Source organism: Amborella trichopoda, chromosome 3 (assembly GCF_054954075.1).
Source record: "Amborella trichopoda isolate Santa Cruz 75 chromosome 3, AtrichopodaSantaCruz75HAP2 v2.0, whole genome shotgun sequence".
Taxonomy (NCBI): domain Eukaryota; kingdom Viridiplantae; phylum Streptophyta; class Magnoliopsida; order Amborellales; family Amborellaceae; genus Amborella; species Amborella trichopoda.
In genome coordinates, this window is record NC_142338.1 from 57,758,089 (window position 1) to 57,828,452 (window position 70,364).

General features: G+C 35.7%; 2 protein-coding genes and 1 non-coding gene across 3 annotated transcripts; 2 read left to right on the forward strand and 1 right to left on the reverse strand.

The window, feature by feature from the left end:
• Nucleotides 1-5,458: 5,458 nt before the first annotated feature.
• Nucleotides 5,459-30,450, reverse strand: SPI (BEACH-DOMAIN HOMOLOG A1). The gene is made up of 19 exons (XM_020664437.2): nt 29,761-30,450; nt 27,302-27,371; nt 27,139-27,224; nt 26,389-26,518; nt 26,246-26,302; nt 25,706-25,882; nt 24,195-24,386; nt 23,867-23,932; nt 23,606-23,720; nt 22,332-23,488; nt 21,102-21,816; nt 20,898-21,000; nt 19,675-20,789; nt 12,938-14,588; nt 9,414-12,485; nt 8,740-9,048; nt 7,681-7,987; nt 7,363-7,509; nt 5,459-7,218 (listed from the first exon to the last, which is right to left on the reverse strand). Exons 1-19 carry the CDS (start codon nt 29,916-29,918, stop codon nt 6,043-6,045), a joined length of 10,803 nt encoding a protein of 3,600 aa, XP_020520096.1. The 5' UTR covers nt 29,919-30,450; the 3' UTR covers nt 5,459-6,042.
• A 26,233-nt stretch (nt 30,451-56,683) lies between these two features.
• On the forward strand, nt 56,684-63,990 carry LOC18429581 (large ribosomal subunit protein eL15z). Its single transcript, XM_006838866.4, has 4 exons — nt 56,684-56,751; nt 57,106-57,272; nt 62,582-62,779; nt 63,341-63,990. Exons 1-4 carry the CDS (start codon nt 56,748-56,750, stop codon nt 63,584-63,586), a joined length of 615 nt encoding a protein of 204 aa, XP_006838929.1. The 5' UTR covers nt 56,684-56,747; the 3' UTR covers nt 63,587-63,990.
• LOC148782997 (small nucleolar RNA snoR135) lies at nt 59,624-59,771 on the forward strand. The gene has a single exon (XR_016053139.1). It is a non-coding gene; the product is annotated as a small nucleolar RNA snoR135 (small nucleolar RNA).
• Nucleotides 63,991-70,364: the final 6,374 nt, after the last annotated feature.

Genomic DNA, 70,364 nt, shown 5'->3' on the forward strand with positions numbered 1-70,364 from the left:
GCTTTCCCGAATGATCTATCAATATGCATGTCGTGTGATGGAACAAGGATGAGGTTTTGGCCCCCGTAACAGTAAGCCTACCATCACACACACATAGTCCCTCGGTACTCTCATCTAGGCATAAGCTCCGACCTCATCAAGGGCTAACCCAAAACCTTCCTCGGTTAATTCTTTATGCCCAGGTACCTTGGGTTTTCCAACCGACTGGCCTAGATCGATAAGCACAGTTTGGTATAAACAAACATCATTCGCTTAGTATGGTTCTCGATGGACCACACTCCCGCTGAGTTTATGTTTCACTATATTCAAAGTATTTCAATACACACTCATAAGGCCTTTAAAGGCCACATAAACCCAACAAATACTACCTAAATAACAATAGCAATGTATTTTTCAGGTTGCATCTAAATACTACCCAAACAGTAACAATCCATTTGCAAGTAATGTATTATGCAGTCCAGTAATATATTTCACAGACAATATATTTTTAGGTAGTAAACAGCTTTTAAAGGACCCATCAGAACATTATTAATAAACCCATAATAAAAGGGCAAGCTTTCTATCTTTCCCCTACAACATAAAACTTATATACTTCCCCTTATCCAACCGTCCAATCTGAATGGAGGGCTAAGATTGCCCCAATCACTATGGCACATCTCTACACTATTTTATTTTTTATTTTTTTCCTATAAACTATTTTAATAGCAAATTTTGGACGTCTAATCCTCTGTAAAACTCGCACTAGTGTATATATATATATATATATATATATATATATATATATATATATATATATATATATATATATATATATATATATATATATATATATATATATATATATATATATATATATATATATATATATATATATATATATATAAAGTTCAATAAAATAAAATAATCAAAATACCCTGAAAGTTTCAAGGGGTATTTTGGTCATTATATTTTATAGAAAAAATATTTTTAATCTTTTTAATAGGTGCGCCCCAATAAGAAGATGGCACGTACCAAATTTCATATTCGTACAATTTATATAAAAAAAACTAAAAATAAAATACTTTGAGACGTCGGATCTAAGATCAAACGGTTAGTAACTCTCTTGATCAAAATTGGACGGCTGGATAGTAGGGGAAACATAGATCTTCTATGCTGTGGGGGAAGTATAGAAACTTTTTCCGTAATAAAATAATAAAAGTAACAAACCTAAATATCATTAAATAACTATTATAATAATTTTGATATTTGAGTCGCTATTTATTTCATATTTACGTGCAATGGTCTATTTATAGGGACCAACTCGATTATATATTTTTTGCAATCATAAAATTCATTAAAAAAAAATTTCCACCAAAATTTAATCCCTCTCTTGAGTTATTCTTCTTTGTTTGTTCCTGCAACAATTCCTCAATGGCCGATAATCGAGAAGGTGCAAATCGAGCCCATTATATGGGAGAGGCGATGTCATAACAGAAGGCAGAGGAGTACAAAGAAGAGCAAATCCTACCATTTGGTGCCTACGACAAGTTGATAGATTTTCACGTTCATTCCTTCAGCCACGAGGACCCCTGACTTCTATGCGCCCGCCCTTCCCTGCTACGGCGGAATCAGAATCACGGACTGGAAAACATATGCCACGGGAAATATCTTGAGGACCTCTAATTCTATTCTTCGGCTCGAGACCGATCCCTGTTGCCTCTGCGTACTCTCAAGAGACAAAGGTCTTTTACGTCTTTACCTTTGGATGAAGGCCCGATACCTGGTTGTGAAGCTAGCTGGTGCTTAAGAAGAAGCAATGGTAACTAAGGCATTGATACTTCTTGTATTATATTATATTATATTATTATTATTACTATCTATTAATTTCATTATCAAAACAACCACAAAAAAAATTCATTAACAAAGTTGAGTCTATTTACGTTTAGATTTACAACGCCTAAAAGTTTCTTGGTTTTTTTTCTTTTCCCTTGTGTTTGAAGGCCTCGGCTAGAAAGGAATATCGTCCCGCTCACACTTTCAGGCTTGGCCTCACTCGAGATAGAATCACCTTTCTTTACATGATTGACGTGCATATTGCTATTAATGTGGGCCATCAGGTATATCTATTCTTTTCATAATTTTCCTTTTCATCTTTGAAGTTCGTATTAGGAACAATATCTATGGTAAATACAATGAAAAGCAAGCCCAGAGTACTCCCTCCGGTGAAGAGACTAATTAGGAAAAGACTCCACTTTAAAATCACCGTGATGAGTATTTTCATAAGAGCAATCATTTACCAAGTTTTTTTTTGTCTTTCTTCTTGGGTTTTGCTGAATGGGGATTGTGATACATCGATCTGAACTTTGAAACATTTATTTAACAAGTCTTTCTGTTTTTTTTCCTGCAAGCTCTTTTATCATTTTTCATGGGTTTTTTACTAAGTCCTTTTATCTTTCTTCTTAGGTTTTGCTGAATGAGGATTGAAGCATTCATTTATCAAGTTTTTCCTTTTTCTTTTTCTTTTTTGGTTTTTGGCTTTTGGTTAATGAGGATTTTGATGGGTTCTTGTATGTAGGCATTGGATGATGCCAAGGGTGAGTTGGGGCTTTGCTAAATGGGGATTTTGATACCATCGATCTGAAGTTTGAAACAATTAGTCTTTCTGTCTTTTTTCCTGCAAGCTTTTTTTATCTTTTTTTCACGGGTTTTTTACCAAGTCCTTTTATCTTTTTTCTTTGGTTTTGCTGAATGAGGATTGAAGCATTCATTTATCAAGTTTTTCTTTTTTCTTTTTTTTGGTTTTCGGCTTTTGCTTAATGAGGATTTTGAAGGGTTCTTGTATGTAGGCATTGGATGTGGGACATTGGGACCTTGAAGATACAGCGACTTCCTATAAAACAAGGAAAATTGTTTTATGCTGGGTGGACCTCATTTCTGCGTATGCAGTCAGGAAAGTATAAAGCATTTATTTTAAAAATGGATGCAAGTTGGTGTTCTATCTAAAAACAATAAAAACTAACTGTCCTAATGTTTTTTTTACTATAATTATTATTTTTAATTTTTAAAATTTATTTATTTTTTCAAATTCATGATCTCCATGTTAGAGATTATATGTCTTTTAAAATTAAGTCTTAAAACCCATCTCAAAAACAGAGTTATTAAAAACCCCACATTTCTACTTATGCAGGCTTGGCCGCATAGAAACCGGGTCCATAAAACAATTATGCAGGCTTCTCCCTTTTTCTCTCATATTATTTTTGAATTTTTTATTTGGTTTCAGGATTCATGTAACCAGACCTTAATAAAGGCCTGGTGATGATGATGATTTGGTTTCCGGATAAATAAGATGATAAGATCGAACGGTGTGCTCATAATTAAGGGTTAACAAAGAGCCAAGGAAGAAATTAGAAATGTCATTTTTTTTTTTGAGGAATTAAGGGTTAACAAAGAGCCAAGGAAGAAATTAGAAATGTCACTTTTTTTTTTAGGAATTATTATGGAGTTTGTAAATATACTCAATTGAAAGCATTAAAGCAATAACCTTTAAGGAAACTCTTGCTATAAAACCAAAGTTATGATTTGAAAAAAGAGATTCTGAATTTCTTTAAACTTACGAAAAATAACAACCTTTTCATTACGAAATATTAAACTAGCTTATTTTTTGGAATTTGCAAATTTTATTTTTTCTTAAAATAATTTTATTTGTAATTTTATATTCTTCTTGAAATTATTCATTACCATTACTATTCACACTGTTTTAAATAATTGAACTGGGTGAGGTTGTATAAGGTGTCAACCTTATACTATTGAGGTAGGGCACACCGTTGTATACTGCAATTTTGGTGCTTAGAATTCTTGTGATGCCGTGAAAGTCTAATTCCACCAGATTTATTTTTTATTTTTTTAGTTTTTTTCAATGTTATTTTTGCCTTTTTAGTTGTAGAAATTTAAATAGTAGAATTAGAAGTTTAATTTTTTTAAAAAAAGATGGATATGGATAGAAATTAGTATATAGTTAAGTTGACTAGGATATGTTAGACTTGATCGAGATAAAATTTAGTTTTCTATTTTTTATTTTATTTATATTTATTATTCTTTTAATTTGTATTCAAAAGGAAGATGTCTCTTTTTCGAAGTGAGTTGTATTTAAAAGGAAGAAGTCCTTTCTTTGTAGCGAGTTATTTTTTAGTTTGTATATAAGAGGAATTGTAGAGAGTTATTGTTTATTGAGTGAAGAGTTTGATGATAAGATCAAGGTGGACCCGAGCTTGGGGTATACTCCTTGCAGTCCACCCTTGCAAACATAGAGAGAAGATATAACTTTTTATCAATTTTAATTTTAATTTTTTATTTTATTATAATCTCTCAATCTTTTTATTTTTTTATTCTATTATAATCTCTCAACCTTTTTATTTTAATTTTTTATTCTATGTATTATTTTCTCAGTGCATCTATTGATATCAAAGCATAATTTTATTTTTTTATTCTATTATAATCTCTTAACTTTTAAATTTTTCTTTTACATTTATTATTTTCTCATTGCATCAATTGAATCATAGCAAAGAAGATCCAGCTATTGTAAAATTATGTCCTTTGAATTTTTATTTTTCCTTAGGGTTATGTAGATATTTAAGGGGAATAATTGAAATTTTAATTTAATTTTTTTAAAAAACGATGGATATGGACAAGGATTAGAATGGTTAGATTTGTTTTTAAGAGATAAATCAGTGACAGAGTTTAGTTTTCTATTTTTTCTTTATTATTTTTTAATTTTATATTTTAAAAGAAGATGTCCTTCTTTTTATAGAGTTAGTGATGATTAGATAAAGAATTTGATCATGTGAAAAGTCTTTTTATAGAGTTATTGATGATTGGATGAAGAGTTTGATCATGTAAAAAGATCTTGTAATAGACTTTTAAAAAGAGGACATAATCTCTCAAACCTTATTTTTTATTGTATTTTTCTGCAGATCAAAACATATATATAAACATTTGAAAATCTTGAAAATAGAGGATCCAAATAATATATTAAGAGATGAACCATTTATAAGACTTAAAATCCTTCTTTTCTTTCCCTCATATCCATGAATCTCAAGGTCGAGATGATTGGTTCCATGCATCGAAACAACCTTCTCCAATGGGTTTTTTTATGTGCACCTTACTAGTATAGCACCTTATAAAAAAATTTGTTTATAGTTTATTATTGATTTCTTCTTATTTTGTAATATTCATCTAACACTACCTACATTTATATCAAAAATGTAAGATTGATGTCCATTGTTCTCTGAATATTTTTGCTATTGGTCTGTATCTCATTTTTTTTGTTATTATTCTCTCATTACATACGCTAGTAAATATTTAAAGGATGACTGCTTGATTTTCCTTAGTCCCTAGAATATGGAAAGGCCATAACCATATTAAGTTTCACCAAAGCCAGAATTCCCACATATGCGGCTGTGTATAGAGAGAGAGATGTAAGTTACCCGAAACCATAACACATTAATCTGCAAAAAAAAGGGGCGGGGGTGCTCAATTACACCCATACAAAAGAATAACCCAAGGCAAACGCATACTCGCACACACCACAATCCACTGATTATCCTCCTTCGAACACTGGCACCACAATAGTGCTCTCACACCCTCACTATTTTATACACTGGACATAAGTAAATGCCCATCTCTATCTACACAAAAGCCATTTCCTTTTGCTACATTAAAATCCCCTTTTATACTCCCTCACTCCATGATCCCACCACCCATATAACAGAGGCCAAAATCAGTTGATGTTCCAACAAACCGTTGGCGAAACGCATTCCCGCTCAACTGGAGACATATTTGAAAAAAATATGCGCTTAATGGGTTATTCTTTTCTGGGATCCATATGCTTAACAGGGGTTTCTCTCTCATATATCATGGGCCAGCCCATGCATGTCCCTTTTCCACTTTGCAGGCCAACTCCTTACAAAGGACCATGACTGAACCCATCAAGGAAAATCCATCAGGCATAATATCAAAATAATAGGACCGGTCATTCTCTCTCATTGTCTATTGATTCTCTTTCTCTCATGAAACTGCCCCCTGCTTGAATGAGCCACCTTTCATGCCATCATCAGGCAATGTCCACGAAATCAAGTGGCCCCCAGAGTCCCCACTCAAAAGCTGCTTCATATCACTAGTGAGATGGAGAGCTGTGACAGTTTGTCTATGAGCCTTAAGTACCTTGTACAAAACCAGCCGATACTCCGTTTCCTTCACCCCCAAACCCAACCCACCAATACTCCTCCCCTCTCCTGCCTCCTCTGAACCATGCACCATACACCACACCTTCAATGCTCCACTCTTGTGCCCTGTGACATACCAATTGGTCTCAAACCAATCCGAAAAACTTGTGCTTGTAACACAAGTTATCGAATCCGAAGGCAATTGTGATGTATTAACCAATGCCAAACAATCTCCATTCACACTCCAAACCGCAAGCAAAATCCCAGCAGCTGTGACTATCTCTCCAGTCAAATCGTTAACATAGACAGCTGAAACAGAGGCTGGAAACTCGGGCAATTGCTTCACAAATAAGAGCCTACTCATATCCCACAAAATCACACTACAGTCGTCAGACCCAGTCACAATCAAACTATACGGTTGGCAAACATACATACATGTTATCTCAGCAGTGTGGGCACATAGGGCCTTTTGTAGGTGCAACCGTCTTTGCCCACGAACACCATCCTTGCTTATACGCCAAACCGAGACCACCCCATCATCCCCTCCAGTCACAAGGGTTTGCCCATCTTTGCTAACCTGTGCACACTGAACTTGGTTAGGCCCATGTAGACTCTCATGGGTTGACAAGAGCTTGTCTTGGTCATAGCTCATGAACCTCAGGGTTCGATCAGGGAAGCCCCAAGCTACATATTTTGAGTAGGTTTGGGGTTTTAGGGCACAGTTAATCGGGGCCACAAGTATTCTGTCATGGAAAGTGAGGATTTGGGTTATTGAGTTTTGGGTTTTTCTGATTTCGTTGGGAGTGAGATGGTTACAATGACGAAGGGAGTTGGTTGGAGGCTTTCGGTCAGAGCGGCGTTTGGGGTGAGGTTTTTGGAAGAGCTGGCGTGGAGTTTGACCAAAGTGGTTGATTTGGGCAAGAATGGAAGCCTTCATAGCAGGGTCTGAGACTGCATCAATGTCTACACTCCCCTCATAGGTGTAGTGATAAAAGACATTAACAGCTTCTTCCGCCGCCTGCAATATCATGTAGAAGGTCAATTTCTATTTTTATTTAAAATTTCAGCTTTGAGCAAGTTAAACGCAAAACCTGGTCCAGCAGGATTCGAATCCAACACAGTTCTGTAAAACAAACTCAGTTTCCATGATAAGTATGCTCACCTTTCCCCTCTGCTTATATCCAAAAATAAGGTCAATCCAATGATGCAAGTTTTCCGAGACATAATCTGACTCCAGTGCTTCCCTGTGCTTTCTAATGAACTCCCTTGCACTGCCATTTGCCCAAGTTGGCAGCACAACATCCCCAACCTACAATAGAAGCCATGAATGTTAGTCACTAACGACATTTGTTTTTATAATGTTAGCTAGTAACAACGTTGAAAGTGATCAAACAATTTGGGACGCAAACAGTGCATTTGGGTCTGCAAAAGGGAAAAGAAAAATCTCTGTTGGTTTTCAAACATAAGATGAGACAGTGACCTTCTCTCCAGATTGTTTTTCACCCAAGTCAAGATTGAATCTATTTGCAAGCAGCTCTGGCATGTAGAAGAACTCTGGGATCAGCTCCTTCACATCAGATGTGTTACCCTTTCCAGCTGCACTAAGCCATGTGTCCCTTATGCTATTAAAGAGACGATCAGCATGATCAAATTGGCCACCTTGTAGCTTCTGATTTTCCATGCTGAAAGGAGGCAACCTCAGAAGATAGAACAGCACAATTCCTGCACTAGAATAATGTGAACCATAGTGGAACTTTGGAACATCTGGATCATCCCAGCTTTCATACCTGCAAACAAAAAGAAACTGTCACCACATAGGAAAACACACAACACTAGCTGTGATAAATAAGGATGATAAAGCCATTAACAAAATGCAAGAATTGAATATTAGATTCTACAAAGATAATATGTATCAGCCAGTATAGGAAAAATCGAACCGGGACAGTTAACCGGACATGGGGCCAGAAGCGGTTCAACTGGCCTAACCAATAAACCAGCCAGTTCAACCGCCATAACTGGGTAAGTCCCGGGCGGTCAAAAAGGTGTTAAAAAAATTTTAAAAAAAAAATACAAAATGATCTAATAGAATATGAAAAATATATCTAAAGCATGACTAAACAAAGCACATCTAAATGAAGTTGAAAATTAATGAAAAAATGGATTTTAAAGAATCGATTTGTGCCTAGGAGTATTTTTAAAATTTTCCAAAAAAGATGGGAAAATGTAAAAATAAATATTAATGGCCAAATAATTTCCAATCTTTGCCAAAATGATGAAAAAAATTAAAAAATGCCATACAAAATCCCTTATTTTTTGAGATTTTATAAAAAAAAATTAAATTTTTTAAATACTAGGGTGGTTCACCAAAACCGGCAAAAACTGAAACCGGCCAGTGGCCAGTTTCGATCTAACAGGCGGTTAGAATTTGAACCACCCGAATCTAAGGATACGAAATAAATGGAAGAATGAGAAATGAAACAGACCTTTACTTGAATTCTACGGATACAGAATAAATTGAAGAGTGAGAAATGCAATAGACCTTTTCTTGAATTCTTCCTCTCCCTCTGGTGTTTGGCATCCCATTGGCTTGTCAAGCTTACGGAATGTATCGGGATTTGAGAGATCGAGGTTTTCACTCTCATAATCCGCAAGAACCCAAGGGAAAACTGGGTACTGCGTTAAATCATTATACCCTCGTCCTGCAAGAGTATTGAGGTGCATGAGGTACTGGAAGTTGCTTATTTCTCCATTTTGCCACCTTTTTGAGAATGATTTGGCCATGATCTTGAAAAGGCGACCTCCCTCGTTGCTCTCTTGTTTGGACGACCCTGAAATAGTAGTGTCTAACCTGTTTGCCAAAGAAAATGAAAAGAAAAGGTTTAGTATGTCCCAATGGTTTTGATTTTTAAATGATTGAGTTCTACTTTTCCAGGCTTCTGTGAAGCCATTTGCAATTGCAAAAAGAAACTGAAGATATCCAAATAGAAATAAGTATACAAAAAAAAAAGTCCACGTACAGGACTGGAGTGGACTTCAGTATGCTGAATTCAAATGAAAATAAACACCAAAATCAAACTAGAATAACCCAATGTGTTAGTATGAAGTTAAGGAGCTTACATGCTATTACGTGGAAGATTCATTGCCATGAGATTATGGAATACCAAAATCAAACTAGAATAACCCAATGTGTTAGTATGAAGTTAAGGAGCTTACATGCTATTACGGGGAAGATTCATTGCAATGAGATTACGGAATACCTCCTCCCTCTCCTTCTTGTGGAAAACCAGAAGATCGTTCCAACCATCCATGCTAAATATCTCAATAGCGACTGGACGGAGTTGGTAATCACGCTTTAAAATCTCATGAACACTGTCAAGCTTCCACATTCGCCATGGATGTGGAAGGTTCCCACTGCTACATACTTTCTCTTTCCCCCAAGCACCACCACTATATGCCCATGCTCTACCCCCAGCCCATACTTTAACTGTTGTTCCCCATGGTGAAGGTGACTTCGATTGGATTTCGGAGCTCCCAGTAACATCCTTTTTGACACCCAAAGCTTGATCAATGACAGAGAGTTCATCTTCGCATTCCTTCTCATTTATGCACCCAGACTCATCAATGTAAAAGTTCTCAATCACATATAAGCAGAGATCTCCAATAAGAAAAATCCCATCATGTTTATCAAGTCCTCCGACTCGCTCACAGTTGTATCGAAACCTTATCTTCTCCAGAGGTTCAAGATAGGGTCTAATCAGATATTCTCCATTATCATGAAGTTCCTTTTCTGACTTGCTATCTGATCTCATGTCATCAACTCTCATGGATGAAGATTGCCTAGGAGAACCTAGATCAGATTTTGCATTTATGCTTTCAGTTATTTGAACAGAGAATGCACTTGACTTGACACCAAATTCAATAGCAGAGTGAAGGCTAGCCTCATTTACACTGCTAACCTGATCATCGTTCCACCCAATTCGAGCAGATGTTGAATCCCCGTCTCTAAAATCATCAGCTTCTTTAAATAAAGCTTCCTCATAGTCGCCTCCATCCAGGCACTTTGGTTTAGCACCACCAGATAAAAGATGAAAGAATGAATCAGAATCAGTTTCAGAAGCATCCACACCAATCACCGTGCTTTCCTTCCCAATCCCTTCCTTACCAAAATCTTGACATTGGGTAAGCACATTTTGTATCGTATCGATTTTTAACTTGCATTTCTCAAGTTTTTTACGCATACGATATGGACCCTCAATAGGACAAAGTTGCCCATCAGGTTCTTGCATGGATGAGAGATTCCTTACTGGATATATTCCTCGTTCGTGCACAAGCTGCTGAAGATGGCATTGCCACTCGCTTTCAGCATGGAGAATCCAACCATATTTATCTTGCCGAATGACTCTTAGCTCGGTTGACATAGCATCACGAATCAACTCTAAGGCATATCTACGCTCACTCATCTGCTCCCAGTGCTTTAGGTCTAACTTTGAGGCATCACGTGATCTTCTCATCATTTCTCTCTTTCGACGACCTTCCATGCCTTTTATTCTCACCCAAGGAAACTTCGCTGTGCTGGCTATGTATTGAACCCACATAAGAGAAGCACACTGCTCCAACACTTTGCTCACAGTTACATCAGAAGCCTGGAACCATTCACAAAAAACAGACCAGTGGCTTGAAAGCAGCTTATCGAAACCTCCATGAAGAACATCTAGAGAATGACCTTGATTTGGTTTGGAAACAAGCAACTCCTCTAGGGCTGCCCGCCGATGAATTAAAAGATATTTCATAATATCTGCAGCCATATTTTGTGCAGATCGCCTGCTATCTTGAAGAAGAGATATCAAATTGATGCAAAGACAGCAATTCAAATCGGTATCAAGATTGCTTGGACACAGTATCAGCCTCTTGTGAGCTATCAGTAATTGCAGAAATGTACAGATGTCAACACCAGAAGCATCTTGCGAAATACCCATGGATGTGTGTTTCCTTGAATCGAGATGTAAATTCAAACTGGAGACCAATTGGTCCTCCCCAATTGAGGTCAGGAACGATGGCAAGAAGCAGTACATAACCATGCGGTTGGTGTTTTTCAATAGTGCATGTATATACACCTCAAGTTGTCTGCCCTTTGCCATGGATAGTAGGCCTCTCCCAGAAGGGGCTGCCTCTTCTATTCGACCATCTTTATTTGCAAACTGTAACATGGATAACAAGAATTCCAAAGTTCTTAACACCCCACCTGGCAGTGGAAAAGCCCCCATGTACACACGATCTACAATAATCCAGCTCAAAGCATCCAAGTTTACAGACCATCGAGTCTTATCAAGTTTCTTGTCAGCTTCCTCATCATCACGCAAAAGGCGACGTTCTAAATAGTTCATCAATCTGCTAAGGCACATGCCTTGAAAAACCAGCATGGAATCATAATCAACATATAAAGGAACATTCTCCAAAATGCTCTCAATAATTGGAGCAGATTTCATTTGCTCAACCACAACATCAGCAAGAACTTCAGCAATGAAATCTAAGACAGCACCAGCTCCCGAGGAGCATGGGCCTCCTCCGGAACCAGCATCTTCCATTTCTAGCAAGAATGAGAGACTAATGGCAAAAAATGTGCTTGCAGGGGAAGAGCCTTGAAAACTAGATTTGGGATCTTGCGATAGATCCATTTCACTCGCTGAAACTGATGACCCCATTGATGGAGTGGCAGCCAGATGTGATTTCCCTTCATGGTTTCCAGAGCTACCAAGCCAAGAAGTCAATGCAATTACTGGTGATGAAGAAGGAGAGAGCCCAGTCCTATAGTTTGAGTTTTCAGAGAAATCCGGAGAATTGGGGACTTGTATAGATGCTGAACTGAATGAATCCATCGCAAGCATGGGTTCAACTGGCTTATCGTTAGTAGGAAAACTAAATTCATGGGTACCAGAAGTAGCCGGAGACATTAGCTCTAGGCTTTCACCATCATAATTATGACTTGTGGGTGCATCATCTGCCACGAACTGCTTGCTTATTTCCAAATGAGACATATCCTTGGCTTCAGCTTTCCTATCTTCTGATACATAGTTTTGTATCCCAATCAAATCTTCTGAACTAGTACTTTTCTGAGCTTGTGGAAAGCTTCCCATGCTTATAGATGTTTTGGCAGACTGTTCATGTTCATGGGGCAGGCTGGAGAATGTATGTTGAGAACTACGAGCATCATCAGTATCATTCAAGTTTCTTTCATCAGAGCTTCTTACTGACATATTTTTTGCCATCTTTACAGCACAAGCAGCTCTGAAAAGAAAAACAAACAAAGAATAATATTATCAGTCAGTAAACACCTTTTGTCAAGTCTTTACGTACCCATTGTATATTAAAACAGAAGTTCTAATAAAATTTGAGATACAAGTTTTCACTAACCAAGACTTGTAAGAAAGAAAAACAAGTTTCTAATCGAAGTCCTAACTTTTTAGGTTTCCAATAAAATTTTAAATATTCAGGACAAAAATTTAAAATCTTTTAAACATTTAAAGGACCATGAATTTGTTATTTAAGCATGGTAAGTGCGGCAGAACACATATACCACACTTCATAATATAGCATAGAATTTATTGAAGATATCAAAAGTAGTTTTAATATCCAAAGGAATGCAAAATTTCGAATCTCTTAAACTTCTATAGGAATATGAGGCTGTTATTAAGCAGTAGAACACACACATATTACTCATAATGTCTTGAAATTCATACCTTGCACAAGAAAAGTACAGGTCAACACAACTTTCGAGAAATTCTGCCCTCCGGCAAACAGCTGAGAAGGGGGGGCACATCTTTGCAAGATCAACCATGAAGCGCAAAATAGAAGTTGCAGCAACTGGAGCAGAAGCCTCACCACCCATGAGACGTGCTGCATATGTCTTGTGCATTAAAGCTTCACCTTGAAGCTCTCCTTCAATGTCACTAACTCCTTCAACCAGCTCAGCTGCTAAGCTAACATTCACCTGTGAAAGATTGCCAGTTTGGTGAGCGAGCATCGATTGCATGCTTAACCTATCAAATGTAGCTTTTGCCATGGCAATAACAGAATCTAAAAGGTCCACAAATTTCAATTCCCCATAACCTCCATCACTAGGAATAAGGGCATGGAAATCCACCATGCGAACTTCAGGTAATCTAGGATACACTTCCTTGCCAAATATTAAACAGAAAAGGATGTAGTATATCTCCGGAGAATCATAAAAGCTTGGAAGCACACGCATTAAACACTGATAACCACCACTGCCTCGAAACTTGAGTGCAAATGTAGGAGAAGAGGCAAGACAAACCCCAAGAAGGGTCATAATCCATCTCATACTTGTTGGGTGGACAGCCTCATCCAAAAAGTAGGTGATCAGCTTAGAAGATACTATTTTGTGCCACTGTTCGAGCAATTCATCAGCACTAATTGTCACCTGAAGATCGATAAGCATTTCAAGTAACATATTTCGCACAATCACATGCTTTCCCATTGATTCTCTGGGGATTTGATGGCGGGGTGTCATCTCAGGTGGGTCAAAGGTCATAATCACAAATATGACTACATGCTCAAGCTCGGAGGCTAGAAAACCATCTTCAAGAATTACCCCAAGCAACACCACTAATTTCTCTAAAACCGGGACTTCAACATCACCCCTCTGCAAAGTGACTAGCAAATGTTGCACAAGATTAATTCTCCTCAAGACTGTGAGGTTATGATTTCTATACCAATGCATTGACACTAGCCGTTCAAGAAATCCTAGTAGAGCAAGCTGAATTGAAACAGGGGCAGTAACCCATAAGGTCCAGTCCAAGAGAACATGCTCTACCATGTCTGCATTAGCCAAAACAATACAATTTGATGTCTCTGATTGAAGCTCAGCAGTTTCAAGATCCGAAATATGGCTCAATGAATCTTTTTGTGGAACAAAATCATTCAAATCACCATGAGACCCAATGGACATGAACTCGTCGGAGAACTTCGGTAACCCCACATCTTCGTAATCAGAATCGGCAACAACTCCACCAGCGGAATTTGTTTTGGAAGTCCCTTGAGGTTTTTTGGGTTCAGAAAATGAAGCTTCACGTGCTGCAATCTGGAAAAAGATATCAAGTGATTGCATGTCAAACAATGCCATTCTACGGTGCAGGAAAAGAGCAAGTAGATGGTATCCTCTGTAGGCTTGCATTTCATGCACATTTCGTGGACACTGGAACAGGGCACGAGCAAGTAAAGAAAGTGCCATATGTAGCATATCCTTGCTGTCTGCTGCTTCAACTAAAGCCAAAGCAACGGGAATCCCACCAACTGGATGAATGCTGTCACGAATCGCACATGGACTGCATAAATAAATATCTCCATGGAGACGTCCAAAGCGTGGTATTCCTGCGAATCACAAAGTGGAAATCAGAGCTTGGCTTTTTAATTGCTGTTGATTAATTGATTAATTTTGTTCAATTTTTTTGGAATGCCCACAATGCATAGTTCATGTGGGGTTCACAGCTTTTAAAATAATTTTGAAAGTTGAAATACATTCTATGCTTCAACGCCAAACCTAGCACTAACTGTAGACCAATGTTCAAAAATGTGAATTTGGGCACCTAGGCATTTGGGTGCCTGGGCACCCAGGCGTTTTGGGTGCCTGGCTGCCTAGGCACTTGGCCACCCGCCCACAGACAGGGTACCCTCACCAAAATTGAACCGCGCCACCCCAAACAAAAAAAAAACATGGGAGTTCTTAGGGTATGGTTTTAAGTCTTTGGGAGTTTTTAGGTCAATTTTAGTGCCTCAAACTCCTCATGAAATAATTGAAAACGTAATAGTGTAATCACATAACAGATTGATGCATACAAGTCCCAAAGAGATTGTAACTTGTAAGACATTAAAATGCTTGAAATCCCAAATATCATTGTAGGAAACTAGAAGTCTAGACTAGAAACGATACATAAAATCAACAAGGCAAAATCCAAAAACAAATACAACAAGTCATCGACCAAACATGTAAATATATCGTAAAAGAAAAAACACGTGATTCGCAACATAATATGTTGTAGCAAAATAAAATCAAAACCCTCTTTCAAATATGATAATACCTGAAAAATATCAAAATCAAATCAATGTCGGTACAAACTTCGTCTATTGGATCGCCAAAAGTTCTCAAAATCAACTACTAGAAGCTCTAAATCCACCCACGAACTATTGCCTTTATTTTGGGAAGAAATCGCAAAAATCAAAACTTTATCGGTCTTTGAATAAATCACAAAAGAGTGGTTTTTTGGGGAGTTTTTCTCACCCTAAAAGCCACAGTTTTAGTTTTCGGGGTTTAGAATACCCCCCCAAAACCACTTTCTCCCCTTTTTAGAGGGAAAAATGACATTTTTTTCCCTCCCCGAGGGTTTTTTTTGCCCTTCCGCAAACTATAACTAGGCAGGCGCCCAGAGACAGGCCGCATAATTCCACTGCCCAAACAGCGCCTAGGCGACCGCCTAAGCAGTTAGGTGACCGAATTTTCGAACACTGTTGTAGACCAATTATAGTCTATGCTTAGATTATAGTTCTTCATGTGGGTATGCATCTAGGAAAGGAACCTAACAATAGACCAATTACAAAGAAAAGGGCTGCAATTCCCCAATCGTTGTATCCTGTGCATGTCGGACGAAGAAACCAAGCCCCAACTTTTCCTCCATTGCCCTTTTGCCAATTATTTGTGGGACCACTTACTTCACTCCTTTGGCTGGTCTTGGGTCACCCCACCTTCGAATTCCTCAGCTTTTCCGTGTAGCAACCTTTCTCCCTTGGCATAAATCAAGGGTGTTAATATGGAAAGCAACGCCATATTAAATATATTAAGAGTGAGGATCAAAGGGTCTTGGTGAAGGATGATGAGATCAATGAAAGGTGGAGAGTTTATTTTCAAAAACTTTTAAAAGACGAACACAATGGGAACATAGCGGTAGAAGGAACTCTTGGCATAAATGATGTCGCAGGTCATAGATACATTTGTAGGATTAGGATGTCGGAAGTGAAAGAAGCTTCGAAAAGGATGAAGATAGGAAAGCCTTTAAGACCAGATGGTATCTCAATAGAGGTTTGAAAGTGCATGGGGGAGATTGGCATTGACTGGCTGACGAAGTTGTTCAATAAGGTGTTGAAAACCATGAAAATGTTAGACAAATGGAGGAAAAGTATTGTAGTACCTATTTACAAAAAAAATGAGACAAACAACATTGTGCAGACTATCGAGGGATCCAGCGCTATGAAGCTCTGGGAGAGAGTGATTGAGCAACAACTATGACACGAAACGAGTGTATATGTAAACCAATTTGGTTTTATATGCCAGGAAGATCAACAACTGAGGCTATTTTCTTACTTAGATAACTGATTGAGAAGTTTAGGACGAAGGGAAAAGACCTCTATATGGTCTTTATTGATCTAAAGAATGCTTATGATAGAGTACCTCGACATTTGATTTGGCAGGTGTTGGAAAAGAAATGAATCTCCAGATACTACATCGACTTGGTGAGAGATATATACGATGGAGCGCTAACTAGTGTACGAACAACTAATGGAGAGACGAACGAGTTTTCAGTGACAATAGGTCTACATCAAGGATCATTATTGACCTCGTACCTATTTGTTTTAGTTATGGACCACTTAACTAGACACCTACAGGATGAGGTACCATGGTGCATGTTGTTCGTAGATGACTTCGTTTTGATCAATGAGACCTAAAACAACGTCAACACAAAGGTAAAACTTTGGAGGGATGCTTTAGAATCCAAAGGTTTTAAAATTAGCTGGACTAGGACAGAGTATATGAAATGCAAGTTTAGTAATAATAAGAGTAGAGACGAGGAAACAGTTAAGGACGGCTAAGAAGTACAAAAAAGACTGCATTTTGATATCTTGGGTTGATAATCAAAGAAAATAGAGAGATTGAGGAAGATGTCGCACATAGAATTAGATCTAGGTGGGCACAGTGGAGATGTGTAATTAGAATTTTATGTGATTGCGGCATACCAACAAAGCTAAAGGGTAAGTTCTATAGGACAGCTGTGAGACCAACTTTGCTCTATGGTCAGAATGTTGGGAAGATAAAAAATATATACCCATAGAATGAGTGTAGCAGAGATGAGGACGTTGAGATGGATGAGTGGCAAGACAAGAAGGAATACAATTCAAAATGAATCCATTCGAAAAAATTTAGGTGTGGCACCAATCGGTGATAAGATGAGAGAGAGTAGACTTTGGTGGGTTGTCCATGTATGGCGCTGACCCAGTACAACATCTGTTAAGAGGTGAGAGTTAGTTCAAGTGGAAGGATTGAAAAGGGAAAGGGGTAGGCCCAAAAGGATGTGGTTGGAAGTAGTCTGAAAAGATACTGCATTTAACAGAGCAAACTGGTGGACCAAGATTTGTGTAGCCAACCCCAAATACTTGGGAAAAGGCTATGATAATGATTCTTGGTTAGTTGGGGTCTCACCACAGTTTACAAAACATCATGGTGGACATGAACTCCCAAAAAATGGGTCCCAAAATCAAGGGATCTGGAGGCACAAGATGCTCCCGCTTTCTTCGAAGTGTTAAACGCCCCCGTCTCGGTAAAATTCCGAGGTGCAAAAGGGATCCGGCGAGTACACTCTCAGGATACAGCCAGATCATTAAATAATTCCTGAGTCCCTGAGTTGCACACTCATGAGACCCGTACAAAATCACAGTCACCAAAATACTGATATGTCCTTCCAATTGGTATAGTAACACAAACATCAATTGGAAATAAACATATCTGTCACTAAAAAAATCATCATCTAATCAGTATAATTAAACATCAATTAGGATGGCAAGCTTCTCACTCTCACTACAGAATTTATCATCTAATCAATACACAACACTAAAACATAGATTGGGAACAACTTCTCTCTCACTGAAATAAGTCTTCCAATCGGTAAATAATGACAACTTAACATCGATTGGGAAACCGAAGCACATATAAGATCATCCCACGCCTTAAAATAAATTATTAAAATGTAACAATACTTGTTACCTGAAAATCCACGTGAGGCTAGTGATTCTCATGAAAGAGAGATCAAAACTCAAGAGAGTGAGCTTACAGTTAAGAGAGCTCACTATTCCTGTTATCAACTGGAACCTCATGAGAGTGAGCTTACAGTTAAGAGAGCTCACTATTCCGGTTATCAACTGGAACCTCATGAGAGAAAGCGTGAGAGAATACGAATAAATGAGAGAGGCAAACCTTTGTAACACCTCATAGTGAGGTGTCAATAAAACAAACAAGGGGGTTGCATGAATTGCCACGAGTGCGGTAAAACAACCACCTCATGTAATCACTTTTTATAAAATCTGGTGGACCAAAGGTCCACAGTATAAAAATAGACTACCAAATAATTTTTAAGAAAAGAGTTGTTTTGAAACATTTTCTGAAAAAAGCTATAAAACGATGACTACGGAAAGCATCAGTGGCAGCAACCCTTTGGTCTGTCTGGCTAGAGCGGAACAATAGGATTTTTGGGGCCAGCACAAACAACCCTTTCAAGTATTAGAATCGACCAAGGCGTTGTTCATTTTTTGAGCTACCAACCACAAACACTTAAGTCTTTCTCTGCTTCCGACTTCATTGCAAATTGGCACAACGTACTCAACCACCAGCCTCGAAAGATACCTCATTCTTCCCTCTGAGGACCTCCTAACCTAAGCCAAATCAAATTAAACTTTGACGGTTGCTCCCTCGGCAACCCAGGCCCAGCAGGAATCGGGGGAGTCTTCAGAAATCACAGTGGAATATCCCTTTTGTCTTTCTCATCCATATTGGGATTGAGGACTCCACCATGGCGGAAGCCCGTGCCCTTCTGGAAGGACTCAAAAGCTTTAACAAGATCGTAGAAGGAGAATCCTTGAAGGTCATCTCCTGGGCTTCCCACGTGGCAAACCCCCAATGGAGACTATGGACTATTTTTGACGAGATTTACAATATTTGTAGGTCTATTCAAGTTTCATGGATGCATATCTAGAGGGAGGCCAAGCAAGAGGCCGACAATATAACTAAAGAAGGAACCACCGAAACACCTCCCTAATTTTGCCAGCCTAATCTTCACTTTCTTGCTTTTTTGGTTTTTTTCTTTTGTTTTCTTTTTCTTCCTTCTATTGTATTTAATTGCTATTAGTGAAGTCTTTTTTTTTTTTTTTTTTTGAATGTACATTCTCCCCCCCCCTTTGTTTGGGGTTTCCCGGCTTGGTCCTGGAGCTCTTGTAAATTCTATCCTTTAAATACAATGTTAACAGCTTCAAAAAAACAATAAAAAAAGTACACATGTGTGTGTGTAACATGCTTCAAAGTACAAATGAGATGAACTAACTCATTCATGTATAACCTAAACTTTTATTGAAAATATTCTGACCCTAAGTTGTGCAATGTAAAATGCTTAACCAAATAAAAAATGAGGAGCATACATACCACCAATAGGGGAGGCCGCAGCAGACATTGGATCCACTAGATTGAGCATTGATAGGTTTCCCGACACTAGAGAAGCCTCCGAAGGTGTTCCGTCAAATGCAAATATAAGCTTTCGTCCGGAAAGCTGTAGTGAGAGGCTTCCCAGCCTTTCCAAGTCCCAAACAATGCCACTACCATCTGTTTTGAGGCTACCCTGTTTACTAGCACTATCAAGCCTTTGAATATTAGAGGCCAAAGGCAACTCTGCATCCAATGAATCTAAGATGGCCATACTTCCTCCACCACATGCCTCATTTGGTACAAACCGCAATAGATCAGTATCTTGAAAAAGGCCCCTGTAACCTCTACCCAGAATGTACATGAAGCATATACTACCTGCTGAGAGAACCTCCTCGAATAGATGGCAACAACGTAGCTTCCATGATAATTCGCTAACTTTCGCACACGATGGAGGTGTCCCAATTGTCACCTGCAATGCTTTTCCGGGTGGAGATGGAGAATATCCCAACTTTCCAGTATGTCTCAACTTCCCATTTATGTAAAGGTATGCTATGCTTGCCTGAAAAAGTCCAGCTAAGGCATTAGGTTTGCTATGAACTATGGCAAGATGATGCCACCTTTCTTCTTCCAGTTCCACGTCAGAAAATGAAAGATAGGAAGAGTTGCTTGTAGCAAGAGTCAAAACACCATTGTCTTGCAGGTAAAGTTCAGCATAGAACATGCTAGTGTCTTCAACAGCACCAACTGAAAATATGCGAAGAACATGACGTCCCCCATGATGCCCAGTAGAAGAATTCCTCTTTCTAAATGAACCATTCTTTGATTGCTCCTGTTCCTGTCCAGGGCTCTTCATAAAGTTTTGAAACTGAAACCAAAAAACAAATGAATAACCTGCAGCAGGTGGCCATGTTCTTTCTCCAAGGGACACTTGAACAGACGCATGCCCAACTTTGCTCATATCCATCGCTACGAAAGGAACAAGTGCAAGATTCTCAGAAGCCGCTTCTTCCTTGTGGATCAGTCTCTCCATCATTTCAATAAGATTATGACGTGAACTTATCACCTTTGCTTGCAAAATGTAACTAACCAGCACTCTGAGCTCTGATGAAGATAACCTGTTATGAAGAGCAATGTTTGAAATATAGTTCAAAAATACAGATTTGAGGACAAAATCGCAATATTAAAATCATAACACAGAAAATGAAAATGAGAATAGCATCAACCTATATGCCCCAAGTGCTTCCACAATTCGTAAAGCATGTGAAAGTAATGGTGATGAACCCATGAAAAATGGGTGAATAGTCTCCAGAATAAGCCCCACACAACCTATTTTATAAAACATACAGAGTGAGAAGGTATGAGCATATATAATTAAGAATAAAAAACAACTAAACATAAAGAGGTTCCAAAATGTTGTATTTCAGTACCAATAGATGTCAAGCTTTCTTGATTGAAGGGACCAGCAAGAGAAAGCTTCTCAATAAAACTCAGTACTTCTAACTGCACCTTTGGAGTAAAGAGTAACAGAGAACGAATGACCACAGCAATAGCACCAGCATTATAGATGCGCTCTTTTTCGGGCTTTAAAGCTTCTGATGAAGCACTGAAAAGAGAACTCACAGATCCACTTTCAACTATTTCGGAAGATAGGGCATTCTCTGTTTGTGGAACATTAATACAGGAAGGTGGAACTACTATTTCAAGAGCAAGCTCCATCAATAATTGGATAACTTGTGTTTCATAATCCACACAAAACAGACCCGATTCACACAAAAGATCATAAAAAGCTTGGGAAGATATAATTGCGTGCAGCCTTGATCTATTAATAACATTGTTGAACACCCCTGCTGTAATCACACGTAATAAAACACCAAAAACTTTCATGTGTACCACTAGAGAAGAATGGCCATCATCATGCCCTTCCTCACTTTGGAAACTGTGGAGGATTGTGAGTAGAAGGGAAAATCCAGTGGCTTCTCCAAAAACCCTTTGTGCCGAACTATTTACTCCAAGGATACGCCATAGAGCTCCCAAAGCGTCGCACTTTGCATCATTTTGAAGTTTGTACTGCGATCCTGAAACACTCGTAACCATGCCGCTCTTTAGAACTTCAACCAGCACCCCAAGTTCTTCAGAATGAGCCTGTGACAAGTTACAACCTCCATCTTACTACGAAAAATATGCGAGTTACAGAAAAAGAAGCAAAAATTGCCAGTTCTTCCAAATTGTCAACAAGTTCTCATAAGTCAAAAAACTTGACCAACAATGAACATTATTTATTAATTTATTTATTTTATCTGTTTCCAGGAAGTGACCAACTTTCAAACACATAATTTAAAGAAATTAATGCCTCCCAATTTAGCTATGCATCCCAATGCCCTTTTTCTTATGCAATTAAATCATTTACATATTTATTTCTGTTATTTTATGTGTCGTTGCATCATGAAATACAAAGAAGTCGCTTATTAAAAGGAAATTGTTGCACATGATTTTACACTTTTTTATCACACTTATAGCCCTTCGCTTTAGTGTAATGTGTGGTCCATACTAGTACTAGTACAACAGCACAAAAAATAACTGTAATATACTAATACTACAAGGGTAGAAACATGCTAATAGCATAAATGGCAATAGCATAAATGGCAGAGATAACAAACCTGTGTAACATCCTCTGAAATCAAACATGACAACATTCGAAGGACCCCAAACCGATGAACATCTAATGCCAATAATGGGAGCACAAGTGTAACACCATTAGAAGACCGAAATGATGACTGGTTTACTTCGGCTTTCTTCAGTAATGAGACCAGACAATCCCATCCAATAGCAATTGTACGTTCATCTTCAAATACCGTAAATTTTCCTGAACCAGGACCAACTATCCTAGGTAAGGACAAAATGGTATCCTTATTGTCCTTGTGCATCTTGAAACTGCTTGAGTTAGACATTCTCTCTAAAAGATTAGGACTGTTGTTACTTTGCTCTGATCCAGATATATACTTGTGCTGCTTGATATCATCTAAAAGAACCTCCAAGACCCCAACTTCCCGCAAAACTTTTTTATATTGCTGATCAAAAGACAAGAGTTTCACAAAGAAGGAAAGAATGGAATGTTTCAGCCCACTTGTTATGGGCTGCTGCAATAAGCAGCAAAGAGAAAGCAGCTCTTGTTCAGGAACACAATTCACAACAGTCACAGCATATTCAAGAATCTTTAAGATCTTTTCCTGCAAAGATGAGGGAAACCCTGCCATGTTCAGGATGAAGAGGGGCACTGTTCTCAACTCCTGACACAACTTGTAGTTCTCAAGATGACTAGAGAATATCTTGAGCATTCGATCAAGCACCTCTGCCTGCAAATCTATGTTATCTGCTTTAAGAAATATATCTTGTAACATTTGAACAGCTTCTAGATCTTTAACTTTGTTATTCCCCTTTTCCCTTATTTCATCAACTACCCTTTCAAAAGATGGACGGCTACGATGGGTAGATCCCCTGTTAATAGCTGATCTTTGACCCTTCCCTCCAACAGTCTCCACAGGACCAGTTTGTGCGAGGTTTACAAGCACGTCAAGCAACCTTGATAAGGAAGGAGAGAGACGCTGAGGTGAGATGTCTTTGTTTCTCGTAAAATCTTGCCGTGTTGTGTTGTAAGAGACATCTGAAACACCATTTTCCTCCAATATAGCTGTGGAATACAGAGCCTGAGCAGCCTGGTTTTTCTGCATATCTGATAGTACCAATGCAAATCGAACAAGAAACTGATAGCCATGGGCATTATGTATATCTTCCCTAAGCCTGATGGCTCCTGCCTCTGCAAAAGAAAATGACAAATCTTTGTGTTAGGGGAATATCCATAGTCGAAGAACTTATGTAAGGTCACAGAACAAAATCGCTATTAATCTGAGTATAGAAAAATTTTGCCATTCACCTGGTCTATGTGACAATTCAACACATTCTAAAAGCAAGTCCACTATTCCCATAGTGTATGCAGAGTCCCCACTCTCAGGTTTGAAATCCTTCACAGCCATTAAGAGAACCTTTATCTGCATACACGGCCAGCAGATCCAAAAAAGACAGCATGTCCAGTGAGTAGTCAGTATTCTAGCAAGTAACAGTATGATGATCAAGTATTTTACACAAAATGGGAAACTTGAGGAAGAGAAAGAAAGAGTTAAGGCCATTAACAAACCAGGTGATGGTCGTGAATATATTTTGCAGCGCTTCCATTGTCATTCACCAGAAGAAGCCCAAGTATCTGAATAAAGCATCATATAAGCAAATTCCAAACACGATAACATAGTTCCCCAACCCCCATTTCAATGCAATTTTATTATTTCAAGTTCCACAACAAAGAAAATGCAATTTCTAGTCATGCTTTGGATTGAAACGTCTTTTCAACCAGATTAACAACCATATTGATTAGGTAGCAAAGCGAACTTCTGATGATACAATTACTGAGCACAATGAAAACATTGATAATAGCTTATATAAATAACCATATTAGTAGTAGAAGTTACCTGCATGGCATGACGATGAAGCTGAATGGTGTGCAATGGAATGACGCCCAACGTAAACTGTGAAAAAACAGTTAGAGCCCCATTTGCAATCATTTGAAACAGAACCTCAAGGGAATCATCTCCAATCAAGCTCTGTGCAGCAGAAGGATGGCTAGACAATGCTTTCATGATGTGCACTATACTCCCCTCCACCTGCATATTGGAAGCTCCAAACTGTAAGACACATCCACTTCATCATCTTTCATCCTCGAAATGATAATAACTCCAGATAATCCTATGAAATTAAATTGGCAAAAATATCCATGCATGTTAAAAACATTGAAAATCATCCTCAATGTTTACATTAACACAAAAGCTCCATCTAAAATCTGTTAATATAAATTACATTCTGAATTTTGGGTAGCAAATAAAGACACATTCTGAAATACATTCTGCCCTCCCCTAATCCCCCTATTTTCTATGTCATACTCGTCCTGATATTAGATAGATAAATGCATTGCATGTTTCATAAGTTTCACAGGATTTCCAGCTCAAGCCCCATATGCAAGTTGGTATATTCACTGGATTTTCATCCCACAACTTTACTTCATCCAAGGTCCATGAAATGATATAACGTGTTCTTTAAATATTCATGTCAGATTGATGAGGCCTGAAAAAGATGAAGGATAATTTAAAATGCACTCAAGAATGCAGAAACTACTGAGGAACTCATATGTGTCAACCAAAGATCTCCAAGAAGATGGGACTTATTCTCAAGACTTTTTTTCCCCCTTTTCTGATTGTAAGGACTACACTGTAGTAATGATTAGCTGGAGCAACCCACTAAGAGATATGCATTAGTTCAGATCGCTTTCATTTCTCAGTTTCTTTTTCTTTTTATTGTCAAAACTTAACCACCAGTAATATTTGAAAACCATAAAGTTAAAGCAAACAGTGACACAATCCCTAAAATCCACATTGATGGATCTCAATAAGGCTAATAGATTCCTCTTCCAGAATTGACCATAAGATAACCGGGACTCTTCAGTCCAAACACATATGGCTGTTAACAGTCTCACCACTCACTAGCTAATGTTACTGGATCAGTCACTGTATTTATGTTTGTATGATTTCTTTCTGATAAGCTCTAGCAATAATCAGCATCAAGAATAGAATGGTACCACTCATATTCCCCAGTTTTAGAGTTTTTAGTATAAAGCTTAAAGGCCATACACACGTTACAAGGCTTGAGGCTTCAGCCAAAGCCTAGTTCCTTAAAACATCTTCTGAAACCGTGGCTGTGGAAAGACAATAATAGAGAACTTCCTGCTATTTGAACGCAACAAAAACATAGAGACAAATAGATTGGCAAGAAATCACATGTGAAAATGCCTTTGTACAAAACTAAGCAAACAAATAAAAAATAAATAAATAAAAATCAGCGCACAAAATTCAACGAGGAGAGATTTGTAAGAAACACAAAAAGTAGAAAGCTAAACAAAATAAATTAGTCGAACTGAGATAAGAACTACCTCAAGCTGGCCAACTTGTACGCTATTTCCATCATGAGCTTTTTGTGGCGAACCTGATCTTTTTGAGTCAACCATACCCACTCTTTGATTTTCATTTTCAGGATTGAGAAGGCCATTGAGAATATGTATCAGACAGCACAAGATCCCAGAATCTAGCAGAGGTTGCTTATCAAGTGGCTGTCAATAGAATAAAATATGTTTCAACCAATGGATCTGATAAATATACGAGAGCTGAACTCCACAAAGTAGCATTCTGATTTATACAAGAAAAATCAATTGTATCCATAAGAGGCACAAATAGTACAGTTAAACCAAAATGTAAATTTGTGACTCATAGAAAGTATACCTGAGATGGCTAACCAATTTACAACATCAACAAATTTCCTTTTAATTCAATCCCCATAAAAAAATTTTATTAAAGTTTCACAAAACAGGAGATCATTCTAATTTTGTCATATGGAAAGAAAATTCCACATTCATCATCTATCAAGGCAGAAATTCAGATATGTTTCCTTTAAAGTATTTCAACCATATACATACCCCAGTAACAAGGACTTCCACAGCATATAGCAAATTAGAACCAGAACTGCTGCCCTCCTGTGCATAAAAAATGCCATATAAAACTACTGCAAAGTGTGTTGCACTAATCATCCAGGTGAAAAACAGAGTTATAGAAGACACACCTTCGCAACTTCTGTAAGGTAATTCAGGACTTCAAAAACATTCAAAGATCTACTTGAGCCCTTCAACTTCTCAACTTCAACTACAAATGCCCTCCCTATGACAAAGGAGAACACGTGGGCTTCGGCTAACCTGTGAGTTGTCAAAAGCTGATGTTCAGCACTTTGAAACAGGCATAACTAATATTCATAATCGTATATGACAGAATCCAGCAGAAGTAGGAGTAATCCTGACCGACGAGACTCTAACAAATCCATGGTGTTATAACAACAACAAAAAAAACGAAAAAACATATCCATCTTGATACCATGACTGCGTGATTTAGATTTTCCATGTGTGTAATGGCTTGAAATTTTCCATGTTTGTACAACTTTAATGGCTTGAAATTAAAAATATTAACGTCATGAAAGATAATTTCATAAAAATGTTCCAATTTGCATAGTCTTTCCCCTGGGATCCATTATCAAGCAATTCATTCATTGCAAATAAATTGAATAAATAAATTTTCATATAGAACTTCCATAACAAAATTGTATGGGATCCATAAATGAAACTTTTGACTGTCCCGGTGAGATGGTACCCTCAACCCAGAGAACAATATGTTGATATTGACAATGTTTTGTGCAAAAAGATGATTAATCCTTAGTCAAAAGGAAGGCCAGAGCATCTACAAGCTTCTAACAAACACTTGCAGAAAAAACAGATCCATGTCATCCGTAAATTATACAAAGCAAAGGAGTAGTTGAGCATACGTAGCAATTAAATGAGTGACACTTGTCTGCTGCTTCACCAATCGGCAAAATACATCTAAAGCCATGTTCAAGGCCTCTTCTTTCGCCTGCATTCAATATTTTGCAAACATTTAGCATCTCGAGTGATAATTATCAATAAGTTAGTTAACACAAAGCAATGTACCTTTTCTGAGCAGGACGAGCGGAATTCTTCCCAAAATCTCTTGAAGTCCAACTCCAATTCATGCTTTTCTCTGTTTTTAAAACAAACAAGTCAATTATGAATTTTTCATCATTAACTTAGCTACCACAAGACATCAAAGAGAAATCATGCATAAGAAATTTTACATAAAAGTAAATTTAAGTTTTATGCTTCAAAACACAAAAGCATCAAATACACATAATATTCATATGGGCTTAATTCAGCAGTTGCCAACCTTATTGCAAAATTAAATATCATGGTGGTCTTCTTGATTCTGACAAATGGAAATAATAGAATTTCCTTTAGTAACTGCGAAGGGATTCTAGAAGATGAGTCCTTTCCCATGAAACTTTTTGTCATCATAGTGAGTAATTAAAAGTATGCACGTGTGTTAGATTTGTCAGGCACATATATCTAGGCATTTACGTCCAAATAAGTGTCTTATAGAAGTATTTACCTGTAACCCCGATTAGAGCATTCATGTTAAAGCAAGGAAAAACCAACACCATGCAATGTGATCATCTCCAAGCTCTTCTCCAATTTCTGTAATTACATACCTTTTTGCAAGGGTTTTTCATCTTATGACAGGAAAAATTCCAGTGAATATTAGATTATAGTAAAAACAAGAACATGGAGTAGAACTTTACCACTTCTTAATGGAAAAATAGATGTTCTGGTATGGTGTTTTGGGCACTGGGCTGAGTTGCTGCTATTGTATGTATCTCTGTCACATCTTATCTGTAGGTTCTTAGGATGAGCAAGCTTCTGGTGAGAAGATTAAATTTTAAGAATAACTTCTCTTCTTTAAACATAAATACACACCCCTCCTCTATAGCCATGAAGCGCTCCAACAACCTGGACTCCACGTCAGGTCGACCTTCGGCCCCTCCCATGCGACCACACCTCCAGGGGTACCCACCGTGTCACTAACCATGTGGAGGAGCAGGATGAAAACACTGACTTCTGTGAAGAGTGTTGAGTAGAAATGTAAAAGAAACAAGGCAGGGTTGGAGTGGAACCAATCAGGTGGAAGTTCACTTGTTTTTGCTTTTATCAGAATGAGGAACATTGTGGCATGGAGTTTAGGGTGTTAGGCTGGGTCACTGCTACTGTCTACCTACTTCAGTTAGATTTTATCTGTCGGTTCTCCAAGAAATGGGCTTTCATGAATCCTATCAATTCTAAATGCCTTTGAAAGGGATTCTTTATTGTCCTCCTTAACTACACAATTACCCAGAGAAGCTTATAATCGATTTTCTAGGGGGGGACTGGGTTAGGTCTCAAACTAAATTTTTTTATTGACACAAATTCATATACTTCAGTATGCAAAGGTATGCAATCCCAAGGAGTTCAAAAATCTTCAATTATAAATATAGAGATAAAGTGGGCAGCAGAGCTCCACTAGGAACTGGATGTGAAACCACTGGATCCATCTGTAATAGAGGCATGGACATCCCATCCATAAGAAATAGTGTCCCAGAGGAATAAATGCAAGGAAGCTAGATCGAACATTAGAAGGAATAATTGTGATATTGCACTGAAAATTTACAGCCCAAAGGCTGATACTGTAAGGGAAGGATATTTAGTGAGGTATAAACTACTTCTAGATTTCCAAAATTTGCTAGACCACATTAATGGTTTTATCACATGTATTCCCTAAAGAGGAAGCAAAGTCATCACCTCCCAATGGAAACAATTGGCTCACTACAAAATTAGTCCAAGCAGGAGTTGAACAATCAACTCATATGGTTCAAACTATCATTTTTTCTTAAACAATACTGCAGTGTGCTGGTACTAATTAGATTAATCAGAAGTCTCAATGGGCAATGTAAAAACACCTAAATTTCCTCACAAGGTCCTCTACAGTTTCATGTATTGTTTCCCTCTGAAAAATTCAAGGTGGATGATAGAGTATTCTAGTGGCACAAGACTTGATCGGAGGAAAAAAAACAATCTAAACAACAGCCATACATTCCCAATGAATTTCGCCCTTTAATCCTTATGACCTTCTCCAAAGAATTTCATTAATAGATATCGCTACTGGACTGTAATGCTCATAAATTTGAAGAAACCAACAACAACCAAACACATCCAAATAATTGTGCAAGAACATCTAAAGATCAAAAATCAAGCCTTGCTTCATCCAACAGCTTATTAAAAAAAAAAAGTGCGATGTCATTAAATCTCCACCCTCAAAAAAAATCACAATCACAAATAAGAACAAAAAAAGTTCATTTAATATAGAATCAAACATTTCGTACTGATAAATAATCATTCCCATTTATTCAATAAAAAATGGCTTCTACCAATAAACTACAAAACCATATATTATACGATAAACAATACAGCAAATCAAGCAAACCCACAAGTCTCGAAAACTAAAACAAATCAGAGAATAAATCATAACAAAAATGGATCCAATAATTAAACAAAACAAATACCTGGTTGATGGGGAAGATGAGAAGGCTGCATTTTTGGGTGAGCGTGCAGCCTCTGATGAAGTGGGAGACGAAGACGAAGACTGAGAGAAACCGACTTTCTCCTTGATGTCCTTAAGAAGCGACACCCATTTCATTGTTTTACGTGAAGACTGGAACATATGATTGTCATAGGTTCCAGATCCCCCTGAAAACCCTAAATTTTATTCCTAAAACACCATTACCAAGCCGTAAATGCCCGAATTGTCACCCCGCAAAACCCAGATTTTCTCCCCCAGAAATACCAGATTCCTTTTTCCTGTTTCTCTTGCCTGTCTGAAATCCGGATTGTGTCCAGAACTATTAAGGTTTATGCTCTTAAAAAATGGAGATTTTCTCTTCTGAAAAATGGGGATTTTCTCCTCTGAAACAGCAATATTGGTGCCCTAAGATGCAGAGATGGTACCATCAAATTTAAAATGTATCAGATGGACCAAATTACTATTACAACGATTCTACCCTAAATTTTTTGGGATCGATCGATTATTAGGGTTTTGTTTTTAGAACAGCAAAGCGGGATCTTAGCACAAATGTCTCTGCTGCTCTCTCTATCAGCAATTGCTCCTGCTTCTTCGAAACCGCGTTTTAAATTTCTTTGGAAGAGAAAAAATAATTTGTTTTTCGCGCTTTTTCTTTTGTTGGGATATATTTTCTTCGCGCTTTTTTGAGCATTTGTTAATGTTAATGTTTTTCTTTTCCTCGGAGTTGTACTTCACCCTTCATGTTAGCATCTTTTACTCGAATACCCATATAGTCGCCCTCCATGCTCTCCCACGAAGGTCAGTCAAAGAAACTGCCACGTAGACTGCAGAAGGGCAAAACGGCGAAATTTTTGGGTAAATTTGATATTCCCAATAATTTAGGGGTGTTTAGTTTGGGTTTTTATTTAGGGCTTAAGAGGAGGAAACCTAATTAACGGAGCTTCAGTTGGGAGGGAGCGGCAAAGAGGTCCGTATGAGAACGGACGGTGGGACCCACTTCCGCGAGTTACGTCGGATGAAGCGAGTCCTCATTGCATGACACGTGGCATCCTCCCAAGACACTGCTTCGTCTCTCCCTCTGGATTTTGAGTCTCTTTCTCTCACTACTTTTTTTTAAAAAAATAAGGCGCCGCCCAACTCCTCTCTCTTACTAAATCAAAGTGCAAACGGGCTATGATTTATTTGCTTTTAAGCACTTTCTCTCTCTCTCTCATGAGATAAAACACGAGCCCCTCTTTCTCTCTCTTAAATCTCTCTCTCTAGAATTCTGGCGGTAAGAGAAAAACATGAGGCCCCCTCTCTTAGGAGATAATTTTAAGGGCACGAGTCTGAATTCCAGTTGCAAGCGCCGGCGTGGGCTAGAAATTTCGGTTGTTAGTAAGAGAGAGGTACCAAGTATCAACTACGACGCATATTGGGAGAAGTGTGGAAATAATATAAGAGACAGAAATTGCATAAGGCTAAAAGAGCTTTATAATTTTTTAATGAATATGTATGTTATTATTATTCTCAAAAAAAAAAATTAACTAGGATAGGTTATATGAATCTTGATTTGTCGCTCCGCCATAAATTTATGGAACATGTACATGAGTTTCTTTTTGGTTATATGAATCTTGATTTGTCGCTCCACCATAAATTTATGGAACATGTACATGAGTTTCCTTTTGTTATCTTAAATGCTATTGATTAAATGCTATTGATTGCTATCCATACAAATGGTCCTAGCCTTTTGTTCCATGACGTTCCTTCTCAATTATATGGAAGGTTGCCTCATAAAAATGTCCTTTTCTTCTTCTTTTTTTAATATTTAAGTCTCGGTTTAATTCGATGGTATTTGCATAAATTTCCTAATAAAATAACAGTTGTCCTTTTTAAAAAGGGTGTGGTAAGCCGAGGCTCTAAACAATCAAAGCAACGTGCACCTCAAATAGTAACCTCAAATAGTATCGAGAAATGTAGCTTCAATACTGAAAATCTTTGTGATAGCCTTAAAATATATTTTAATCTTTGATTATGAAATATAAATATTCAAAAATAATATAGATTGAGCAGATCTATAAAAACTTAAAAATCTTGAAAATTGACGGTCCAATAATGCGTTACAAGATGCACTACTTTCAAAACTTGAATTCTATTTTTTTTCTCATGTCCATGCATCTTGATGTCATCGCGATGATCAATTGGAGGATATTTGGGCATCAAAACAACATCTTCTAGTGAAATTTTTGAGATGGGCTCTAATTTGATTGTTTAGACCCTCGGCTCTATGCAAACATTTTCCTTTTAAGAAAACCTAACAGGCATGGGCTAGAAACCTCAGAACATATTAATCAATGTTAGCCATATTGAAGAGGTGCCAGGCTCAACTGATGGGATACAAACCTGTGCTTTGGTTGGCTAAGTCTATAGCAAAAATTGGATTTCATAAAAAAAATTGGTCATAAGAAATGTTGGGTGGACTACTTGGTTCAACCAATCGACTTTAACTTAGAGTTTTAGTTGGTCTCATTCAAAAAAAAAAAATGAATTTTAGTTATAGAACAATTAAAAATGTTTGACTGACTCTGGATTATCAAACCAACAAAATATATTTAAGTTTTTTAAATATATATTTCATATCCTTAAACTATTTATATTATTCTTTGCTTATTTCTGAATTTTGGTTCAATTAATTCATAACCAAACCGATTTTTAGGGGTGGATTAGACAGAGTCGAGCCTTTTAAAGAGCCAAGTCGGGCGAGGATAGAGCCAATAAAAACTAAACAAACTTTTTTTTATGTTGGAGAAAAAGGGCAATGCTGAGCAGTGAACCTTTGTCCGAGCCACCCTGGCCGGGCCACCAGGCCTAGATTTTACGTCCAAGCCTGCTCTCGGGCCAAATTCACTGCTCGGGCCATACCGATCCTCCCTTACGGATTGTAATTGGAAAAGAACCTTGGCGACCATCATGAAAACTCGAAACCACTTTCCTGATGAATTCAATGAATAGACAAAAGCTCATCGCTTCGGACACCCTCTTTAATAAATTTTACAAAAGCAATCAACATAGTTTTGTTATTCCTCATTTGCATGTTCTATCTTATAAACTAAATAAATTGCAAATTAATGAATCGACTTGTCATCTTCAAAATCACAGTACATAGTAATCAGGTGCAGAAAGAGTGCAGCGTTGGACATCTTCACCAACTCAGCCATTCAGATTTGAAATTTGAAAATAGCTGATTACCAAACCGACAAAATTCACTCAACCCTTTCACCTTGATGGTGTGGTTTGCAATTGAAGAATAAGGAGTAAAAAGGAAATGTAGAGAGAATGAAATACCTTTCAGCTGCAGCCATTGTATGAGAGAGGAGAAAGTACAAAATTGGATTGCATATGGCCCACGTAAGAAGGCAAAAAGTTTATATAAAAATGCTACCTTATAATGTAGAACTACGGATGCCCTTCAAAATCCATCAAAAAATATAGTTTTAATGTTGAAAAACCCTTTGATTGATCATCTCGACATCGAGATGTATGAATATGAAAAATACAAAGATTTTAAGTTTCATAAATAGTGCATTTCACAACATATTATCTACACTATCTATTTACAAGATTTATGTTTATAGATCTACTTGATTTTAACCATTTTTAAAATTTAAAATTTTATAATTAGATATAAAAATAGACTTTGAGATAATCCTAAGAACATTTTACATCAAAATTATATACCATGATAAAATTTGAAGGTGCACCTTACCTCTACACCTACGGATGCATCTGCATGCCAACTGCACCCCTTAAAGAATGTTGGAAGTTATATGTTCGAATTTTTTTGCCAATATCAATATTTTTAATATTTTAGTGCAGCGAAAAAGTTTATATAAGGTGGCACCTCCATAGTATTAAAGTAAGGTGTACCTCAAAAATCCTACAAAGGATAGTATTATGGCGTTGAAAAACCTTCCAATTGATAATCTCAACCGCGAGATGTATGGTAATAGAGACAAAAAAAAAAAAAAATTAAGTCTAAAAAATAGTGTACCATATAACAAGTTATCTTGACCATCTATTTTCAAGAATTTCAAGTATCTATTTATCTGTTTGATCTGTGCCATTTTTAAAATTTTAAATTTTATTGCTATAAAACAGGATATCAATACCGGAACGACATCTCTAAGAAAATTTTAGAGGTGTACCTTAATGCTATATTATAGGGAGACAACCTTATACAAACCCTACCTTTATAACAATGGCATATTGATATTTGACATTGCTTAGAAAAGCCAATATTTCCTTTCTTTATTTTTTTACACGAATTGCCTTTTTTGGCTCCTTTTTTAAAACCGAGTTTCGAGACAAGGTGGCATGAACCGAGTCTGATATCTCATATCTTTTATCGATCCTGCAAAAATAAAAATAAAAACACTTTCTTCGTTTGTTTTTCTTGGAAGTTGTTCGAGTCGGCTGTGTCAAGTCACTTACTCAGCTAGCTTGACTCGAAAATATTTAGGTGACCGGTTCGACATATCATTCGATGTTTATGAGTAGTTGATTATTTATGAATCGCAATATGTTATTGTATGGTGCAAGCTAGGTAGACGAAGTGGAGATGTGCAACTAAAGCTTTATGTGATCATTGCATTAAGTTTTACAGGACACCTATGAGACCAGTTTTGCTTTATGAGGTGGAATGTTGGGCCGTCAGGTTTGCTTTATGAGGTGGAATGTTGGGCCGTCAATTTTGCTTTATGAGGTGGAATGTTGGGCCGTAAAGAAACAACATACTCATAGAAATGAGTGTGGTTGAGATGAGGATGTTGAGATGGATGAGTGACAAGACAACAAGAGATAGTATTTGAAATAAATATATTCGGGAGAATCTAGGTATGGCACCAATAGACAATAAGATGAGAGAAAGTAGATTTACGTAGATTGGCCATGGGCAACACAAACCCAATACAACATTTGTTAGCAGGTGCGAGTTAGTTCAAATAGAAGGCTAAAAAAATGCAAGGGGTAAACCTAAAAAGATATGGTTTGAAGTCATGAAAAATACATAAGAACTTATGGCATCACTAAAAGTATGACCCTAAGTAGAACAAGATGTCATACCATGATTCATGTAACCGACCCTGAAAAAAAGCTATAATGATGATGGTGATCATCATCATCATCATGGTGCCAATACTAATGGTGTGATGACAATCCTAATGGAGGTAATGTGGTAGGGATTCATGGTTGTAGAGCATCAGTGGTGGTTATAATCGATGTAGTTGGGGTAGTGGTTGGTGGAGGTGGTAGCGAAGCCATGGTGGTGGTGGCGATGGTGATGCTAGCAAATGCATGGTTAAAGTAGTAACAGTAGTAAAGATGTAATGATAGGGATCCAAAGAGCTAATTTAAATTTTGAAATGAATACAATGAGACCATTTACTTTTGAGACGATGATGTCACAATCATCATTGACCGTTAGATTTAAAACTGGTGATTGAGGATGTGGCATTAATTGGGCACAAATTCAAAAATAAAATATTTACCAATTATTACGACACATCTTCGTCTATTGGATTTCACATCCAATGACTACAAATAATTGTAACATTTGTGCAAAAAATCGCAAATAACAATCAATTCAAAATTGAAATCAAACATCCTTATAATCAAATTACATGTAGAGATTTTTATTTATTTTTTGACAACACTACCGGATTTCATTATTGAAATAAAGATTTATCATGGAATCATACGTTGATCAAATCCCATAAACATCGCCAAACCTGCACCAATTTGCACGTACAATCTTTCAAAATGCAAATTGGCTCGAAATTGCAAATTGGGCTGGAAATAAAAAAAGTGCCTAAAGGTGTAGATAGAGAGAGCAAGGGTGCAATCAAATTCATTTAGTTTTAATCCCATGGGCGGATATCTCATTTGCCTTGTTCACTTTTAATTTATCACGAACCAGTCAATGAAAGTTCGGACTTCAAACCGAGGCAAGCTGTTTGGGAAGGCCGATGGATGACGGAATAAAGCGAAATTAAGGGGGGCACTCTGAACGCTGTTTGGAAAGGTGGTCACGAGAAATCCGGAAATAAAGGCGGTTTCTACTGACTTTTGAACGCTTCAACACGCCACAGGCCCTTCTTTCATCTCATCATGCATCTTTGATTATTTTTATACATAACAATGTTTTTTCTTCTTAGGGTTAACGCGCTTATCACATGCTTCTCAACTCTAGAGCCTTATTCGACCCAAAATAAGTGAGAGATAGGAAAATAGATAGTTTTTGAAAAATCGTCGATCCTAGTTAAGAATTGTTGATCAGTAGTGAAATCATATTCTAGTTAAGAATTGTTGATCGGTCGTGAAATCATATATTATTGTAGTTTCTTAATTGAATCGATGAGTTGGATGCTTATGTGTGTGTATATATATATATATATATATATATATACGTAAAAATTTCGGTAGAGGAAATCTAACATGCGACTCGTTTTCGTGTGCAAACTTGTCAATAAAAACGGTAGATGACAAGGGTCCCGTCGAATTGTAACCGGGGCGAGGATTCTATCGTCAGACAGCTCTCGTACAGATTACCGACAATACCGGCTTGAGGGGTGAAGAAACTAAGAATTTGCTAAAATGTTTTGAAATAAGAGTTTTTCGATAAGAGAAGGGGAGATTTTGGAAAAGGGTTTGAAATATATACTAGAAAAATAAACAAGAAATGGAACAAAAGCTAACCTTAAGACGGACCTCAGGCCCGACACCCAAAGTCGGTGACCAATTCAAAATCATGCTTGTTACGTCGATTTTTTCCTGTCTTTTGGAGTCCGTCGGGTAGAAGATACTTGTATCAGATGGATTGGTATGTGATCGGGTAGAAAATACTTCTATCACATCAATCATTTCAAAGTCACGCCTACAGTGCCAACGTTGTTGATGATTCACTTATGTGTGTTCAAAACGTCTTTTTCCATTAATGGAAATACTATGTCGATGGTCATATGTCCGTTGGGTTCACTGATTGCCAATGCCCCTATCACCAACTCTATAACTGCCATTGGCAACACCACACTTTCTAGTAACTCTTGTCGCCAACATTGGCATTGGCACCGGTAGATCTGTCTTCCTCTCCTGCCTCCGACATTGCCAGCTCCAACTCTGTTGTTAGCAATGTCAAAGCTCACCGTAATGATTTCATTTTCAATAATTGTTCTTCCCATTTAATTAATATATTGTTCCTGAAATGTATGGAGGAGACTTTCTTTAGCGTTACTACTTGCAGTGCTAGTGTTGGTACCACCAATTTGGGGTTGTAATCTTTCCAGTTCAATTATTTGTCATTTTCATTTGATGAAAACACTATTTTACAGGTATTTTGAGATGATTTCGTGTTAGCACCAGCAGTCATGGCGTTCACACCACCAACTTTGTGTTGTAATCATTCAAATTCAATTATTGGACATTTTCATTTAATGAAAACACTATTTTATGATGCGTATAGAGGAAATTTTCTTCAACGTTGCTACCTACAGTGCAGGCGTTAGCACCATCAAATCTGGGTTGTAATCATTGCAACTCAATTATTTGTATTTTATAGTCATTGTTCAAGACGTTTGAGTTTGACTGGAGTGAAGTTGGCACCCCCAACGGTAGAATTAACGCCACCAACGTTCCGCTCTCATGACTCCTCGGCCCTTGTTTTCCAGCGGGTCTTCAGGTCAGTAGCTCAGATAATCATTTTGGACATTGTTACTTCTAGCGTTGCCACCTCCATTTTGGGCGTTATGGATCGCAACATTGTGGTCTGCAGTGTTGCTAGTGATAACTCTGACGTTGGGGACTGTAGATTTGTGGCGTTGGCCGTTGCGTCTCTTGGAGACCAAATGGTTATTTTATTAAACAAATTCTCGAGGGTCATAACTCTCGAACCGTATATCGTATCAGAGCGATTATTGAGCCGTTGAAAAGCTTGTGACATCTACTTTCATTTGAAATCAAATTTAAGCTCGAAAAACTGTTTTCTGAATGGTCCATAAAACTCGAACTTCAAGGTGCGTTGATTGCCATGGTTATGGGTGTCGGGTTTGTGTACAAGTTGATTTTTGAGGTATATGATGATCCTAAGGTAGATAGTTTTTTGATGGTTTTAGGTTCTTATGGTTTCAGAGTCATCGGTTTCCTAGGATTCCCAGGATGGGGTGTCTACAATGGAATGACCGAGATCTATATTTTTTATTTGAGTTAATATAAAATTATGAGAGGAGCATATGAATAATGTTTCTCCATAAGGTTTTTGTTTTCCTTTTTTTAAAAAAAAAAATTGTCATATTACTGATTTGATCGATCTAAAGGACCGATCTAGTTATACGGATCGGAATCAGTGGGCCCTACAACCCACATATCCATGTTTTAAAACATTGCTTTGATACAAGGAAAAGTATGAGGAGTTTGATATGTTAAAGAGTTATGAGGATCTGAACTTAATTTATTTTATTTCTATACTATAAATTGTATATGATGTGAATCAAAACACGTTTACAAAATTCGGAGACTTTATTATTATTATTATTAACTTTTGCAAAATTCGGGGACAAACAAAGAGATATTGGGGCTTTAGTTGAATCTGTAAAACTCGGCGGCCCGTAGCCCGTTTCAAATATATTAGAGTTGCTAAAGAAAGACTACCAAATGAGTTTAATGCGGACCCACGACGAGTTGCCACGAGCCTAGGATTTTGAAAGCATTGAAAACTTCAAATATAAAAAATTTCATGTGGAACTTTCTAGGGTTAGGTATTGACAAGGCCATAAAAGCTTTCCATCGCATTTCCTTCAAGATTGATACAATCCATTATTAGCCTTTAAAATTAAAAATTCTGATTTTTCTAAATAACTAGAAAATAATCCCCCATTAACTAAGTAAATAACTAGAGAATAATCTAGTGGTAAGTAAGATATTCCTAAGGTTACTGATATCAATCAGGGCTGTTAATAGGCTCAGGCCCACCTGCATGCTCTTGGTTGGGTGCTTGGGCAACATATCAAGACTCGTAAAATGGGTCGGGCTACTGCTTCTCCAACCCATTCTAAAAAATAAATATTCACCATCATCTTCATCAAAGCATTTTTTTCAGCTAATTGGGATCGACTACCCGAATCTTGATCCGTCATTATGCTCTAATAAAGGTCATAGTCTCAGTGAGGCCATAAGTACTAATATATTTTTTCACTACTTTCAACTATGTCTTTTTAAGCCTACTATTGTCATTTTTTAGCCTTCCACTTGAACTAACTCACACCTCCTAATAAGTGTTGTACTAGGTTTGTGCCACACATGTCCAGCCCACCTAAGCCTAAATTCCATTTTAAATTATCTCTGTTATTGTCTAAAGAAATAAATATTATGTATGTACAAATGTTATTTCTTCATATTACTGTATGCTCCAGCTCGGTCAACCCGACTTTTTGTTTTTTTCGACCTTGTGATAGGCTCAAGCCACGTTCTCGTGAATCTTGTTATGGGCCTATGCAAGGGCTGGCCGGCCCAAACCCGATCCATTAACATCTCTAGATAAGATAGACTGGTGATGGTCATTGTTTGTGCATGCTTCATGTCATGCATTTACAACATGGAGCCTGTAAAAGAGTAAATGTTTTTTTTGAGTAATTTAATTGGGATGACAGGCCATTACCCATTTTTTAAAAAATAATTAGTGGCTTTTAAAACAGTCATTGAGAGTAAAAAGCACGACATATAGGCCGAAAAAAAGTAATTAAGAAGAGACACTTTCACTTTCGCAGGGAGTAAATAATGGGTTACCATATATGTTACATCCCACCCATAAATATAGAATGCATAGCAACCACAATAGGACGTGCCAAACACGTTTCCACTATAATAAATATTCATGTATTGGCATGTCCCGCTTTAGGGTACATCCCTTATTTTATTTTATTGCATTGAATGGTATCTTATGATACGTGTCTTTGAACATTGAATGTGTCTTGAACATAGAATTCATATTTGATGTCTAAGAAAGTTGTCTTAGGAGACCATTTCCCGGCACACAAAATTGAAAAAAACATAGGCAATAATTATAGAAAAAATAGTAAGAAGGCCTATTTAGAACAATTCAACAGTTCAGGAGCCAAAAAAAACAAACGATTGAAAGAAAACCATTAAAAAAAAGAGGATCCAAGAAAGAAACAACAACAGTGAGCACTGTGATCCATATGACCATGGCTACAATATTGTCATATTGGTTATCGCCATCGAGGTTGACCTAATGTAAAGGGAGAGTGAGACGTCAAATTAATGAATTACGTATTCGTTGGATCCATTCCTCCTCCATGACGTCCAACCCACAATGGGACTTTAAGAACCTTTCTAACCATACGGTCACCGAGGTCATATGTCATAATATATTTCCCCATAAATGATACATTCTCTCTCGAGTCCGAACCATCAGAATACCATTTGGTGCCGTTGTGTGACAGTGTTCGATGACTCAACCGAGCAAGCTCGGATTCGACCGAGTTACTTGGGCGTGCTACTTTGGTGACCGTGAGCATCCAAGTTCGGTGTCTAACTCGGGGATATTTAAAAATAAATAAAAAAACAAAAGAAATATTAAAATTTTTTTAAAACTAATAAATTTATTAGTAATATGGATTTTTTTATTTTTTTTTAATGTTTTCTATCCATTTGAAAAATATTGGAAATTTTTTTGGCAATGAATACTTACTTTTTACAGTTTCTATTATTTTTTAATTATTTTTAAAAGGACCCGGTTTCTATACGGCCAAGCCCGCATATGTAGAAATGCGGGCCTCTTGATAAATCTGTTTTTGAGATGGATTTTAAGACTTAATTTTTAAAGACATGTAATCTCTAACATGGAGTTATGAATATGAAAAAATAAATAAAAATTTAAAACTACAAATAATATTTTTAGTAAGAAAATATTTGGATAACAATGTTAGTTTCTATTGTTTTTAGATGGAACACCTACTTGCATCCATCTTTAAGATGGATGCTTTGCACTTTCTAGACCGCATATGTAACAATGCGGTCCAGCTCACATGAAACAATTTTCCTTTCTAAAATGCCTCAGGTCACAAATTTTAGAACAATTGTTTCATGCGGGCTGGACCGCATTTGTACAATATGCAGTCCAAATGTATAAAGCATCCATATCCAAGATGGATGAAAATAGGTGGTCCGTCTAAAAATAATTGTAACTCAAGGTCCAAATGTTTTTTAATGGGTGCGGTTTGTATAGAGCCTAGCCTCTAAACAATCAAATTAGAGCCTACCTCTAAATAGTGTCGAGAAATGTGGTTTTAATATTGGAAATCTTGGTCATAGCCTTCAAATATATTTTCATTGTTATTTATAAAGTTTAAAGCTTTAAAAATAGTGTAGATCGACATATCAATGAAAACTTGAAAATATTAAAAATTGACAGTAAAAAAATGTGTTACAAAATACACTATTTCTATAACAAAATTGTCGAGATGATCAATTTGAGGATATGTGGGCATCAAAACAACTTATTCCACTGGAATTTTTGAGGTATGCTCTAATTTGATTGTTTAGAACCTTGGCTCTACATAAACTTTTCCCTTTTTTAATATAATTATTATTTATAGTTCTTTAAAATTATTTATTGTGTCATATTCATGATCTCCATGTTAAAGATTATATATTTTCTAAAAATTAAGATCAAATCATATTTAAAAATATACTTATTGCCAAACCCTCATTTGTACATGTGCGGGTTTGACCTTATGCTAACCACATTCATTAATTTTTTTCAAAATCCATTTTTTTACTACTTTTTAAAACTCATCTTGCAGTGCTTTGTTTGATTTTAGTTTAAAAATATTTGAAATAGTTGGCCAAAAACTCAGAGGGTCGACTACTTGGTTGGGGCCTACACAAGCACTCGGCGCAAGCCAAGCACCCGGCACGTCTCGATCTTTCCAACACTGCTGTGTGTTTCATAATTGTGCGCTCAGCCCGGGGCGCTATTTCTAATACTACTGTGAGTTTCATAATTTTTAGTCAAACCTATGACACCAGCTCTTTTTTTTTTTTTTTTTTTAATATTTTTATCTATAGAGCCGACTCTCTCATTAAACATTTGTATCTATGACATGATATTTATTACTGGTTTGGGCTTTGGAGAATACAATATGCCACGCTCTAAACTTGGCCACGAGCCATATGGAAGGTGTTAACTAGGGTTAGCTGTCTGGCCATGGTTTCTGATACATTCATCTTAGATTCAAACACATGGGCCTAATTTGACGTAAGTAGGCTGAATCACAAGTGCCTGCAGTTGTTTGGCTATAAAACCCTAGGAAAATTTATGATTATAACCTTTTTCTCATTTCCGACTATTCCAACTCAGATTATTCGTTTTTTATGGGTATTTTAAAATTAAACAAAACATAAAATGGTTAATTTCTCAGATTCTTTGATAAAGCCAAAGGGTTTCACGCATTCGAGGGAGCATACTGTCTATTTACTCCCTCGTATAAAACCCAATTTACAAGCATTTTTAGGATCCCAAAGTTTGGGGATGTAACACCTTCAACCAATACGCTATATACTTAATAAATAAATAAATAATTCCAAATCGTGTTTTCTATGGGCTTGAAAAAAATAATACCTCAACATTGAATAAACTTGACTAATTTTTGAAGCATCTAAGAGTTAGAAAACTTGAACTTCACATTTTTTTATGAAAAAACATACAATGAGATCATTTACCTTTGGTAAAAAGTAGTCACAATTAATCTTAACCATTGATTGTGAAATTAGGTGGCTGCATTTATTTCATTGACCAACCTCACAAAAGAGTTTTTCTATAACTTTGTGACATACCTAAACTATCAGATTTCACATTGGGTGGTTGTAAGTAATTGTGATCTCCTTATACCAAAACTAAATGGTCTCATTGTCTACAATATCTTTTTTTTCGTTTAATTATAATGATCTAGTGATTTTTAGGTGGTTCGCAAAATTTGTAATAAAAAAACATCTTCCCAAGTTAAAATTCTGCCTAATAGAGTAGGTGTATAGTTTTGCTCCGGTGGGAGCATAGACGCTCTTTGATAAATTTTCCATAATCTAGAAAATGCCATAGATGAATATGAGATAAAACAAGAAGAATGTTATTTTTCACACACAAAGTTTACAAACACCCCAATTATCAAATGCAAAATTAGTTTGCTCTTATGTGTAGATTTCTATTTATAGAATTAAAATAAATAATCATTAGTCTCTTAGTGTGGGCAGTTATACACGTTATCTACCTAATTTAAAACGTGAAGGCCAGTGGATATGGTGACCTTTTTTTATCATATAAATGGTCTTATTATATATTTTTCTTGCATTACCTTATTTAAGTTGATACTTGGTGGTTTTGACATAAAGCTGTGTAAAACAGGGCCCAGCTTTAAAAGCAGCATTTGGTTATATCCAACACATTTGGTAAATGGCGCGTCTACAAGTCGTCTAGTCATGATCACATCTTTCTTCTTCATAACCATCACTTTTTCCCTAATGAAAGTGGTTATGAATCCAGTCATAGACATGTTAAAAACCGAAACCAAACAGTTCTTCATATCAGGAGCATAAAGTGCTTCATTTAGAATCAAGGTGCCCCCACTCTTCAGTTTTAGTTCAAAATCTCCAACTCCAAATACATCAGTATTCTGATTTCATCCCATATAAATATACTGTTGTCTTGGCCCCATGGGAGTGAAAGAACGGTAACCTTATTTGGCGTTTGTGACATGGGTCGTAGTTCCCGAGTCAAGACACCAATAAATTCATTTGGGTCAGCTAGCATGGACTTGAAAACCACATATGCCAATTCCTTGTTAGTTCCACCAAATTTGTTGAACTGACAACTATTAGCTATGTGACCCACCTTCTTGCAAATAAAACAAGTTTGAGTCTCTCTATTTGCTCCCTTATTTTCAAAATCTCTTATTTTCAAATATATTTTATTCTCAAAAGTATTTATTCCATTTCATTTCTTAAATTTAAAAGATGGTTGAGATTTTAACATATGCACAACATCCCTATAGGTTTGCCTTGAACTCCTCATTTATTCTTCAGATTGATAGTCGTGATGAGTTCTGTCAATTTTGGTACCTTTCTTCTAGCAGAGATGGAAGATATGAAAGTCTCATATGAATTAGGAAGAAAATTCATTAAATGAATCACTTGCATAGATTCATTGGGCTTCATGCCTGTATCTTCCAAATCTCTGACCAGCGCACGAAACATGTGCACATGATCTGCAAATTTGGAATTTTCTATCATTTTTAAATCATTGTATCTTCTCATAACCATAGTTTGCTTCATAAGAGAGGGTTCATCATACTCTCTTTAAAGTTTATCAAAAATTTCACTTGCAGTATAGATTTACTCGGACTCAGAAGCATACGAGTTAGTCGTGGCACATAAAACAATGTGCTTGCATCTCAAATTCATCATCTTCCAATTGGCGTACTCATTTTTTATTACTTGAGATGAGTCGTCAGTTGGACGGTCCTCAAATAGTACCTCATGCAAGTTTTCTTCATAGAACACAAATTTGATTTTTCTTTTCCATGAAGCAAAGTTGATCTCATCAAACCTTTCGGCTTTCAGGATCTCAGAGATGAAGGTACGAGCAGCCATTATATTTCTATTATCAAGCAAGAATAAGAAAAGACTCCTAATAGCAATCAAGTAAAACTAGTTCTAATACCAATGAAATAAAGATCTATGTGATCTTTTGCTGAAGAAATACAATTTTTATTATTTTTTTAATAATAATCACCCCTTATAATTTTGGCAACAAATATCACTCACAGATGGTCTTATTACAAACAATAGAAATTCTAAAAATAAATAACACATCAATAAAATAAATCTCAACTGCTTGATGTCATTCATACAACCTAATACTGTGCTTGAGAATATAAAACAAAAGAACAAACAAATAAAAAAAAATATGTCGGAGATTACCTCAATCGGGCTTTTTATACCCCATACCGAATCACCACATCCAATGGCACGGGATCAGCGGTATAGTTTCAATCCGAACCGATAAAGCTAATTTCGACTAAACTAAGTAACCACCCTTAAATCTCTACAAAACCCTAACTTCAAAATAATTAGGCTCAAACCCTAATTTTCCCAACCCTTATATTAGATCATGAGAGAGATAGTCTCTATGTTAAGGTGTGCCCCCTAGGGTCTCTCTATGAGAGAGAGAGTAGAGAGAGAGGGGCATGGTCCCTAGGGAATAGAGAGAGATTATGGGAGAGAGAGAGGTTATGAGAGAGAGAGAGAGGTGTGTAGAGATGGAGGGAGAGCACCCATAATTATAGTGAAGCTTAGGTCTAGGGTTTCCCATAGTTTACAGCTTCTTTGAGATTGAATATGGACCGTTGATCAAGGTAACTTATGGGGTGAGAGATCTAAGTCATCCATTCTATAGATGAGCCATCAACATTATGGAAGGTGCATGAACCATTATCTCAATTTCTTTAAACCATTTTTCCCATCGATATATTTGAATAAGTTAAATCTATTAAAATATCATGCATTCCATAAAATTGCATAATCCATCTCATATTTTCCATAAGAATATTTCAATAATATCAAGTTAAGATATTCCTTCAATAATCAAGATAATATATGGTCAATATTTCCCAAACAATATCTGACCATATGCTTATAAGATGGACTTTCCAAAAATTACAAAACTTGATATCAAAGTAATAACAAAGGGAGCAATGGGTGGGGTGTGCCACCCATATGCGGCATATGTGGGCCCCCACCCATTTGCCACCTGGTGGGCCCATGTGCACTATGGGCCCCCATGAAAATTTTATAAATATTTTAAAATTTTATTTAAATATTATTTGAATTTTATATAATTTGTAAAATCAATAAATTCATATTTATAATTCAAAAAATCATAAATAAAATATTGAAAGATTCACAAAAATTCAAATAAGAAATCTAAAATAATTTATATAATAAAATGAACACAATTAAATTAATATCATGGGAAGTGGATCCATATGTTCAAGAATTCTATCAACGATCACGAGGTACTCCACCTTCAACTGTGGACTACAGACCACACTTGCTTTATCGTATCGACCTAGTGTTTCTCATGACCCACAGTCCAAGCAGGGGCTCATTACCGGGTCACCAAAGTCTGGTCGATGAGCCAAGGAGTCGCAATCTCAGTCTGTGGATTATAAGTCCTCCCTTAGAGACAAGTCAAGGTCACCACGATCTGATGCGACCACAGCTTTATAGCGCATAGGGGTATCTCTCGCATATGCATACGCTTCACTCAAAGGTGGATATCTGGCTTTTCCGAACGATCTATCTATATGCATGCTGTGTGATGGATCATGGATGAGGTTTTGGTCCCCGTCTCTGTAGGCCTACCATCACACACAATGGTCACACAGTCCCTCGGCTCACTCATCTAGGTAGAAGCTCCGACCTCATCAAGGGCTAACTCAAAAACCCGTATCGGTTTATTTTTTATGCCCAGGTACCTTGGGTTTTCTAACCGATTGGCCTAATCAAGCACAGTCCGATATCAGCAAACATCATTTGCTTAATATGATAATCGAGGGACCACACTCCCATTGAGTTTATGTTCCACTATAACAAATGTTTTTCATTACATACTCATAAAGCCTTTAAAGGCCACATAAACCCAACAAAGTGTACCTTAAAAATCCATCATAAAATGTTATTTTGATGTCGAAAAACCCTCTAATTGATCGTGTCGACATCGAGATGTATGAATATGAAAAGAAAAAATAATTTTGAATCCTTAAAAAAAGTGTATATTGTAACACATTATCTACAACATCTATTTTCAAGATTTTAAAGTGTTTTATAGATCTACTTGATTTGAACCATTATTGGAATTTGAAATTTTATAACTAGAGATCGAAAGTAGATTCTCAAGTCATCTTTAAAAAAAAATTTACACCAAAAATATATTTATAATAAAATTCAGAAGTGCACCTTAATTAGATTGTTTAAGGTTGTAACCTTATACAAATCACATCCCAATGTTAAATAGTTCATCTCTCATGATGGGATAATTTTTCTTGTTTCTTATATGAATAGTTTCACAAATTCATATTTAAGCAATCAATGAAGCCTATGCTACCAAACAAACAAAGAAACAAAAAATATATATTTCCCCACCCTAACCATTAGAGATGTTAGCGAGCAAGGTGCATGAGAGTAAAGACCTCCACGTAGAGAAAAGTGAGCTTCTTATGGAAGGAAACGTTGCAATGGTGCCTTCTGCAAAGTGAAAGGGTGTTTTTTATTTATAAAGAAGCTGTTTTGATGGAGATTTTAGGTGGACTCCCTTTTAGTGAGACAAATTATTGGTTGCTCTCAAGGTTTTCTTATTAGACTACGGAGTAGAGATGTGAGGTCAGTGGGTGATATCGGTTTGGAGTGCTAGTCTAGAAGGGTGGTTGGACTAGTTTTTGTCGCGGTTTAGAGATGTAGCTCTGTGTCACAAAATTTGTGATATGACTCTTACTAGTAAAGTAGATTTCAAATTGTCATGTCCATGGATTTAAGGTGAATCACATAAATCATTGTGTTCTTGTGGTGTATGTGTTTTATGTTTTATTTATCATATTACGATTTCTACTCTTGCATACTATGCTTCTACCTAGTTAAGTATACACTCTTGATGGGATTCAATTTTTTGGGTTCTTGTTACCGTATATGCGATAATTCTTAAATACTTACAAGTGGTATCAAACATATGGCTCGATACAATGCTATGCTTGGGTCTGTGCATTAAGCTAAAGAAAAACACATAGCGAAATATGAGTATGTTTTGTTTGAGGTGGACAAATATGACCACAAATACAATCCTTTTTAGTGAGAATGACAAAGGGACTTTTTTTTTTTTTGGGGTAAGTAAAGTGGTAAGTCAGTGGATATTTGGGCCCCTGCCCTTTGGTGAAAATGGAATCAGATACTTCACCATGAGGCTCGACAATACTATCGCCAAGGCCCCAGGCTATTCTCACAAAGGGATTTATTTGACAAAGAATAAATCATAAAGCTATCTAATGGATGTTGGCATATTTAAGTATGTGATTTTGGTATCTAAGTGAAAATTGTTAGATATAGTGATATCCAAAATCACCTCTGCAAGGAAATCTCATGTTATGGATTGATACTGATACTGATATTTATAAGTTTTCTAACTTAGTTAGGAGTCCAACTAGATTGGGACTATTGGTCATATCATAAGTTTGAGATACTGTGGCATTTATATGAATACTATTTGCTATCTGATTTATTACCATTCATAAACTAAAGAATTGGTGTGCCATAATTGGGTCACCATATGGTAAAGCTAGATTCATTTAGAGAGAGAAATAGGGGTGCTTTGCGTGTAAGAGATAGGGATGGCAACGGGTTGGGTTCGACTAGACCCGGACCCAGCTAATATTTGGGTCTAAAATTTCGACCCATACCCGGACCTATCGTGTCCTAGGTATACTCGTCGGTTCCCAGGTTTGGTCGGATCTATTGCCACTCCTATGACTATGAGCTTATTATTATTTGTTTTTTGCCCTTTTTTAAACCATCATATACCCTATGACTATGAGCTTCTTTTTGACAATATGAACACCTAGCGTACACTTAAATACACATGATTGTCATCATATATCCTATAACTACAAGTATGGGTTGGGTTTGGTTAGACCCATACCTGACTCGAGGCCGTTGGGTATGTCCGTCGGTCCCGGGTTTGGTCGGGTCCATTGCCGCCATTAATTAGTGACAAGGCCCCCACATAGAAAGAAGGGAGCTTCCTATTGAGATAAATGTTATAATGGTATATGTTGTAGAGTGAGATGTTGGTTTTTTGTAGTGAAGTAATTCTCATAGAGATTTTGGATGGCTCCCCTATTTGGTGAGAGAATGTCTTAGTTGATCTCAAAGTTCTCTTCTTGGAAAGTAGTTTAACTGTGGGATTTAGATATAAGATCAACAAGTGATATCGGTAAGAAGATCTGGTCTAGAAGGGTTGCTTGACTAGTTTTTGTTGAGGGTTATAAATATTACTTTATGTTCCAAAATTTGTGATGCAACTCTCATCGGTATAGTGAATTTCAATTTGTCATGTCCGTAGATGCAGCTTCTCTGGGGTGAACTATATAATTATTTGTGTTCTTGTGGGGTATGCATTTTGTACTGTGTTGCTAATATTGTGGGTTGTGCTCTCGCATATTTTGCTTCTAACCAGTTAACTGCATGATGTTAGAAGAATTCAACATTACAGGTTCTTGTTCTCGCATATAAGAAGGTTAATATTTTGCTGATAATAATTGCAACTAATACGTGGGTAATAAACAATTGCTATTTTTTTGAAGGGAAATGACCTTATGAGACCCTCCCACATCCATGTGTGTAGGATCCCAAATGATTACCAGTAAATTTGACACAGATCTTTTGAAAAGTCAAGTCTCATATCCATGTGATAAGTTTTTTAGAGATCTGTGCCAAATTTAACTGTGATCATTTGGGGTGCTACACACATGAGTGTGGGAGGGTCTCATAGGATCATTACTCTTTTTTTAATACTGTAATGCAAATTTAAAATAAAGTAGCTATTTAGGGAAATTTATAAAAAATACACCTCATTTTCCAAGTATTTAATATTTTACCACTTTTCTACTTTTCCAACCAAAAAATAATGCGCACTTTGAGGAGTATTTTGAAATTAAATCATAACAAATGGGTGAAATATTAATAATTAACATCTTAGATGCATTTTGATAATTTTTGTTATTATATATTTCTTGTTGAAAAAAGTATTAAATGTCCCTATTGAGTTGTGCTTTAGTGTTCTACCATTAGAAACCTCTTAAGCCATCCCGTTATTGTTTACGTGATAACAAAAAAATATTACAATATTTCTTTATTTAAAAATTGTTCCATGACTTTTTAACATAGAGAAGCCATGGCTTCAAACCCGTGAAATTGTTCCATAAAGCCCAAACATGCTTGCCTACCCTTTTGTTTTGGAATATTTATCAAAATACCCATAATGATGAAATATTTAACATTCTATCTATTTGCAATTATTCCAAGTCGAGACAATGTGTTTTTTGTGAGTAGTTTGAAAATGAAATAAAAAAAATTAGATAAGATGTTAAATTATTCACCTCTAGTGTGTAGTTTGATTAATATCTTTTTATTTTTGGGATTGTATACAATGAGATCATTTATCTTTGATCCACGATGGTCACAATTTCTTACAACCATTTGATGTGAAATTTGATAGTTTGGATATGTCACAAAGTTTGAGAAAAATTATTTTGAAGTTTGAGCTTGGTTAATGGAATACTTGCGGTCATCCAATATCACATCCAATGGTTAAGATTAATGTGACCACCTTGTATCAAAGGTAAATGGTCTCATTCTATACTTTTTTTTTATTTTTTTTGTTAGTGTATTAAGCTTGAGTGGTTAGTACTTGAGTTAGCAACACTACACCTATCGTTGAATTATCCAAAAAAAATAATGATAGGTGTCTGCCCATATGTTTGTGCTCATTGCTTGGTTTTACAATATTCTATAATGAACTAAATTCAAACATGGGATGCAATTATATTTGCAGCATTAGTTCAAACAATGTTTCAAAAACGAATTTGATTTTGTCTTGAACTCCAGAATTTTGTCTCAACCGAATCCACATAAAATCAAGAGTGACAAGTTCAACCTGTGGATCTAATTTTTAAAACAACATTTCAATGCAAACCCGCATTTTATTGAGAGGCGAGGATCTCAGAAGCATGAACTTCATTTTTTTTTGGTGAGTCAATGAGGAGAGGGCTCATACCCTTGATAGGAATTGAGCCTAGAACGTAGAGTTGCTCAGTGCTAACCAAATAGCTCAGCCTCTTTTCCTATAAATTTATCTTTATTTTGGGTAATTCAGTGGGGAAGAGAGACCCTACCTCACAAACTTCACTTTACATAAATTTAGTTAGGGAAAAGTTTATCTAGAGCTCGGCTCTAAACAATCAAATAAGAGCCCACCTCAAAAATTTCACTAGAAGATGTTGTTTTGTTGCCCAAATATCATCAAATTGATCATCTCGGCATCAAGATGCATGGACTCCGGAAAAAAAATGAATTTCAAGTTTTGAAAATAGTGCATCTTGTAACGCATTTTTTGACCGTCAATTTTTAAGTTATTCAAGTTTTCATAGATTTGTTCGATCTACACTATTTTTTAAGTTTAAAATTTTATAATTAAAGATTAAATATATTTTAAGGCTATAGATTTCCAATGTTGAAACTACATTTCTCAACACTATTTGAAGGTATCCTCTAAATTGGTTTGAGCCTCGGCTTCATAAAAACCGCACCCTTTTATTTTTACATTCATTCTAGTTACAAGAACTTTAAAAATGATAAGCATGCCTTCTTCACTCCAAGATACTAATTCCCATAACCACAAAGATTTGGCGAACTACTACATGAAAACGGGTGATTGTCTTCTATTATTCAATATTGTTTTTTTCCGGAGAAAATATAAAAAGGATTGTATAGTATATACTTTTCTAAAAGAATATACTTCCTTTGTGCTTAAAAAGGTATGCAAATACTTACCCTAAACATCAAAGCATTTAGTTTGAAAAGATGAAAGGTTCTACCGAATAGCAAAGCAGCCAAATGCGGTATTTCCCAATGGGATTGTTCCAGCTTTTTCCTCTCTATTGTATTCCTTTTTGCAAATGTGTATGTTTCCTCTCTATTGTATTCCTTTTTGCAAATGTGTATAGGCCGGTGGTCGCAAAATCAAATCCGATCGGTTAACTGGATGTGGGATTGGGAGCGGTTAGAACAGGAACTGGACTAACCGGTTTGGTTAGATTTTTTTTTAAAAAAATGAGCAAAAAATCCCTAAAAAAAAAAAGAAAAAAGAAAAACATAGATTTAGTGTGTACTATTTTATTACCTACATTAATCTTAAGAAAAATATTTTGTAGATGACCAAGGTGGATCAATAACCACTTTTCTCGTGCATGCTATCAATTCCAAAACTTAAAATTTGCGAGGGTTTCATATATTTTTGCTCAAAAATATAATGATCAAATAAGAAAGCATTAGGAGAATATATTTTAGAACAATGCAAACTAAAGTAGCATCCTTTGAGGCAAAATCACGATAAGATGCTCTGTTGTTCTGCATTTCCATATAAGAACAATAGAGCAAAAAATAATTTTATTGAGCAAAATAGAAAAACACTTCTCATATTCATCAAAAAACATAATTTTCTTCAAAATAATTTTATCAATAAAAAAAAAAATTCATCATAAAACATAATTTTATTAAAAAACATAAATTTATCAGAAAATAAAAATTTTATTAAGCAAAATAGAAAACACTCCCCATATTCATCAAAAAATATAATTTGTTATTAAAAAATAATTTTATTAAGAAAAATAGAAAAAAACTTCTCGTATTGATCAAAAAACATAATTTTATTAAGCAAAATATATCTTTTTTAGAAAAATCAATTTCTCAAAAACCCCTAAAAGCGAGTAACATTTTGAGCATGAAACGACCCTCAATGTTCAAGTAATCGAGCAAATCAACACACGTGCATTGTAAAGGCTTCGATCATCTTTCACATGCGCAAAATCACATAAAAAAATATTTAGTATTTTGGATTTAATTGATAAAATAGTGGAAATTTCATATCTATGCAATTTTCATGACATCATACAACAAAAAATTCATATAAAATAATTTACTTAATCATAAATAAACATACCAATTTTATTTTAGATATGAAGCCTCAATGATCAAAATCCACAACTCAATTTGATAAAAAAAGACCAATAAATGGATAAAAAATCTACGCTATTTTATTTGGTTCTCTCAGTAGCAGCATTTCAGACTAAAATCAACCCACGATCTTAGGTTTTAGGAACAAATTGAAACATGAATCTAGTAAATACTTCGAATATCAATCAAGCCCCTCAAATTTCTTCAAGAACCATTAGGTATTGATGAGATTATTGAAAGAATATCGAAATTTTTCAAAAACCTAAAAAATCCCCTATTTCAATCCAAGAAAGTATTTTTTTTTTCGATGTTTAAATCCAAAATCCTTGTTTTATATTCATTATATAGTGATTTATAACATTAAAACAAAAAAAAAATCCAAAAAATGGACGGAAAACAAATAAAAATAGGTAAAATTTGGATTCAGGGTTTTCCTACTACATATAACGGCTCTGATGCAGGGAAAAAAAAATCGGAATAATAACAATAAAAAATAAAATTGTTGATAGAATATACCCTCTATCAAGATCTACAGGGAATCCATCAAAAAAATGATATATTCACAATACCTTCAATTCCCATCCACAAAGTGGACATCTCCCTTTAAATAGATAATAAAAAAATAAACAAATAACTAACAAAAAAAACCATAAAAAAAATACTATTTCCCTCTAACTCGCACATATATCTCAATCATTCCATATCTAGATCTCCTAAAAGCTCTCATTCTTCCCACATACCATTTTTTTAAAAAATATCCTTAAATCTCTCTTCCTTCCCACGTAGCATATTTTTATGAAGATCTCTTTAAATCTCTCATTCTTCCTACATACCATAATTTTTTAAGATTTCATTATCTCTCTAAAAGATAAGTCTCTTTAATTTGGTTAGCTTTATCTACCAATCTAGCCATGGGGGAAATTATCCATATCCTAAACTCATGCAAAAAAAATAAGCTCATGCCCATATAATTATCCATGCGCAATTCCTATTCTTGAAATTAAAAGATAAATTCAAAATAATAAGATTGTAATTTTGAATTTTGAATTTTTTCTTGCATCATTCTCCCGGGGGAGAAGCTCGACCTCAAGCTTAATTAAAAGTGGTTCTAGTTCATCACCATGCATGACTATTTATTCGACTTGATATTCTTCTTGAACTTCATCCTTTCCCTTCGCCAATTATACCTCTATCTTCTTTTTTGGGCATTCATACGCACGATGTCCTGGTTTGTTATATCGATAACATATAAACTTTATAGTACATTTTTTGTATTAATTAAATTTCGGTTGGCGCAAAACCTCATTATGGGTGTAAAATCGCTTACTGGTGCTTCATTGGTATTTATTTTCTACTGGTAAAGCAAATTGAAAAGCTTCACTTAAAATCTATAATCAATTGTAGAAAAACATCATTCCTAATGGTACAATGAAGGCCATTTACATATCGAGCAATTTTTTGTCATTCCGTTTCGTGGAGGTTATTTCGAGTAACTAATAGATAAAACTCTCTTACATAATCTTCCACTTTTTCTCACTCAGTTGAATGAAGTTATTGGAAAAAAAAACTTTGCTTATCATCCGCATGAAGAAAATTTTATTTCCATTTCATGTTTTTCTTTTGTCAGTCAGTAATTTTTTCTTTCCCACTATGAAGTTGAGATTGTTGAACTTGCTCCCACCATGCTACAACATGCCCGCGGAGCTTGCAAGCAATAAGTTTAACATTATGTTCATCTGGCAAATTACTCCATTCAAAATAATTATCAACTGCACTTAACCAATCAATAAAAACTTCAATGTTTCGAGAGATCGACTTTAATACCAAAATATCGTTGTCGCTTTATAGGATGCAGATATTGCTGGTAAATTTAGTCTTTACACTCGAAATCAACACTTTGGGTTTGTCGTGAGACTGCTGATGCATGATCAATGTGGTTGGGAGTACCTTCTTCATAATGAACATTGTTCTCTAACTGTTGCAACCTCTGATCCAATCATTGCATCCCCTGGTTCAACACACGTACTTCAGTTTGAGCATCCTATAGGACTTTAGTCAAATTTTTTATAGTTTGTCACTATTGATCATCCATAGCAGGAGTAGGAATAGCTTGATTAGCTTTTGGTGGCATTGTAAAAAAAAAAAAAGGATGTCTGGATCTTACTTGCTATGATACCAACTGGTACAGGGATAAAATAAGATCGGAATAATAACAAAAAAAAAAAATGGTTAAGAAAATATACTATCTCTCAAAGTTTGCAAAGGAATCCACCCCCAATATGATTTATTCACAAAACCAAATTTTATTCAATTATCATCACTGCCTCTACGAAGAAGGAACATCTCCCTTTAAATAGAATATAAAAAAAAATTACATTTAAAAATTAAATTTTATTATTTTGAAATTATCTTTTAATTTCAAGAATAGGAGGTGCTTTTTTTTGTTAGTTATTTGTTTATTTATTTATATAATTTATTTAAAGGAAAATGCCACTTTTAAGGCAGTGAATGAAAATTTAAATCGTTTTTGGGGTGGATTCCCATGCTGACATTGAGAGTTAGTATATTCTCTCAGTATTTAATTTTTTTTAGTATTATTATTTCGACTTTATTTTTATCCTGCATCAGTTGATGTCAGAGCAAGTAAGTTTCAGATATCCATTATTGTTTTTGCAATACCACCAAAAGCTATCTAGCTAATCCTACTCTTGCTATGGATGATTGTTGCAACGGTTGGATCAGAGGTTACAACAGTTGGAGAACAATATTCATCGTGAAAATGACCCCTATTTCAAAGGAATGCCGTTATTTATATATTGTCGTTATTTACTAAAATACGATGTTATATCAGGGAACTGGTCCGATTTGATGAAAACCGGCCGATTACGCAAAAACATGGCCTGTTCGACCCTTAACATGTCGGTTTTGGGCAGGAAATTTTATGGGGTTATCACCTAGGCTGCTAGACATACAAAATCGACCCCAATTGGATTCGGAACCCTAGCTGTTCCAATCTAACCAGCCAGTTTTTCTAACACAGGTATAGGCTCATATTTTCTTTATGTTTATTTTTAAAACACTTCAAAACGATGTTATTTTTGCTTCGCTTCGAACAAAGAGAAAAATCTTCAAATTTTTGTCCCGGAAAGAAGCGTGATTTGACATTAGCAACACCAAATCACCTTACATATCAACCTTTCCTACGTACGTGATAGTTCAATGTTGCTCATATTGAACAACTCCATGCTTCAAAAATAATTTTTAACACATAAGACAATTTAATATCAGCAACATGAAACTGCCAAAATTTTAGGCTATATCCTATATATATGGGGCAGTTCCTTTTTTTAGATATTGTAATGCCCTTGATATCACAAAAATGGGAAAAAAATAAAATAAAAAGAGTCACAAAAATGGAAATAAAATAAGATAAAAAGAGTATTCAAAGGAACAACAAAAGGGTGCAGTTTCCAAACGGATGCGTCCGTAGGTGTAGAGGTACGGTACCTTTCAAATTTTACCATAATATATAATTTTGATGTAAAATGTTATTAGGATTATCTCAAAATCTATTTTTATATCGAATTATAAAATTTTAAATTTTAAAATAGTTAAAATCAAATAGATCTATAAACATATAAAATATTGAAAATGGACGGTGTAGATAATTTATTGTAAAATATATTATTTTTTAGATTTAAATTTTTTTTATTTTTCATAGTTATATATCTCGATGTCAAGATGACTAATTAAAAAGTTTTTTAATATTAAAAAAAACATTTTTCGATGGATTTTTGAGAGTCATACCTAGTTCCCTACATTATAACGTAGCATCCTTATAGAACTTTTTCCCATAACAAAAAACGAGAACTAAAAAGTAGAAGAGCAGGACATAAGTTGGGAAAAATTATTTTCCCGTATGCGTGTAAACCAAAACGGGTGGCAGAATCGACATTTTCTCTGTAGCTAATGAAAAAGGCCGCCCCTCTTATAAACGCCGTGACTTGAAAACCCTACTTCTCAATCCAAAGGCCTTCCTCCCTCTGCCTCTCTGCTCAACTCTGTGTATCTCCTCTTTACCCCAAGATGGGTAAGTGAAGTGAACTCAATTCAACATTCATGGCGATTTAGGATTTCTAAGATCATATTTACTGGTCACGCTATTGCTTATCAAGCCAATTAGGGTTTGTTTTTTTAATAGATGAAAATCGTCGCGTTGTGGTTTTGGTTTTTTGGGCACGATTAGGATTTTCTATGCCATGCTCATGGTTTTCCCCGATAAGATAAGACTGGTTAGGATTTTTGTAACCTTATACGGGTATTGTTAGTTCTCTAGGACTTTATGTAGTTGCAGAGAGCCGTTTAGGGTGTTTGTTCGCAATTTTGTAAGAAGTAATGGTTTGCTAAGGTTTTATGTGTTATTGATGGTTGCGAAATGGATCAGGTGCTTACAAGTACGTATCAGAGATGTGGAGGAAGAAACAATCAGATGTTATGAGGTTTTTGCAGAGGGTGAGGTGCTGGGAATATCGCCAACTACCCTCCATTGTTCGTGTAACCAGGCCTACTCGTCCGGATAAAGCTCGAAGACTTGGATACAAAGCTAAGCAAGTATGCAATTTCTGCTCTGTTTTCATGCCACTGTTTTTTGTTATTCTTCTATTATTTTATGTTTTGCTGATTATCTGTTTATTTGTTTGATCAATGAAAATATGGTATTGGTTTCATGCATTCATGCTTCTCATGACTACATGCATTATGTCTAAATTGAATATTATTAATTTATTCTACTGATACCAAATTCAGGATATGGCTTGACTTGATGGCTCACCTTGTTGAGCTAAAGTCTCCATTTAGTGACCTAAGTTCGTATCCTAAGCCTTCTTTGTGCACATCTGTTTTTGTTTTTTTATTTTTCGCAGCTTGTGGCTTATCTATTTAAAGTAGTGTTTTTTCAACTTGCTTGTCAATGATGATATTAGAATATGTTATAATACAGATTTGTCAGAAGAAGCTTGTTTAAACAAGTTTGAAAAGATGCTCATTATTCAATATCAATAAGTCATTATTTGGTTAACCTGTTTTCTTGAGGAAGTTGCTTTTTCTTTGAGCCCAAAATTATCTACTACCATTTGTATATCACTTCAATCTGATGGAGAATCCATATCAAAATGGTTCGGTTTGTACAAAAAGGCTGGGATTTCCGTCATTGCATTGCCAGCCATCACTTCAAGATTGATAGTCACTTGCTTTTGCATTTTGGAAATTCGATTCAATTTATTTCATTTAAAAAGTTACTTATTTATTAAATAGAGGTGTTAAAAATGATGACATATACGGAAGGTTATAATGGATAAGTTTATAACGCGAGAAATGACTTTCATACCCTATGAGTTGGCCCTAAGATACCTTGTTTTTAGTCATTGACTGTGTCTCAAACTTCATCTGAGTTACAGAGAATTGTTGTTCAGATTTTCTGCCTATTGCTAGACACTTTGGTGTTTTTGTTGAATATTGCTTAAAAAATGTTAGCGCTCACTTTTGGAAGTATTTTTGAAGTTTACTGGTGTTACTGATCGTCAAGTTTGGGTTCCCATGTCAGATCCATATCATGAAGTATGGGATAACTGTGGACTATTAGGAAGTTACGTTCTTGGTTTTGCAAAATGAGTAGGTGAGTTCGGCAAATTTTTGGCTAAAGATTGTTTTCCTAGATAGACAGATTGGGGGCATGGCTTTTATATATTTATTAATTATGCTCTCAGGAGCATCTAAAATTTGTAATATATGACCATGTTTATGTAAAGTTACTTTAGGTGTTTAAAGTGAATAGGTTAATTCTTCACTTGAAATATCAATAATTTTTATGCTAAAAAAAAAGCCAATAATTTTTGTTTATATCTTCTTAAGGTGAACACGATGGAGTGTGCACTATAGAAATTTAGTCATTTTATCAGCTTCCCAACTGGAAACCCAAGAACTATTTGCTGAAACTTAGTCATTTTATTAGCCACCAACTCAAAACCCTAGAATGAGTTTAACTATTTGCTGAAACTTAGTCATTTTATTAGCCTTCAACTCAAAACCCTAGAATGAGTTTCTGAAACCTATTTTGTCCTTAAAACCATGGAACCTTAGATCGAGTCTTCGAGACCCCACTTTTGTATTTTTGGCATTGATGTTAAGTAAACCATAGAATGCAGGTTGGTCCTAAAAAACCCTAATCGCTGATACTGATTTTTTACTCTTTTGGTTTCCCCCCCCCCAACCCTTTCAAATCGCTTGACTGCAATATTTATTAATTATGCTCCCATGTTAGATCCATATCATGAAGTATGGGATCACAGTAGACAATTAGGATGTCACGTTCTTGGTTTTGCAAAACGAGTAGGTGAGCCCGGCAAATTTTTGGCTAAAGATTGTATTCCTAGATAGACAGATTGGGGGCATGGCTTTTATATATTGATTAATTATGCTCTCAGGAGCATCTAAAATTTGTATTATATAACCAAGTTTATGTAAAGTTACTTTAGGTGTTTAAAGTTATTAGGTTAATTCTTCACTTAAAATATCGATAATTTTTATACTTAAAAAAACCCAATAATTTTTGCTGATATCTTCTTAAGGAGAACACGATGGAGTGTGCACTATTGAAATTTAGTCATTTTATCAGCTTCCCAACTGGAAACCCAAGAACTATTTGCCGAAACTTAGTCATTTTATTAGCCTCCAACTCAAAACCGTAGAATGAGTTTCTGAAAACCTATTTTGTCCTTAAAACCATGGAACCTTAGATTGAGTCCTCGAGACCCCACTTTTGTATTTTTGGCATTGATGTTAACTAAACCATAGAATGTAGGTTGGTCCTAAAAAACCCTAATCGCTGATACTGATTTTTTACTATTTTGGTTTCCCCCTCCCCTTCCCCACCCTTTCAAATCCCTTAACTGTAATATTGCCAAAAAGCAGGTATTGTGTGTATCGGCTTTGTGCTTTCTGATGCATTTATGCCGAAAGTGTTTCCTGCAACATTTAACACGGGGTGAATGGGCAGTCAGGCCTCTGTTTGTTATTGTCATCAGGGCATTGACAATCATTTTCCCTAAAATTTTCACAAAAAAATTACTGGTGCTTTTCCTCAAAAAAAAAAAAAAAAAAAAAAAAAATCTTTTTAATGTTAAATGTTTTGCTGGTAGTAGTGAGACGTGCAAGCAACACTGCCTTGTTAGTGTTGAATACTTTGTCAGATGGGTCGTACTGACTTATGTGGAAGCTTTGAGCCGCTGACAAATGCTTTCTTGAAGAAAAATAATTAGCCAATAGTTGTGCAAAAATGGGAGGGATTTGCAATATTTTACCTTCGCTAGGTAATATCCTAGATGGGGAGTGAGAAACAATAAGTCCTCGCATTCTAGAGGATTAGGGGGTTCTGGCAGGTCTAGAACATGGATATCACTTGAACAGCTAGAAGTGGGGAGAATATTTTCTGTTAAAGGACTTTACCCAAGAAGAAAAACCCTAGTGTTACATATATCATGAGAAACCCTATTTCCCTTTGCTGTTTTGTCTGCATTAAGACTAGCGTTTCCTGTATTTGTGATTATCTATCTATTTTGTTGATCTGCATTTTTCCTGATTATTCAGGGATTTAACTTCTGAAAATATCTAGCTATTGGATATTTTATCTATCTATTTTGTTCATCTGCATTTCCATTTCAACATATAAATTTATCTGTTTTTTTATTTATTTGACTTTTCCCAGTTGCCAAGTGCTCCTCTCTATTTTGCTTCACTTGACTGACACAACCCTTGGAGTCAGTTTTCTGCAAGTATTCAGTTGTACTTCCTAAGATCTCCTTCCCTGACTGTTTTATATATTTAGCAGTATTGGCTATATTTTTAGCGACCGAAGATCTCATAGTTTGCTTTATAAACCTAGGGCTTGTTTGTTTATTATACTTTTTTTCTCTTATGAGGTTACAAAATTTGAGCTTTTTAGAAGTGATGCTCCTCTGTGATTGTTTCATAAAAGTAATGATTTTTTTTTCGTTTATATTTTGCGATCCTAGGGTTATGAAATCGTTTTATCTGTATACATCGATAATCTACGGTATGAATAGTTGGGATTTTGATAATCAAGGGTCTGAATAGTTGAAAATCTGTGATTTGAGCCTTATATCATTTTTGGCCTCTCATTATGTGGTGTCTCTGTTCTGAAAGAGGTGAGTTTATGCTTTCCCTGCCATAGAACTTTAGTTTCAGTGGTGATTAGTTTTTCTTCTTTAATTTTTTGTGTTCTTGTGGTTTTTTTTCCCTTTGTACTCGAAATTGTATGACTAGGGTGTTCCCCTTCTTTATTTTTTCTGAAGTTACTTTGTATGGGTTTTACATGCTCTGCTTGACATATTGGGTTTTAGAATTTATCCCTTTTATTCATGTTCCCCCAACCCCCCTTCCCCTTATCCTTGAAATTATGTTTTTGAGGTGTTTGTATTATTTGTTGCAAGTTATGTTGGTTTACATGTTTTACTTGAAATGGTGGTTTTTGGGGTTTTGGAAGGACAGTGCAGGTGAAATGGTATTTTTTAGGGTTTTGGAAGAAGGGGAGTGCAAATGATGTCAAATGAACAAGATCCAACGCTGACTCTTTTTGCAGTGTGACGAAGCAAGCGAGTTTCCACTGATGCTCTCTTCCTCTTCTTCCGAACCATTATATTATAAATTATTTACTTAAAAAAAAAGGACTATACCCTAGAAGAATCTTTGGCTGATTGGTAAATCAAGATTGAGTTGAGCATTCTGATTGTTGGATGCCTTGTGAAGGCATATTTAATTGTATGGATCTTTCTTCATGGTTGCAATTTTGGTGGTCATTTGGGCGTCGATGATTGCCTGTTTCTATGTAACAATGGTTGTGAGGTTTGGATTAAGATTCTTGTAACGTTGATGGTGATGATGATTTTGGAAAGGTGTTGGGGTCATGGTGGTAGCACCCTCCATACCTCAGTTGCATGTTGTGGCTTTCATTCCTGCTGACACCTTCAGAAAGATGGTGATGATGCAACATAAACACTTTCTAATCTGTCTAATTCATGGCCACTGATGGCTAGGATGTCTTAGAACAAAAATAGGTTTTCCCATGCATGGGGCAAGCTGAAAATGTTGAATTCTCGTAGCTGGATGAAGCTGACACCTTTGTGCTCTGCATAACTGGATAATTGGAGCATATTTTGCGAATTCCTAGTTGTCTAAATGATTGATCTGGCGATTCCATCAGTCATTTGCTTTGTACCCTTCAGTTTCAGCCAATTCCTAACGCCTCTCTATTTGTCTGCTTTATGATTGTGGGCCAATGACTTTACACATAATATAGCTGCTGGATTGTACCCTGTCTCTGAAAGAAAGTTTTTGCTTTTGATTGCTTTTTGATGCTTAATTTCTCTGTTATAGGAATTTTTTGAGTTTTAATTTGTTAAGTGGGTTGTTTTTTAGTGTTCATCAACTGCCCCTTGATGGCTGTTGCAGTTTGTCACTTTGCATTGTGGAAGGATATAAAAACAGAAACCAAAATGCCTGTTACAGTAGCAAAAGAGTTGGAAAAAGAGGAACTGGAAGCATGGGATATTGGATTTTACAAGCATTGAACTTTTTATTGTGAAAAAGAGCGTCTAGAATGAGGAAATTAATGGGGACCTGGAAATCAAAGATGACAAAACTAAATAAATGAATGACAGGAGGTCCCATGAAGGATATATTTTCTTTATACTGTGTGTGCATGCATGCATGTTTGTGTGTGTCAAATCTATGCAGGGACAGGTACCTGCATAAACAGTGTTTTGAGAGAGAGAGAGAGAGAAAGAGAGAGAGAGAGATTCTCAGGAAGTATCGTTGCTTATTATACGGCATTTATTGTTGTTCAGGGGTATGTGATATACCGTGTCAGGGTCAGGCGTGGTGGGCGTAAAAGGCCGGTCCCCAAGGGTATTGTGTATGGGAAGCCCAAGAACCAAGGTATCACCCAACTCAAATTCCAGCGCAACAAGAGATCGGTGGCAGAAGAACGTGCGGGTCGTAAACTTGGTGGCCTGAAGGTGTTGAACTCTTATTGGATTAACCAGGTTTGTAATTCTCTTGTACACTTCCAAGTGACCATCAATTCAAATGCTCCTCCTTTTGATACATTATTTCAGTTTCTAAGACTTCTGTACTCAAGCAGGTGGAATTCACAATTCGCAAAACCATCTGTATTGCTAGATAATAATTTTTAAAGGGAAAAGTTTATATAGAGCCTAGGCTCTAACAATCAAATTAGAGCCCACCGCAAAACTGTCACTAGAAGATATTGTTTTGATACCCAAATACCACCAAATTGATCATCTTGAGATTCTCGACATCAAGATGCATAGAAATGAGAAAAAAATGGATTTCAAGGTTTGGAAATATTGCATCTTGTAACGCATTTTTGGACCGTTAATTTTCAAGTTTTCATAGATCTGCCCGATAGCTTTAACTTTTATAACTAAAGATTGAAATATAATTTAAGGCTATCACAAAACTTTCCAGTATTGAAACCATATTTCTCGACACTATTTGAAGGTGGGCTCTAATTTGATTGTATACAAACTGCACTCATTTTTAAATTGTGGGTTTTCATTTTTTTTCTTATTTTTTGTTTGCAGGATTCAACTTATAAATATTATGAAATAATACTAGTTGATGCAGCGCACAATGCCATTAGAAATGATCCTAGGATAAACTGGATTACCAAACCTGTTCACAAGCACAGAGAGCTTCGAGGATTGACATCAGCTGGGAAGAAGTACAGGGGTCTCCGTGGAAAGGGCCACTTGCACCACAAGGCCCGACCTTCTCGTCGTGCCACTTGGAAGAGAAATAACACTTTGTCTTTGCGTCGATACCGCTAGGTCTGATAAAGTTTTTTTTTTTTTTGAACCTATCGCTAGGTCTGATGAAGTTGTTCTCAGTCTCTCTCTTCCTATCTCTCTCAATTTTTTTTTTTTGAACCTATCGCTAGTTCTGATGAAGTTGTTCTCTCTCTTTCTCTCTACCTATCTCTCTCGCTAAATTTTATTATGAGATGATTGAGTTGCCAAACTTGGGTTTGGCCTTAATTTGGGGAAGTTGTTCTTGGTCTTTGTCTACAATTTTATGAGATGATTGAGTTGCCAAACTTGCGTTTGGCCTTAATTTGGGGAAGTTGTTCTTGGTCTTTGTCTAAAATTTTTGAGTTCCAAACGAATTTTGCTTGTGAGATAACCGAGTTGCCAAACTTGGCTTCGGCCTTAATTGTATCATCTTGACTTTTGCATTTTCGGTGTTAAATTCGTTGCTTGGTGATCAGTTGATAAGTCTTCAAGTTATCATTTTGAGTAGGTTGCAGTTTTGCATATGGTGAGGTTTACCACCTCTAAATGGCTTATTCGCCCATTATTCTTCAGTGGTCTGTTAAATTATGCAATTGCCTTCTCTCAGGGATTCACTGTAGCGTTGGAATAGCTCCCAATTGCCTCATGGGTAATGTTGCAGTACCCTGCGGATCTCTGATTCTTAGAAGACAGCCATTTCCATCATTCTATTGTTTGTTCTGGGCATATTATTAGGCACTGTAGTCCAGCTTTTAAGGGTTTCGAAGTTTTTTCCTTTGACACGCCCTCCCCCCTACACCACAAAAAAAAAAAAAAAAAAAAAAGAAGAAGATATGTTGCTCCCTCAGGAGCGTACTGTCTATTTGCTCCCTGGCATACTATGCTGGGAGTATCCTTTTGGCCCCAACTTGTGGGGGGGGGGGGGGGGGTGGGGGGGTTTAACCTTTTGAATCTAGGTATGGTCCAACAGACAAGAAAATTTTTAATCTCATACTCTATGTGCTGGGAAAGATACCATCCGTAAATTGAATTTCAATCTTTGGCGGGCATAATCTCAGTGTTGATGAACTTAAAATTGTTTTTTTTTTGTTTTTTTGGAAAATAATCATCTAATGATTTTTAGGTAGATCCAAAAATTTATGATAAAAAGATCCTCCCAAGTAGCTCTTTTACCTGAATGACTTAATGTATAACATGCTCCTTTTTTTTGTAGGCGAACGTATCTTTTCATGAAAGGAGAAGTTTGTGTAAGGTTACCGTATACTGTAGAAGAAAGGTGTATATCAAAAACCTATTAAAAAAGAGTCTTATACAGTTGGCCAATTGATTATCTTGACTTAAGATACCAGATTAAAAAAAAAAAATAGTATGTCTTGTAGTAAGTTATTTGGATCATTAATTTTTAAGATTTTTTTGTGTCTAAATATATGCTTGATCTGCGTCATTTTGAAATTTGAAATTTTATTATTAGGGTTGAATATAGAATTGAAAATCATCATAGGGTTTTCAACATTAGAGCTACAACAACATCTAGAGGTGCACCTCTAGCGCCAAAGGATTTCCTGCTCTTGTTTCCTTGGATAAAGCCTAATTTAAATAATGTGTTTTGTTTATTTATTTCCTTGGATAAACCCTAATTCAAATAATTTTTTTTCCAAGTTGCACTCTCAATGCAGTTGAAAAAGTTGTCTCGGAATTGAACAAACCATTCAATTTTTGGAGGGTGAGATTCAATTTTGGCGGGTAAGATTTAAGTATTAGAAATTCAAAATTTAAATTCTCTTTTTAATATGACAAAGTGATTCTTTGTTTTTTTTTTTGTTTTTCAAAATTTAAGATTGAAAAAAATCCTTCCAACTAACTCTTATGACCTGAAGGAATAGGCATACGATATATGCTCAAGTGGTAGTATAGAAAGGATAAGCTTTCTATGCTTCTCCTACAACATAAAATTTATATACATCCGCTTATCCAACCATCTATTTTGAATGGAGAGCTACGATGCTATTTTAATTTAAATATTTTTATATAAAATATTTTAACACCAAAATTTGGCGGTCCAATCCTCTATTAAGCTCGCACTTGTAAAAAATATAAAAACAATATTCTCAATAAAATAAAATGACCAAAATATCACTGAAATATTCAAGGGGTATTTTGATCATTATATTTTATCGAAAAGATAATTTTAATATTTTTTTTGTCTGTGTGCCCCAATGAAAAGATGGCATGTACCAAATTTCATATTCATACAATTTGTATAAAAAAGTTTAAAATAAAATATTATGAAGCATCAGATCTAAGATCAAACGGTGAATGACTCATTTGATCAAAATTGGATGGCTGGATGCTAAAGAAACATAGAACTTCGGTAGGGGAAATATAGAAACCTTTCCCGTATAGTAAATGTTTTCCGGGCAGTTAATAGGAGTCTTTTAGGCTAATATGAGTATTTTTAGTTAACTAAAAAAATGTTTTAGAGAAATAGTAACCCATGGAGAGAGATTATCCTTATCTTAAACGGTGTGAGGTTTGTATAGAGCCTAGGCTCTAAACAAACAAATTAGAGCCTACCTTCAAATGAGAGAAGTTCTTAGTTAGCCAAAAAATTTCATGCTGTCCAGGGGAGTAGACTGTATATTTAATCCCTCGGGAAAAGCCCAATTTGAAACTATTTTTAGGACTCCAAATTGTGGGGATGTAATATCTTCAATTCATGAACTATACTCTATTAAAAAGAATTCTAAATTGCATTCTACCTCAAGTTTGAATAGAAGCTCTGCAATTTTTGAAAGGTAGTATTCCAAAAGGTCAAAGGTTAAAGTTCAAACTTTTCTTCTTTGAATATAATCATCGAGTGATTTATAGATGGATTCTAAATTTCGGAACAAGAAGCGTTCCTAAGTTAATCTTTTGCCCGAGAGAGTAAGTGCACAGTGTGCTCCCTCGGGAGCACAAAATACATGCTATTTGGTTAACAAAAAAATCGATGCTCTTTGTTTAACAAAGTACACGCTCTTTGGTTAACAAAATACATGCTCTTTGTTTATAAAGGGTGAACAATCCAATTAAGGCGCACCTCTAAATTTTATCATGTACTTTTGACATAAAAAAATCTTTAGAATTGTTTGAGAATCTATTTTTATCTTTATTTATAAAATTTTAAACTCTAAAAATGGTTCAAATCAAGTAGATCTATAAACACTTGAAAATGGGCGGTCCAGATAATGTGTTGCAAGATGCACTATTTTTCGGACTAAAACTCTTTTTTTCTGTTCATATTCATACATCTCAATGTCGAAATGATCAATTAGACGGTTTTCCAACATCCAAACAACCTTTTATGATGGGTTTTTGAGGTGCATCTTTAATTCTACATTTTAAGGTTGCAAACTTATATAAACTTTTTCCTAATATAAAAGTGTTTACGCTCTGATCGCGCTGATCTCTAGGATGACATGTGTTCAAATATTAGTAAAACTTTAGTTAATTTTATGAAAAATAGAGAGAGTGAGGTCGCTCAAATTATGGATCCAAAAATGGTACATATATATTTAGATCTGATTATTTCTTGGGTCAACTGGTAGCGCTAGCTTCTAGATTTGTGTATTTCGCATTAAAAACTCTTTAAAAAATTTATAAACTAGGAAATAATAGAAAATAAAACTAAATCAGATGGGAAAATTAACTAAAATTGAAAAAAGAAAGAGGATTTACCTTTGGGGACCCAGAACGCGGAGTTTCGGGCTTGGATCAGACTGCTTTTCTGATTTGTGCCACCATCTTCTTTTTGCTTGATGGAATTGATAGATCAAAGGTATTTTTACCTAGATCTAGGGTTCCTAAGGCATGGGAAATGCTGAACACTTTTTTTCCAAATTTTTTGAGTTTATCTGAAAATTTTTGGCTTTATAATCAAGAAAACGCCCCTTTTACTGCATCATTGGGATTGATTAGCCTTTGGGGACATGCATGACACTCCCCGTGTCAGTGGGTCACCTTGGACCCACTAAGCAGGGACCTATTAATCATTTTTTGGATCGTTTTATCCATAAGTCAGATTCAGGTGATTCTTGGACTGTTGAAAAGCTCTTGGGTTTGCATTGACTTGAAATATTGTTTAGGTAGTTTGGGATAATTATATTGGGTCTAGGTTGTCTATGGTCTACTAAGGTTTGTGTAGTCATTTGGGCTCAGAATTAAGGTTTTTAGGAATTCCTTTCACTTTACAGTTGCCCATTTTTTACCTTAACCTGGGGTACCAGGTAAATGGCAAAGAAGTAGGCACTTAAGACACGATGGGGATGAAATTTTTTTTCGATAGATAATTCTTTTGAATGATTGGTACCCCATTGGGTAGGCAGTCCACCGATATATGTTTTTGATCCGTAAGACATCAAACTGACACTGCTATTTTTGAGTCAGTTCGGTTGAGAAGTCTCTGACAATCATGATCCAAATAGACATGCAACAAGAACCGTGCTATCTTTGAGCCGGTGACACTCATTGTTGTAGTCACCTCAATACTACCTGGGTGCTGTCAGTGTAGTCATATTTGGCTTTAAACTTTTTTCTTGGGGTCTGGCTCTTCAAGCAAATGTGAGTTTGATTTAGAAGAATTAATGGGATGATGAATTTCTGGTTAATTAAACTTCTTGAAAAACTATATCAAAATTTAAGTTTTAGAGAGGGAAAATATATTAAGATTCTAGAGAGAAAGACTACTTGAAAATTGTAGAAAGAGAAACTATCTCAAATTGTAAGTTTTAGAGAGAGAAAATATCTTAAAACTTTAGAGACAAACTATATCAAATTTTATATAGAAAAAGTACTTGAAATTTAGAGAGAGAAACTATTTAAAAGAATTTAGATAGATAAACTATCTCAAATTTTAAGTTTTAGAAACTCCAAAAAGTACCTAAAATTTCTTAGAGAGCAACTACATGAAAATATTTAGAGAGAGAAAATATCTCAAAATTTAAGTTTTAGAGACTCTAAAAAGTACCTAAAATTTCTTAGAGAGCAACTATCTTAAATTTTTTAGAAAGAAACTATCTCAAATTTAAAGATTTAGATAGAGAAAGTACCTTAATTTTAGAGAGAGAAACTATATCATATTTTACAGAGAGAAATTACCTGAAAATGTTTAGAGATAGAAACGATCTCAAAATTTTTATGTAGAGAAACTATCACAAATTTTAATTTTTAGAGAGAGAGAGATTCTCAAAATTTTAGAGAGAGAAACTATACAAAAGTTTTGAGAGCGAAAGTATATAAATTTTTAGAGAGAAAAACTATGTCAAAATTTTTAAAAAGAGTATTTCAAATTTTAAGTTTTTGAAACAGGTTGTATTAAACTTTTAGAGAAAATTTTAGAGAGAGAAACTATCTTAAAATATGGAGAGAGGGAGAGGATTTGCATTTCCAAAAAAAAGACATTCCAGATAATCCAAACAGGGAATTTGCGTTTTCTTGATTTCTACTGGATGCAATCCAAACAGCCTATACCATATTCAGGAAATGTCAATTCCAGTAAATCTCAATTCCAAGACTGACTTATCCTAGGATTGAAAAAGCCAGAGATCCAACGGGCCCTTAAGAAAAAAAGAAGAACAAGAAATACGAGTGCCAAAATAAAATCATTACCTAAAAATTTAGAATTGAATTAAATATGTTTTTCTGAAAAATATCCTGGAAAAATGTAGGGTTACTGAAATAAATGGGCAATTAAAAATATAAAATAAAATATTTTGTTAAAGAAATATAAACTACAGAAAAATAGGAGTATCTTCTTAGAATGACAACTTAAAAGAAAACATTGAATAGAAATAGGAAAATCAACCAAAATAAGAATTCACATTAAGACAAAGTCGAATATAATTAATGAAATAAAATTATGAATTTTATAAAAATGTTAAATGAATTAAAAATTTAAATAAAACTAAAAATGTAATATTTTTATTCAAATAAAATCTTAAGAAATCAAAGCATGAGTAAGACATTATGCAACATGAATGCTAATAACTAATTAATATAAAACTAGTTCAATATAAGGAAAAGTACTAAAAAAGAGCGTTTACCTTTACAATAAGGAGGTCAAAATCACACTTGTTAAATGTAAAATTAAACATTTGGGGGTATGCTACTAACTCTACTTTAATTTAAATTTGAAAGATAATTTTTTTGAAATATTCATATAGTGTAATCCATGTGTTCCAACTAAATAATGGATCCGCAACAAAAAGGTGTGGTCTATCTCGTCCACAACTTATAGATGGTTCTAGTAGTTCACTGGGGAAGATGCAAATCGTGATCCTAGATAGTAAAGCAATTCATATTGTGGTCTCGTGACTATAGTGAAATATTGCTGTCTTGCGACCACAATGGGTCCATAATATAAAAATTGACCGAAAATTTTCCTAACAGGTCGCTATCGTTTTTAAACATATTATCTAAAAATTAGCATATTCATTAATTTTTGGTAACTCGATTTATTCTTATTATCAACAAATATTGCTTCTTTTTTTTTGTTTTTTTGCTTTTTTTTTTTTTTAAATGTCCGCTGATTACTATGCTCCATGCATGTTTTTTTTTTTTTTTCCAAAGTTTTATTAAAGCAATCAACCAAAAGATATTACATCAGCAGAGAGCGAAATAGAGGGAAAAGAAGCCCCGCCTTTGGCAAAGTATCAGCAAGGATATTCGCCTCACGATACACATGGGAGAAAGACACTGAAAGAGTGACAAAAAGATCTAAAATTTCCAGCCAGATGGGGATGGAGCGTTCTTTCTTGCACGAACCAATCACAATTAAGAA

Excerpts from the sequence above, each read along its gene's own strand:
- SPI (XM_020664437.2), bottom strand. The coding sequence starts at position 29,918 with ATGTTCCAGTCTTCACGTAAAACAATGAAATGGGTGTCGCTTCTTAAG. Across the intron at positions 25,883-26,245 it reads TGGAAGTCCTTGTTACTGGG|CCACTTGATAAGCAACCTCT; the intron begins GTATGTATATGG and ends TTCTATTGACAG. Across the intron at positions 9,049-9,413 it reads AATCTTCCCCGTAATAGCAT|GTTAGACACTACTATTTCAG; the intron begins GTAAGCTCCTTA and ends TTTGGCAAACAG.
- LOC18429581 (XM_006838866.4), top strand. Across the intron at positions 57,273-62,581 it reads TTGGATACAAAGCTAAGCAA|GGGTATGTGATATACCGTGT; the intron begins GTATGCAATTTC and ends ATTGTTGTTCAG. Across the intron at positions 62,780-63,340 it reads ACTCTTATTGGATTAACCAG|GATTCAACTTATAAATATTA; the intron begins GTTTGTAATTCT and ends TTTTGTTTGCAG.